This window comes from Eublepharis macularius, chromosome 15 (genome assembly GCF_028583425.1).
Source record: "Eublepharis macularius isolate TG4126 chromosome 15, MPM_Emac_v1.0, whole genome shotgun sequence".
In the NCBI taxonomy this organism is placed as follows: Eukaryota; Metazoa; Chordata; class Lepidosauria; order Squamata; family Eublepharidae; genus Eublepharis; species Eublepharis macularius.
Window position 1 is genome coordinate 20450553 of NC_072804.1, and position 71663 is coordinate 20522215.

Genomic DNA, 71663 nt, shown 5'->3' on the forward strand with positions numbered 1-71663 from the left:
GACATCACCAATCCTGGCTGTTTTGGACCCAATCCTGGCCATTCAGGGCCGAAATTGGGCCCAAAATGGCAAAAGGGGGCTGGAAATGGCCGAAAAGGGCCCAAAATGGTCAGAATTGGGCCGCTGCTGAGCAGGAGAGTGATCCATCACCAATTAGAGGCCTGATCCTGGCTGTTTTGGAACCAATCCTGGTTGTTTTGGGTCTGATCCTGGCCATTTTGGGCCCAAATTGGGCCATTTTGTCCCCGATCCAGGCCGAAATGGGCACAAAATGGCCAAAAATCAGGTGGGCAACCACTCAGTGGGCATTAAGTTGTCCTGAAGAGCGGTCTATAAATCAAATGTTGTTGTTATGGTTATTATTATTTAATTATTTGCATTAGGCTGTTGTTTTATTGTGATTTTATTGAATATTATATTTTTGTATCGGTTTTAACAGTTTTAAATGTGAACCACTTCAAGATCTTAATTGAAGAGAAGCAATGAATGAATGAATGAATCAATGAATGAATGAATATAGCTGGCTTTGATGTAACAGGCTTAGGTTGCACTTTTACATCAAAGCCAGCTTTCTGCAGTTTTTCCTCCTGCGCACATAACCCAATTGTTTTTTTCCCTGCAAAGTCAACCTGGGGCTTTTTTTGAAATGCAGAAAGAAAGAAAAAACACCCCGCCACTTGGGGAGAGGGGCACTGCAATATGGCTAACACAAACACTCTACAAAGGTTCCTGAACCCACGTGATATTTTAAAAATTTTCACCTGTGCTTCCTGTATTTTCATGGGTTTTTTTTAAAATTTACACAGCAACATTAGCGCCATTCAAAAAAGGATTTAAAAATCCTTGTCAGTCTCCTCCACAATCAACTGAGGAAACTAAGGAGTCCTCCGCCCAACAGCTAGTGAAACCGACCTGATTTCAGCCCCTGGGCTAACAAAACGGATGTATCCTGAAAGCCTGCACCAGACATTTGGCATTTTTCTAGCGCAGAAATAAAAAGTAGACACCACTTCAGTTTGATGCTAACAAACTGTAGAATTAAAGAATCGACGCCATACGGGCCGGAACCGATGAATACAGCGGATCTGATCCTCACTGGCTTGAATATGCAGAAAGCCTGATATAAAGTTCACTATGCGGAAGAGGCCATATAGTAGTTTTAGAAGTACATGTTTGCCATAGGGAGTAGCTTTTGATATTAATGAACCTGGTGTTCTTCTGGAGAGGCTGGCTGGGCGGAGTAGGGGTGTTGTCATGTTTGACTGTACCCATTCATCCATGCCAATATTTCTTTTGTCAAGTATAACTCCATTTTCTGTTGTCAAGCATATGCTTAGCTGATTAGTACAATTCCATTTCCTGTTGCCAGTATTCTAGCGGGTTCTCACATGCTCCCAGGTGGCTGTGTGTTTACAATTTCAAAACTTTCTTCCTGACTATGATATGTCTTGTTTCTCCATAGTATGATAGCACAAATATGCACAATGTTCTCACACAGAAGGAAGAACACTGAATTGTTTGGGAATTGGGAGGGGGAAGGAAAGCCGGGTAGAAAAGGATTGTTTTTTTCCTATGTTGCCATTCTTGTCAAGTTTCTCTTAGAACTACTTTGTAGATTACCTTACTCCTAAGTAGACCTTTGGATCTGAATATGGAAAAGATCTGATTCCTGAATTAAAGTCATTTAACCAAGCACCTGTGTCTGGCTACAATGAACCAGGGATTTGTCTGCTGTATTCTGTCACCCAGAGTTTGACATCAGGGCTCGTGCGCGCTCGTATCCAGCACATGGTAAGTGCCAGGAACTCTACCTTTCCAGCAGGAGGGTAGAGGGACCTGGCAACTCTATCATGAAACCACTGAGAGAGACTGTCAGGGGACTTGGAGTATGGTGCCACCAATATGCAGATGGCACCCAGCTCTAATTTTCCTTATCAGCTGAGGTGGGTAGGTCACAGCAAGCCCTGAACAGGTGTCTGGAGTTGGTAATGGAATGGATGAAGGCCCATTAACTGAACCTAAGTCCAGGCAAGGCTGCAGTTGGTCAATGACAAATCTGCTGGATCGGTCTTTCTTTGGCACAAGGTCTGGCCCTGCTGGATCGTCTACAGTCAGAGTCCCAGGTCTTCTTTGTGGCATGCACAGAAAATGACAGAGTTCTAGTTTTATGGAAGAGGGAGAAAACAAATTCTATCCTTCTTCTTTACCCCATGCATAATTTGGTAGTCCAGTAGACCTCTATCATCTCGCCCCAGTTGGAGTCTCTAAAACTTTGCAACCTGTCCCCCTAGGCAAGGCCTTCCAGTAGGAGGACTACGGGGGCCTCTTTTTCTGAACTTAGTCCAGCTCTTCAGTACACTTTTTGAGATGTTCTAACCAGAATGGTACCCATGATTCTAACTATGGCCTCACCAGGACTGCTGTCCAATCATGGGTCAAGAGTTCCTTTTTTCCCCCAGAGGAGTTAGCCATGTTAGTCGGTACTTGCAAAATAGTAAAGAGTCCAGTAGCACCTTAAATGCTAGGGATCAAATCTGGGACTTTCTGCATGCAAAGCAGAGGCTCTTCCACTTTATTGCAGCATAAGCTTTCAAGAACCACAGCTCTCTTCATCAGATGCATTGTCAGACCACACTGGATTGTATCCAACCATTCATCAGGGGAAGGAGCTGATAGGTACAGCTCTTCCGGGCTTTCCCCAACAGTCCTTTCCAGCTCTGGGGAAGCCGAATACGCAGGAACACACATGAAGCCGCTTTATACTGAATCAGACCATTAATCCATCAAGGTCAGCACAGTCTACTCACACTGGCAAAGGCACACCAGGCTTTCAGGATGAAGTCTGGGAGGGAGGGAACACAATTGTCTTGCCCACTCATGAAGTCTGGGGGGCTCTTCTAAGTAGGTGAGCAGTCCAGGGGGCTATACGAAGCAAGGCAGGTACATCATCTATCAACTGAGGCTGCGTCACGGCTTTTAAATCCTGCGAAGAGGCCTCCACCTTGTTCGAACAAGCCAACAACGCACTGGGCGATCATACACATTTCAGTTTAGAGCTCAATGGTGAAGTTGAATTGCACAAGAGTAACATCCCAACTTGCAAAATTCACCCATTAAACCTAATCTGGCTGCCATCCCTGCAGTATTTCTGCAGCAACTGAGAAGAAGGGGGTCGTAAAGTAGTATAACTCCTGGGGGCCATTGATGAGATTTCACAGTGCTGCATTCGCCGCTCAAGGGCAGGTGTGCACAGCATACTCTATTGCTGTCCCTCTGAAGCGGAACGGCTTCTAAACACGGATCGGTCCTGAAGTTGACTGCGGCTGTCAAAAGTTGATACCTTTAATTTTGTCAAGATTAGAGCCCCAGAGAACCTTGCAAGCATTCCAAAGGTCAGATATCCAGATCTTTCCAACAGTGGGGGAGCATGATCCTTCTATCTCCATGGACGGAAGGGGAAGCACGCATCTTTATTTAAGCCCTCTGCATGTTGCAGTGGGGAGGGAAGGTGGCATGGCATGGGCCGGTCTCATCAGACTTCAGAAGGGTCAGCTGCCATCAACACTTAAATGGGAGACTCCAGAGGAAAGCTGGGGTCGCTCTGCAGAGGAAGGAAATGACAAACCACCTCTGCTTCTCACTTGCCTTGAAAGCCCCTTGCTGGGGTCACCATAAGGCAGTTGTGACACGAGGGTGCACAGCACACACATGTACGTTGCAGTGGGAGAGCCAGAGCACAGCCACTGAGCAAGCAGGTTGCTGTGTCATGGGATTATGCACTGGGGCATACTTATCTTGGGGTTTAATCAGGAAGAGCGGGGGGAAGACAAGCACATGCTCTTGGCCTGTCTTTTTCTTTCCTTTTTAAAGAAGTAATAACTCTGCTGGGGAATCAAGGTTGATTAGCAGAATCATGGAGGGGTGGAAGGGTTGAACCCCCGTTCCCCAGCACTGCAACCTGTCCTGGAACAGGACACTGGGGGAGAGACAGAAATCTTGGAGGTTCAGAATAGGGTTTCCAGCTCCGTTGGGAAATTCCTGGAGATCTGGGGGGGGGGGGGTGAAACCTGGAAAAACATGGCGAAAGTGGAGTTTGGGGAGGGAAAGGACCTTGCCATGGCATAATTCCATAGAGTCCACCCCCAAAAGTAGCCATTTTCTCCAGGTGAACTGATCTCTGTGGCTTGGAGACCAGTTGTAATTCCAGGAGATCTCCAGCCACTACTACCTGGAGGCTGGCAACCCTAGAGCAGAATCATAGCAAGATGGTGTAGCCACCGTGCCACCGTAGCCCCATCAAACAGTCCTTTCCTAGGAGGTGGGGCCTGACCCATCATGAAGCTGGAGAAATATTGCACTCCCCCCACCTGGTGCCAGACCTGGAGTAACATCTAAGCACCTCGCTGAATGTGGCTCCCTGGCTGTGGACTGTACCCGTGGCCTTGCCTGCATCTGTATGCCTTGCCCCGTCCAGGGCCTGGACTCATTCTGTGGACCTCCCAGACCACGGCCAGGCAACAGAAACAACCAGGAGATAATTCTAGTCAGAACTGTGGCCTTGTGTGGGCATTATTTACTGAGTTGGAGCCCACAAATCTGTTGCACTAATGGCTGCCGCTAGTAGAATAGGTTCACAGAAGCCACATCAGTGGGAAGATCTGATCATGGATTATCTAGTTAGGTCTTCAATCGCAGCAGGGACACAATGGGCACGTTCACTAGGCACTTTTCTTGCACAAACCCAACTGAAGACTCCTGGTTGGGAAATTCCCGGATATTTTGGGGGGTGGAGCCTGGAGAGGGCAGGGTTTGGGAGGGAGAGGGACTTCAGCTGGCTATAATGCCATGAGTCCACCCTCCAAAGCAACCATTTTCTCCAGGAGATCAGTTGTAATTCCAGGAGATCTCCAACCACGACCTGGAGGCTGGAAACTCTAATTCAACCTCTGGGGCAGCTCCTATTCCACTCAATGTACTTCAAGCACTTCGAGAAATTTGGAATGAAATTTTAGTTTTACTATTTGTTTACTTCATTTATACCCCAACTGCCTTGCTAACGAGGACTCAGTGTAGCTAACAATGTTCTTCTCTCTGCCGTTTTATCCTCACAACAATCTTGTGAGGTAGGTTAGGCTGACAGTGTGTGACTGGCCCCAAATCACCCATTGAGCTTCCGTGGCAGAATTGGGATCCGGACTCGGATAGTCTGACACACTAACTGCTACATCATCACTGGCTCTCATATATATGAAAATGTATATATAGTTTTGATATTGCCATCAAAATGTTTTTACTACAGTTTTATGGAGCTCATGTCCAGATAGCAGTCAGAATAGAATAGAACTAAGTGATTAGAGCACATACATGCACAACAAAATTGAACAAAAGAACAAACATTTCAGATGAGATGCAGGTGAAAATGTCTGATTGCTTTCAGTGGAAGTATATACAGTGTGATAGAACTGGTTTGGATGGGGAAACGGGGCAATCTTTCCGTAAAACTGGCATGCCACTTAAGGAGCAGAGATTCTAAAGGAAAATATTGCCCCATGCTGGTGAAATGGGTAACGGCAGACCAGAACCCTCAAAGATTTGCATAAACACCTAAAGAACAAAAGCATTATTTGTCGGACTTGGTCCCTAGTCAGCAGTTTCAAATGAGTGTTTCTTTTCTTTTATAGAATGTGGCTGACTGAGAAAACAGCTTTCAGCCGTCCATGGAATCTAGACAACTTTGTTCTTGACCCTCAGAAGGGAGGCTGAAGCCAACTGCAGAATTGTTGGAAATAGCAATGTCTGGTGTACAACAGCAGCAAGAAGGAAAAAGAGCCTACCATGCAGGGGGCAGCAAGGATCACTTAGTTAGGACAGTGAGAGTAGCACCTCTCTTGTTTCCTGGGGGTCATTTCCTTGTCTTGTCTCCTATTGGGCTAAAACAGGGCAGTATCCTGCTTCTTCTCTCTCTCTGCAAGATGTAGTCAGATAGCTAGGGTCTCTCTCTCTCCCTCTTTCCCTCAAGTAACTTCCTCAAATAAAACTTTTTGCCTCTCTGATCAGCGCAGCGTAATTCCGCTGCATTATTTACACTCACTCCATCAAGAATAACATACTTTTTTCAAGCAAATGTCCATAATTTGGAGAATGTTGCTGGTGAATTATGATCCTAGACAAAATGTGTGAATGTTCACCAACTCAGAAACACTGGTGAATGTTAGCATTTACTGAAATGCTGTTGTCACTCTTTGATTTTGTCTGGAAAGGCAGCAGAGGGAATTACTGGGGATTGTCAGCATTTACATGTAAATATCAACATTCACCACATTTGGGACACAAGTTTCCTCACTTCAGGGAGGGAGATGCATGTACGCCAAGCATTTGCCACTGTGAATGTGGCTCACTTTCTGGCTCAGGCCAAATCACACTGAAATGGCCTCAACATAAGGAAGAAAAAACCCTTCTGCCACCCGTGATGCCATTGAGGGTGCTGGTTCATGCTCAACACCCAGCTTAAGGAATGTCTGCAGTCTGGGCAACGGCCCTCAGGAAGGCAGAAAGAGATCTCTGACAAAGCAGCAAAGCTTGTCTACAAGCTTGGAAAGAAGCAACATGAAGGAGGTCTATAGAAGCCCTGCTCACAAATTACACAGAACCCATGTACAGTCCATGTACAGTGTAGCAGTTTTTTTTAAACTATGTGCATTGATAGACGAGTCCAGTAGCACCTTTAAGACTAACCAACTTTACCGTAGCATAAGCTTTCGAGAATCACAGTTCTCTTCATCAGATGCATCAGACAAAGAGAACTGTGATTCTCGAAAGCTTATGCTACGGTAAAGTTGGTTAGTCTTAAAGGTGCTACTGGACTCTTCTATTTTGCTACTACAGACTAACATGGATAACTCCTCTGGATCTATTTACATTGAGTAGTTCTCATGTTACACAACGCACGTACAGCAGAACCCCCATTTCTCCAAGTACCAGCCCCTGGTTTCAACTGCAAAGTGAGCGTCTGTGAGCTCTTTCTTATCAATAGATGTGTGCCTGTGATTTCCAACAGCTGCCAATGAGGCCACAGGAGAGCTGGGCCTGATAGCAACAGGCACAGGCTTGCTGATGTGAAATCAACAGCAGCCCGCACATGGCCTTTCTCTGTGGTGGCCCCAAACCTGTGGAATGGCCTGCCTGAGGCCAGGAGAGCCCCCACTCTCCCGGCTTTCTGTAAACGATGCAAAACCAGATTATTCAAAAAAGGCTTTCTATTCAAACAGGAGGGCTGGATTGTAGGGAGGGGGTCTCAGATGCTTTGCTAATGAGCCTGGAAAGGCAGCAGGGGAGGGAATTACCGGGGATTGTCAGGATTCACACATGAATGAACCATAGATTTCACCACTATGGACTTTACCCGTATGTTGTACTGGATTCCTGCTAACTTGGATCTATTCACCTATGGCGTTGTTTATGGAAATGGTCTTGGTACTGAGTGTGCTAATCTCGCTGTCATCCGCCTCGAGCCTCAGTGAGAAAGGCGGACTAGAAATAATGTAAATAAAAAGACTTAAATAAGTCATAGCTGGCTTATGGTGACCCCTGCTGGGGTGTTCAAGGCAAGAGACTCTCAGGGGTGGTTTGCCCTTGCCTGCCTCTGCAACCCTGATCTTCCTTGGAGGTCTCCCATCCAACTACTAACCGAGGCTGACCCTGCTGAGCTTCTGAGATCTGACCGGGCTGTCCAGGCTAAAGGGGCTTGCTGGGTACTGGCAGTGGGGCCATCCTCGGCCGCAGCGCCTCTGGCTCTCCGGGACCCCCTCCCGACCTCCGTCAAACTCCCCCTTCAACCCGCCTCAGCCTCTTCCCGCAGGGAGCCCAACAAGCCGGCTTCTCCCTGAAGAGCCGCTCGATTCCTTCTGCGCGTGCGCATCGACCGTAACGGCTGAGCAGGCGGGCGCCGTCCGCCCCGCCCCTCCTCCTGCAGACGGGAAGTGTGCGTCTCCTCTTCCTCGCTTCTTTGGCAGTCACTTCCGCCTCGCGCTGCCTTCCGCTTCCGGGGGACAGAGGGGAGGGGAGGGCGCCGCAGCCGCCATGTCGAGCAGCGGGAGCGCCGTCGCTGCCGCCCCCGCCGCCCCCGCCGCGGCCTCCCCGCCCGCGCAGCCTCCCCCGCCGCCGCCCCCTCCTCCGCCGCCGCCGCCTCAGCCCCAGCCGCCGCCCCCGCCGCCCGGCACTTCCCCGGGCCCCGCCGCCGAGCCGGAGCTGGTCTCGCTCATCCTCAACCGCCTCAAGAGCCAGGGCCTCTTCGACCAGTTCCGCCGCGACTGCCTGGCCGATGTGGACACCAAGGTGCGGCCGGGAGGGAGGGAGGGAGCCTGGCCGGAGAAGCTTCCTCTGCCGGAGGGCCGCTCGCTTTGAGGGGAGGGGGAGGCGGAGGACGCCTGGGATGTTTCCCTCCCGCCCCTTTCCTCGATGACCTGGGAGGGCTTGTAATAGAGAATATAAAAATAGAGAAACTTTATTTCATGTTATTCAATTTATGTTCTGCTCTCCCTGCAGGCGGGCTCAGAGTGGATCATAAATAAATAATCCTCACAACAACCTTGTGAGGTAGGTTAGGCTACCTCAATATTGTATTTGTTCTATAATAAATACGGTAAAAATAGATAGCCTAAATTAGATTAAAACATATCAAGCAGTACAATAAAATCTACATCAGACAGTCGTGCCCATATTGCACATCCACCAAACATCAAGACAAATCCAAGGGGCAGGGTGGCCAGCTACCAAATGACAACAATCTGGGGGGCAACATTCCCCCCCCCTGCCCACTTCTTTGGCCTGCCTCAAGAGAGTCAGTTGATATGCAGCGCATTCAAAGTGTCAGACTGGGAGGTGGGAGGCCCAGATTCAAATACCTGCTTTGCCATGGAAGTCTTCTAGGGGACCTTGGACCAGTCCTTGTCAGTCTCACCTACCTCACAGGGTCGTTGTTCTGAGAATGAAATGATTGTCGAGAGACCAACAGCATAAGTTGCATTGGGTCCTGTTAGGGGAGAAACCAAAGTATCAATATCTGAATAAGTGGAACTTTAAAAGATATGAACTGGAACTGAAAATGTAGAAAAGAGCAAAAGTTCAGTAGCGCCTGTAAGACTAACAAACTGTGCAGTAGGGTATGAGCTTTTGTGAGTCACAGCTCACTTCAGATATAGTATCTGAAGAAATATCTGGCTGTATCTGAAGAAGTGAGCTGTGACTCACGAAAGCTCATACCCTACTGCACAGTTTGTAAGTCTTATAGGTGCTACTGGACTCTTGCTCTTTCCTCCTGCTACGTACAGACTAACACAGCTACCCATCTTGATCTAGAATTGAAAATGAATCCAGAATGATGATCCAGATTTAAGTGCATTTTAAAAAGCTGAGTAAGAAGTTCCTGGGCCCTTTTCCGCTTCGCTCCTTATGTTGAGATGCTGTACCTTTCCATGTTTATCTTACCTTTCCTGGGTGGACTACAAAGCTTAAACGGCCAGGGAACAAGCTGCTGTGGAGATGCAAGCCAGCACTGCAAAGGCCTCTCAGCTCAGGCCTTGCAAGCAGCCGCAAAGATGGGCATCGGCCCACCCATTGTCTTTTGTTTGAGCTGAGTGACCCCTGCAGCTCAGGTGGAGCTGTTGGGTCTTGGGGCTGCATCTTCGAAGCCATCACTGAATGTCCAGGACAGTAACTTGCTGGCAAATTTTCTAGTAAGTTAAAAGGGTAGGTTATCCTTGCACCCTGACTCCAAGGAACACAGGGTAGCATGTACATTTCTCCGTTTTTCCATTTTGTCCTACAGCAGCCCTGTAAGGTAGGTTAAGCTGAGAGTATGTGACCGACCCAAGGTTACCTCATGAGTTTCATGGCACAGTGAGGATTTGAACTGGGTCTCCCAGATCTTAGTCGAACTCTCTAACTGCAACAAGCCATTGGCTTTCTGGTTGCCCTCCTTCCTCGGGAGAAAGAGGCTAATACTGAAATTGCACATGAAACCTGATGCTCCTTTTTGCTAGGTTGCCACCAGAGGAATCTGGCTTTCTCGCCCCATATCTGGCAGTCAGTTTTGTTCCCCTGATTCTTCTGGGGGTGGTAAATCTGGGCTGTACCTCTTCAGTGTGCAAGTGGGTTGGCTTCTGTGATTGTGTGTTCTCTACTTTGGAACGGGGAGGAGAAAAAGCAATTCATAATTATAAGTCAGCAGAAGATAACTTCTGTTGTTAGCAAGGTGGACTCTGCAACTCCCTTTCTCTGCTTGCCTCTCCACAAAGCTTCAGAATTCTCAGTGGTCAGAGCCTGGTGAACACAAGGCTGCTTGTCATGCCATGACTGTGCCGTGGAGCCAGGCTCTTCAGTTGCTCAGATCACAGCTTGATTAAAAAACTAAAACAATAAACAAGCTGAGGGGAAGAGTTGTAGTCCTTTCCCTGAAGTGGCCTTGAAGATCCTTAGTTCTCCTTCCCCTTTTCATTTTTTTCTTTTTTCTTTTTTTTGTTTGAACATCCAGAATGAAAAGGAGTTCTGGAGAACTCAAGAGCTTGCATGCTGTGTTGTTTTATTTTGGTTGGCCTTAATAAAAGGTACTGCATGTCTTTTGTTTTTGGATCATGCTCCTTTTCCTTTGTGTTCTGTCTAGTATGGGAAAGTATTGAATCATGAGAGCCTCTACTTTAAGAGTCAAGTGGTACAGCCTAGGTGCATGTTGACCACCCACATGAGAACTAAGCTACTGTTGAGTCTCTTTGGATACTCCTTTCCTATAGAAAGGTAGTTAATATGGCCAAATAATAGTTGACATTACATTATTTTTCCCACCTAGGATGGTTGTCCTCTTCCAACAAGCATGTAACATTGGGAGGGATGCACATGGAGTGGTGAGGGAGGAAGAGGTCACCTGCTTAGCCAGCCAGATCGGCCCAATTAACCCTGGCAATTGGTGGGGTGTTGCTGCAGCTGGATCCACACAGCTTGAATGGCCCTATTTCATTCTAGCTAATTGAAAGCCGTTGTAAAACTCACAAGGGCGATGCAAGTTTGAAGGCATGCAAGTTCCAGCTTGGTTTGGACTTGGAAAGAGACTTTTTAAAGCCTCTTTGGTTGGACTTTGATCTGCCTTGTTCAGTCAGACCAAAGTCCAACCAAACTGCATCCTTCTAGAATTATGGCATGACTAAAAGGCCTTCCCATGTTTTATCTCAGTGGCTAATAGAGATGTACTGCTTTTGAATGCGCAAGGTTCATTTCATTGTAATGACTTAAAAGACTTGTGCTTCTTCAGTCATATTTCTGCCCCACGTACAAGATCACAGGCATGTGTTTTAATCCAGAATGCTCATTTACTTGGGGTTCTATGCTCAGGATTATTAAAGGCTTTTCTAATTTTTTTTCACTTTTTAAATTATTATTAAAGCAAAAAAAAGGTGTACAGAAAAAAGGGGGGAAGGGGACAAGCAGATGTGAAACTGTGCTACAAGGATTATTAAAATACAAAATACCAGAGTCGTGACCTTTATGGATATTAAAATAGCTATTGAATATTTTTCCAGAATAAGCAACACATGTACAGTTCAAACCTATTTCTACTTGTTATTCTAGTAATAATAGAGAAAAAAACAATCGTTAACACTAACAAGGCTTTTCTAGAATAAGTTTGTCTAAATTATATTTTTCCTTTTTCATCTTAACCCTGAGCATAGGGCAAAGCAAACAGGTAGGCCTTGCAGCTTTTCCAAAAAGCGTTTCTGCATGGTTGTGATGTCAGAGAGGTAAAACTTCCTGGAGTGCTGAAGCCAGGTGGACAAACAACCCTCCCCCCTTTCTGTAGAAAAATAAATGAAAGGGGGAGGTGAAATACAGAATATTTACTTACCGAGCCTGACCTTACCTTACTGCTTTAACAGAAAACTGCTTTAACATTGTGCTTCCTTAGCACATTTATCTTTATTTTTGCCTTCTGAGTGTTAGGAAAACTAAAAGATTGAAAATAAGAAACACAGATTTGGTAGTAAAGAAAATAGTGATATTTGGAAAGAAGCAGATGTATAGCCACAATAGGACTAGTGACATACTTTTGTTTGAAAACAGAAAATATTTCATAAGAGGGTTTTTCAGGGTTCCTTCAAATTTCTTTGAATTTTCCATTGGAGAGATTGGGGGTGGGGGTACTTGTTTTTTGAACTTTTTGGATTTCTTTCTCCCTCGGCCTTCACATCTCCAAATGTGGTTATGGTAGCATAGATCACATTTCACTTGTTTCCTGTGGACATGCTGCTAAAACCTTTCCGACAGCTCTGTGAACGTTACTCATTTTTACATTTCTAAACTAGGCAACTACTTGTTTATTAAAATATCTATATGCCACCTTTCCCTGTGGTTTTAAGTGGCTTACAATACATAATTAAAAACATCAAATGACAATAAAATACAGTTCTCTGCCCAAAATCCAGTAAGATGCCTGCAATGTATTCTCTGTTAAAAGCTCTGCTTATTCAAATTAGCCTTACAGTACCTCCTGAAAGTGTCCAAAGATGACATCCCTCACCTTTTCTGGGCTCTCGTTCTGTAAAGTAGAGGCAGATGCTGAGAAAGCATGGGTCTTATTGATGCTAGGTGGGCCAGCTATGGTGAGGGAACACCCAGAAGGTGGCAAGCTGAAGGCCATAGCTGGCACATGGAAACGTACAGGGAGAGATGGTCCTTCAGTCCTGGTTCATAACCAGCACCTTGAATTGAACTGGAATTGATTTCCCATTAGGCCATGGTTAGGGTAGCCACTCCAGTTCCTTTTTTCTAGACAGACAGATGGATTTACTGTATACGGCCATAGGCCTTTACACGTTAAAAACATAATTTCTAAAGCTGCATCTATCTATCACAGCTATCCTTTTTTCTAAGGAGAAAGAAAAATGGCTGGTGGGGCTGAACTGCAGGCCCAGCTCTCTGATATGTCCATGTCCTTTGCCTTCCACCACTGTGCTGATAGCCAAGAGCGTGAGGAAAGAAGTCCCTCGTTCTCATCCCTATTTAGCCATGAGCTAAACTAATCGCTCGTTTTCAGCTGCTTCCCCACACAAGATGAGGACTTCAGAGTTGGTTTCTGAAGGGCCCTTGTTACGCCAGGGGCTCTAAAGGGCCCGATGAGCCCAAAGCAGGTGCTTGCCCGCCAGAGCTTGCTATATAAGCCTCTTGTCTGATTGCAGTGTTGCACTACTTTGGGGGGGGGGGGCTAGTTCTCTTGACAAGCCCCTCAAGTAACCCCAAGAAGGGGACTGAGGCATTGAAAAAGCTCAGTTCACTCCCAGCTGTGGGGAGACCCAGAAGGTGACCTCTTGGACCCAGCCAGCAGTTGCTGTGCAGGCCCAAGAGGGCACGGGGGTGTCCAGCTGACCCCCATTACTGTAGGGATTATGGAGAAAGAGCAAGATTTATTAGTTCCTTCTGGCTCATTCGAAGGTAAAGGAGTAAAAGTTGGAAGCCGTTGGGGGGGGGAAAACAGAACTGGGAGGTGGTATATGTTCTGCTCGATGTTTTCTTCAAAGATTGTTTCTTGAAAGATTCAAATGTAAGTGTTAGGAATATAAAAATCCAGTATGTATAACTTAGCACAGGGAACTTTTACCGTTTGGTATGTCTAGGAAATTTCCAGTTTTATGCAAGCAGTTATTGAGCATACACGCAAAGATGGAGTAGCAAGACACTGTACTTTACAGTATGCGGACTTACCTTAGTTTTTGTCAGTTGGGAAAAGAGGGGGGAAGTGCATAAAAATATTTTGGGAGTATAATTGGATTTTTTTCCTTTCAACTTTTTTATTATTTAGACTTCTAAACAATATTTTTTCCCCATGTGAACATGAACCAGAATCATGTGAAATAATACAAGAACCTTGTTGGTTGGAGACAGTAGTGGAATTAGGGCTCGAAGAAGTCAGAACCCACAGGAGCTCTCAGCCGCAAAATAGCAGCTCACGAGGTTCTGGGCTGGATCAGGAGGGGGTTTTGGTGATTTTGAACTTTCAGTATTATATCCATAAACTTCAGGGTTTCCCAAACTGTTTCTTTCCGGTAATGCAGGAATATGAAGCTGACTTGATGACATGATCATTCTGCATAATATTGTACTATTGTAATTGACGGATATTGTAGATTTTCTTGCTGTTTTTACAATGCATTTTTAGGAAATAAAAGACAGCTAACAGTTTGAGAGCCTTTATTTTAAAAAACATTTTACTCATACTAAAAGAAAATATCTCAAGAAAATATCTCACACAAACAAAATTCCCATTTTTTCCATCAGAAATATTGGGAAACAATCATGGTGGAAGACATTCCTCAGTTTCCCCAGTTTTATTCCAGGCCTTGTCGTCGTCGTCGTTTGTGATGAGAGAAGAGCCAAAGAATCCTAGCAAGTGGAATGCTTTGCCCGGTTTTCAAAACTATTGACAGAGGAGATTTGCTTAATCAAAGTATTTGATTATTTTGTATTGAGGATTAGAGTGTATTGTGTGTCCCCTCAGTTCTTTTCATTGACCCAGTTTTAAAATGTGGACCATACATTGTTTGTGCCCAAGCTTGCTAAAACTAAACTATTACTCTTTGGGTCTTTCATCTCCCTCTCCCCCTTCAGCCTGCTTATCAGAACTTAAGGCAGCGGGTGGACAACTTTGTTTCCAACCACCTAGCAACTCACACGTGGAGTCCTCACTTGAATAAAAACCAGCTGCGGAATAATATTAGGCAACAGGTTCTCAAGTAAGTCATACAGATCTGCCAGTGTTTGTTTTGTAAAGAGGAACTCCTCTGACGTAGCTGTATTGAGAGAAACTAGGCAGGAGATGGAATCCAAAGAGCCAATGGGAAAGGACTTGTGCTAGCTTTTTTCAAAGTGCATAAAAAGTTCAAAAGCAAAATTAAAGCATTAAAAACCATTGCAAATTTTATCGTAGTGTTTTATCGTACTAATCAAATCTGTAGGTTTGCATTTTTAGTCACTTAAGTACAAAATTACACAAGGAATATTGAAATACATTGAATGGCAGTTGCTTTTCAAAAGTCCATATCAAGTGTCAGCCTTCTTTCCGCCTTGATATTGCCGTCATTAAGTATTCAGAGGGACAGAAGTTTCTTCAAAACATCTCAAATCTTCACCTGTGCTAGAAATACGTTCAGAACACTGGTGCTGCTACTGTGATCTTACAAGTCATTTAGATAACTCTCTTCCTTTTTGTTTCCTAGTTGAAATTGGTTTGCAATCATTTACCAGAGTGGCTACATATTTTACTAGCTGTTCTCTCTACACAATACATCCTTTAACAGTAAAATGGAACAAACAGTGGCTGATGTTTACGGGTTTGCCCAGCAGTGTTGAGGAACGTTATAAAACTAGTGTTTTTTCCTGCCTTTTGAGTGAACAATGTAAAAAAATGGCTGCCTATATGTAACCCTATATTTAACACCAGTTGGTTTGGCTTTGGGGTCCCCTCCTCCATGGTACTCAGTTAAAGCACAGTCAACAGTATAAACATACAATCTATTCCAATAGGTGCAAGGAGAAAGTGCAGAAGCGCTAAGTATACTGTCAGGTTCTGACTGTGTTCAAACCAAAGAAACTCCATTTTGATCCTGTCTGTATATTAAGTGTTTTCTTTGCAGGTGGCAAGCCTTCCACTGGAAGCTCCCAGAGAGAAGAGGAATGTTATGTCTACATATATCTGCCTTTCAGACGCCCTTGGGAAACTTTCACTTTCTCACTCTCGGCCGATTGTTTTGAGAACTGAGGGGGAGGATGGGGCCCGCAGGGAACTGCTATTCTGTACCTTTGCTTTTGCCTGTCATTCGTAACAATTTCTAAGCTCAGCCCTGATCCTTGGATCTGGGAGTGTGGGCTTATATTGGTTGTCTATCTTCAGTAAAGCCTTTTGAAATCAATGAACTCTTGTCTCATTGCAAGGGATAGTCTGGATTGCAACTTTTATTCAAGCCTCAGTCTGACATATACAATATAGTAAAGAGTCTAGTAGCACCTTTGAGACTAACCAACTTTATTGTAGCATAAGCTTTCGAGAACCACAGCTCCGTTCGTCAGATGCATGGAACGGTACCCAAAAGCTTATGCTACAGTAAAGTTGGTTAGTCTCAAAAGTGCTACTGGACTCAACTATTTTGCAACTACAGACTAACAAGGCTAACTCTTCTGGAAGTATACAATATTCTGCCTAAAATACAAAATATGAATGAATTCAAAGTCTCGCCAGCCACATGGACAGCTAGTTTTAAAGTGCTGAAAGTCACTGATGATTCTTTTTTTCCTGCAGGTCAAGAAAATTATGCATAATACTTTAGGTAGAATATTTAGTTATGCTTTGCGCTTTTGCACTTTCTCCTGTACCTATTGGAATATATTGTATATTTATACTGTTGATTGTGCTTTAATTGAGTACCATGGGGGTGACACCCTTGCATTAGGTTGGCTATTACCTGTGGCAGCCTCTTAGTTGTGTGTGTTTTGCTTTGGGGGTGCCAGTTTTCTTTGTAAGATAATGAAAAATACATAGCCATTCTAAGAAAAACATTCAAAATACTAGCTCGGTGTACAACATATATGTGTAGTCTGTTCCTAGCCATCTTCATTCCAATGTGATTGGTAGCCCAAGTCAATAAACTTAATAAGACAATTATTGTAATGTTTTGGTATAAAGAAACTAGTAGACCACCCAGTTAAAATCTTGTGTGTATTATGAGTATTAGGCTAGGCACCCTCTCACTTGTCAATAGGGTTGCCAGCTCCTGGTTGGGAAATTCCTGGAGATTTGGGGGGGTGGAGCCTGGGGAGGGCAGGGTTTGGGAGGGAGTGGGGCTTCAGCTGGCTATAATGCCATAGAGTCCACCTTCCAATACAGTGATTTTCTCCAGGGGAACTGATCTCTTGTCACCTGGAGATCAGTTGTAATTTTGGGAGATCTCCAGCCACCACCTGGAGGCTGGCAACCGTACTTGCCAACCCGTCCCTTCCTAGTGCAATATGGGAAGGAAAATACTGGCTTTGCTTACAAGATTGCTAATAATTATGTTGAGCACACTGAATAGTTCAAATGCATGATAATATCAAGCTTTAATAATATAAAATGCATTGTATTATTAATGCTTGATATTATCATCCACATTTTCCTTTAAGGGTTTTTTTTATTTAAGCAAAATGGAACAGTATGATGTGAACTTCAGAGACAGACTAAATAAATAAATACATTAAACGCTTCCTATCTTTTATTATTTTGTTTCAGATCTGGAATGTTAGAATCCGGGATTGACAGAATCATTTCTCAAGTTGTGGATCCAAAGATCAACCACATATTCAGGCCTCAGGTTGAAAAAGCTGTCCATGAATTCTTAGCCACATTAAATCACAAAGATGAAGCCAGTCCGAGCGCAGCACAGCCTGAGGAGAAACCAGATGCTTCTCTTACAGTGCAAGGTATATCCTTCATTGCCCTTGGCAAAACTGATACTCCGTTGAGTCATGATTTTGGGTTTCTAGCTTGTTGTGCCTGGAAATTCAGCACTAGGTTGTTTCTGTTCTTGATGGGTGTGAGCACGTATGGAAACATTTTAGGAGAGGAACCGTAGTTAGCTCCTCCTTCCCAGTTCCAGGTAATTTAAGTGCAATCAGCTTCCAAGTAAATGTAACGCAGGGTTGTATTGTATGTATTATTAGTCTCCAGCCCAGGAATAGCTTGACATTAGTTTGCGCCTTGTTGAACTGGCTTACTGTCCAACGAAGAATGTAGGAAACTGCAGTTTTGTGAGGGTGCTGAAAAGAATTTGATTCTGATCCTTCCAACTACAAGTGCTTCTACCCCAATAAAGAACTCAATATGAGGCTACCCTCAAATTCCATGGAAGCTTCAAGGGGCTTGCTGGCTTGAACAGGTTTCTTAGATTTCTGATTCTGGTGGTTTAAGGGGTGCCTGCTGCCCTTAAATCACTGCATAGCTTGAGATCTGCTAAGGACTAAAGGGGTCAACGTAAACTGTTGTGCATCTTTGGAAATCAAGATTTCAGGTCACGTTCAGTCCTATTTGTTTATCAATGCATATTTGATGATAAATGCCAGAAACTTGAGGAATGTTAACATTTACTGGTAAATGTCGGAATTCTCTGTATCATCAGGGTTGTTTTTGAATATTTACATGGGTGGCTTGGCAAACCAAGTACCTTATGAAAATGGCATGTATGTTTACTGAAGGCCCGTTGTTGCCTTGAAATGTATTGGTAATTATCAAAATCTCCTGATATTTTTCTCTGGTTCTCTTAAAATCTTAAGAATGACTGGTGTCTGTCACTGTTTACAACTTGCTGACATTTACTTGAACATATAGAAAGCACCCCTTTGATTAATTGGATGTTTCTGCTTAGGTTTGTCTAGAAAAGGGGAGGGGGAGAATCTGCTTTTTCTATAGCACCAGATGTGTGTTAATCGGGGCTTTTTTTCTGGGAAAAGAGGCGATGGAACTCAGTGAGTTGCCCTCGGCGAAAATGGTCACATGGCCGGTGGCCCCGCCCCCTGATCTCCAGACAGAGGGGAGTTCAGATTGCCCTCCGCGCCACTCCAGCAGCGCAGAGGGCAATCTCAACTCCCCTCTTTCTGGAGATCAGGGGGCGGGGCTCACAGCCATGTGATCAATTTCAAGAGGTTCCGGAACTCCGTTCCCCCGCGTTCCAGCTGAAAAAAAGCCCTGGTGTTAATGTGAGAGCAGATGTTTAGGTGTAGCGTGCCCAGTAATGCTCACACTTCGTTTTTCTTTATCTTCCTCAAAGGTGTTTCCATCATCGCTCCTAGCACAAGCGTGGCTAGTGATGCCCTGTCCATTTTGGAAACGATCACTTCTCTCAACCAAGAGGCCAGTGCAGCCCGGACTTCTGCAGAGGCAACAAATCCCAAGGCTACAGACAGAGCGTCAAGAAAGCTCTCATCTCAGCAGAGTGTGGATGGTGGCACTGAGCAAGAGCGAAATGTGGATGATCTGCCCGATGGGGAGAGACTGTGTAACGCTGCGGAAGAAAATGCTGACATGATAACCAATGGGGAAGAGGTGAATAACTTCTCTTCAAGTGAAGAAGAAAAAACTGTGCCAAAAGAAGCCACCGGTTTGATCAACCCAAGCAAGGGTGCTGTGCCGGAAGGCGATGAGCAGAAAAACAAACTGGCGGACAGAAAGCTGGAGGGCTCCGAGAAAGGAGAGAGGAAAAAAGAGAAAAAGGAAAAAGTGGACAAGAAGCTGGACCATTTGAAAAAGAATGATGATGTTTTGAAAGTGAGAGATGAAAAGCCTGCAAAGGACAAAGACGCAGAATCGATCAGACATTCCACTGTGGAAAAAAACAGCAGTAAACATAAAGCGAGCGAGAGTACAAAAGAAGGTGATTAAAACAATTCTGGATTTTTTTTGCAGGGGGGGCTTTTTGACTGTGAAAAGGCTGTGCCCTGAGTAAGTAAATATTGGCAACTGTGTGCTTTGAGTAGCATTGTTTTCTTCCATTCACAGTGTGATGGTAAATTTTTAAGGGGTTGGAAATCTGCTTATCTCATTTTTACAGTGTAATATCGTGACACTTTAAATAACATCTGCAAAATATTAGCAGAGAATTTCCCTAACAGAATATCTGAAGGTAAAACAGTGAACACGTTGGGTTAGTTGAACGTTGCAGTACGTTGTCTGTCTGCTGTGTTTCTGTTTAGTCAATCTGTTTCTTCTTAATTTCCTTCTTGTTGAAGAAACTTCCATTGCAGAGCGAAAGACTGCAGCCAGAAAAGAAGATCGGCAAAACAAAAAACAAAACCCACACCCATTAGTGCTTGTGATTTGTGTGGTTTTTAGGTATTTAGAAACATAATTGTTTATCCTTTCTTTCTGCAGTCATTTTGGAGGATTCTGATACGGAAATACTCAGTGATATCACGGTTAGTTCAGTGCACACCAGCGACCTTTCTTCCTTTGAAGAAGAGAGTGAAGAGGAACTTGCACTTTCTGACAGCACAGAAGAAGGAGAGATCGTTTCTGACGGTAAGGGGACAATTCCAAACCAACACTGTCGGGTTCTTTGCTAACAGAAGTAAAGAGAAAGTTACAATACACACTGTCACCTCCAGATACTCTACCAGCATATTTAAAGTCCATGACGATACCTCGATACAGAGATATTTTCTTGGCTGCTGGATTGAACGCTGTATTAACTCCAGAAATGAAAGGTCGCTTTTCGAGTATTCCCTTTTTGGAACACAAATGTTTCTGTAATACAGGGAAGAGCGGCACCTCGGCTCACCTAGTTACTGAATGCCCACATTTCAGTGAGGAGAGACAAAGATGGATTACTTCGATACTTGAGAAGACTGAGCTCACAGATATTAATCAGAGCCTTTCTTTTCTCTTACAAGATTCATTGCCAGGTCACTGACATCCTACCTTTTAGTAATCCAGTCTAAAATCAGGAAATTTTTGTGACAAGTGAGATTCTTTTATCACTATTATTGGTAATAGTCGTTTTAGTATTCTGGACTTTGTTAATGTGGGATAAGGCTTAAGGCCATGGCCAAAAGAGCTGTACCAGGAAAAAAGAAAAGGAAAAAAGGAAAGACACGCTATTTGCTGGGTTGAATAGTTGAGCATTACCAGGGGCAAATGTACAATTTAAGACAGGATTTAAGAGATTAGGATCACTTGCGTCCCTCCCCTCTTAGATGTGAGTTAATTCTACCCAAGTTCAGCATTCCATGGCTGTGTTAAGGTGAACGCAGGTTCTGCTCCTTCTCAGTTTGAGAACTCTTGAACTATTTTGCTTTGCAGTTCCCAGCCACCTTTGGTAGCAATGACCATTCAACTTATTTCTGTTACTAGTTCAGTCATCTGTGACAATTAGATAGCAAGTACAGCGTTGCTTAAAAAACAACATTCTATTATGGTAAAGTGCTGTATCTTATTTTTAGAAGCCCAGTAAATTTTAGGATAGTGGACTGGATCCATGTTAAGAGCCCTTAAAATTTTTAAAGAAAGGGTGGAGATTTATGCTCATCTCCTCCTTTGGCAGTCTGAGTTACTCCTGAAGGTCTGCTGCCTCCTAAAAACAAAATTGCAGGGAGCAAAGTGGGCATCAGTGAGAGAGAGGAATCAGCAAAATTCTTGTGCCCTTCGACTGTGCGCTTGGATCCAGGCCAGTGCCATTGGTTAATGGGAGGAGGGATTGGTTGCTTCTTAGCCTGACTGTAGTGGGGGTATACTTAGGATCTAAGCAACACTTCACCTGCTGTCCATCTGTTGTAACTGCAAACATCTTCCAGCACAAGCAGTAAATTTTTTAAAGAAGTAAATGCCACGGTTTTATAGTGATAACTTTATTCTTGCTGTTAATGATTGAAACGTCTTTTTAGTTCTAAGTAAGGTTGATTGTTTTAAAAATATTTGATAATCTGGATTTAAACTTGACTTCCTTCTCAGTTGCTTTCATTCTCTTACCATTGTTCTAGATGAAGAAGAGGAACACAGTCAAATTAAAACAAAACCAGAGGATGGTGAATCTAACGATAAAAAAACGAAATCTGGCCGACACGCTTACGTCCACAAGCCTTACCTGTATTCCAAATACTACAGTGATTCTGATGATGAACGGACTGTAGAGCAACGCCGCCAGTCCGTTGTAAGTTTGTTGAGACGTCATTCGTTTTTATTACTTATTTATAAATTTATACCCCATCTTTCTGCCCTCACTATCACCACCAAGATGGCTAACAGATTGGGAACATACATAATAAAAACATGTCTTAAAAATAATTAAACCAAACAAAGCATCTTATTAAAACCAAAGCTAAAATACATTTTAAAATAATTAAAACATATAGGGGAGGAAGGAGAGATCTCTGTGAGAACACCAAATGAAACAAAGTTTTCACCTGACAGCAGTAGATGGCAACATAATGAGATAAAGGCATCTCCATGGGGACAGAGTTTGCTTGCAGATAATTAAACCTGTCTACTAACTAGAAGTGTAAATCAAACTTTCTGGTCATGCAGTCCATGTGACACAGTTATGTCTGTTTAGAAAGAATAGAGGCATCTGTGACTTTATTAACTAGCTGTTTGGTTGCATGTTCACACATGCAGTGTCTCTAAGCAAGCTAGATGAGGGTTGCAATTGAGTACAATTGAAGCCTTGAGTAATCGTACTAACCAGTTAAAATGCATGAATACAAGAAATGCATGAAAATGCGAAACTGGGTTTCCTAGCTGACTTAAATTGCCTTCGTGTAAATTTCAAACTGGAAGCTGGTATTCTAAGGAAGTGGAATTCTGTGCCAACGCAGCATTCCGCGTTTTTCATTGCCTTTTTAGAATCCCTCAAGCGGAGGGGGAGCCTTTAAAATTGTACATAGATACTGTACGTAGATATTCCCATGGTACGGTCACACACTGTATCTTTTGCTGTGCTTGCACTGATTCCAGTTTTAGTTTCCAGTCATGTGGTATGTCTAGTATAACCACCATAGAAATCCTTGGTTCTGACCTGTTTTATAACTCTTGAAGGAAATACGGTTCTTCTGACCTATGTTGTGGTTATTTTGGAAGCATTGCCTTGATATTTCTGCTTATATCTATCAGTTTATGAATTTAGAAGTCACTTCTCTTATTGATACCTTCCAGTTGCTTTCTCCTGTTAGGTGACTTCCGGAATTGTTGTTTAATGCTGTGTGTTGGATGGCTTAGCCCTGGCCACTTCTGTGTCCAGTAGTATTTGGGCCAGGGTGGAGGATATTCCTCTGATTTGCTCATTCTTGACAGTGCATCAAGATAAATCACAGTTTTGGCATCTGGAAAATGTTTTTCTTCTCTCAGTACTGCAAGTAAGCATTGGGCCATTTTTATGCCATGATACGGTATAGCTGTGTCTAAGACACATGAACTGATGATAATTTATTTGATTCTCAGTTTTCCAGCCATGAAAAATCTCGGTTTTTTAGGGTATTTACCTTTTGATTTTTAAAAGCTGTGCAATCGAGTTCAGATTCAAACATGTATAATAGACCTTGAATGTACTAAATGCAACAACGCAGTGGTCAGGAGTGGAAGCAGCTGTTACACACTACTTGTCCTGTCTACTTTGCCTTCCAGTGGCTCCCGATTATCTCTCCATTTTCAGGGAGGCATGGCAGGCAGCAGGGGCTGCTGCCCAGAGAGGGAAAGCTGAAAAACTCTCAGGCAGCCTGTCAGCCGTGCCTCATAATGCTTCCCATTTCCTCTTGTCTTCAGGCTAGAGAAAAAGAAGAGAGACTTTTAAGGAGACGACTTAACAGAGAAAAACTTGAAGAAAAGCGGAAGCAGAAAGCTGCAGAAAAAACCAAAATATTGAAAACAGGAAATCCAGGTGCTCAGTGTTTTATTTAAACTAATGCTTCTTGTGCTGTGTGATCAGTGAATGTTTTGCCTGTTTCTGTTGTTTGGTTTTAATTTGCGAAAGAGTGAAATCCTGTTTGATAACACCTAAAAAAGATTTCTGTCAATCCAGAGAATAATGTAAAAAGTAGCACTGTTTCAGATTTTTTTAACTGTCTTCTTTTAGGCAAAAGCAGTCAAAATGTGGAAGAGTCTTCAAGCAGAGGCCTTGACTTAAAAGCCAGTGGTGCCAGCATTAAAGATGTGCTTAAAGAACAGAGGTTTTTAGAAAAGAAGGTGGCACTGAGCAGGAAAAGGAAGAGGGAGACAAGGTACTCTTTTCTTAAAGAGGAAATTAAATGATTGCATTGATTTTTCCATATTAAAATGTATTTGCTTTTCACTGAGGAAGCGTTCACATAGTATAAAATCGCTGGATATTGCTTATTTGATAAAAAGTGGCAAAATTCAGAAGAGATTATGTTTTCCAAAGCCTCTTTAAATCATTAATTAAAATCAAATTAAAATTAAACTTTTGCCTGTTTCAGACATAACGACGAAGGTGGGAAGAAGAAATATGAACAGCCGGAGGAAGATCTCAGAGAACCTCTAAAGACAAATGAAGTATGTCCTGTATTTAAAACTTGTTAAACTCTTGTGCTATAAAGTTTGACGATTAGTCATGCGATCTTTCATATTCCAAAGTATAAACTTTGGTAATGTTTTCATTAACACGGGTTTCAGTCCCCTGATAAACTTCCACTAAGGCAGAGGGAGCTTGCTGATCCCCCCCCCCACCTTGCTACAGATCTTGGATGCCCCCTTCACGCTGTTCCTTGGAATCCCCTGTCCCCTAGGAGCAGCATTTGGGAGAGCATTTCAGAGTGCAGCAGGAAGGGAAAGAGAAGAGAGTTATATTTTGCTTATGTAAATGTCTTCCGTCTGCAGAAATCTATTGTAGGTGACAAGCCTGTCAGTTTCTCTTTTATGAATTTGCCTGTGCTGGTCTGAATCCAGCCATTCAGTTCCAAACACATAAGGCTGTTTAAGGTTTCTTAAGAGAAGACAGCAGTTTTTGCTGATTTCCTGCTCCAGCTGCTGATTCCCACTTTTCCCTGTGCTGTTCCTGAAGGTCTGCTGACCCTCACCCCGGAACAGAATTTGGCAGGAGGGGTATCAGTGGGACTAGGGAATTGGTGGAAATTGCTGCCTTCTCCTAAGAAGACGTAAGTGCCATTAAATCTTCAAAACCGCTAGTTTGGTACAGGCCACTATTTCTTAGATGCTCTCATTACAAAAATGCTATTTAATTGACTTTTTCCTATGTTAAAGTAGAATTCTGTGATATTTATGGAGATGATCAATCTGTTCCAATAGCATCTTGAATTTTCTGGATGCTTTGAATTCTAGGAAAAATATATGATGATCCCAGAACAGTCACATTTTCATAAATTAGATTCTTTTCCTACATTTTCTTCTTAAAATGTTGGACCAGTATTAACTGCTGGGCCAGATGTTTATTTGATAGTTCTATCAGTGTATGGGAGGAAATAATGTACTCTTCTTGAACAGCTTTGCAATTGCTGATTTTTTTTTGTTCTTAAAACAGTGAATATAGGCTTTTACAGTGTAGATAAATCTAGCCATTTGTTGCCATGTCTAATAATCTATTGTGTTTCCTGTAGAGTGGTGAAAAGCTGTCCTCAAAAGAAGTGAAAGCTAGTCAAGGCAAAACTGAAATGAATAAACTAGCTAGAAGACTTCCAGAGCCAGTTCTTTCGACTGACGATAGCAGAAATGATCCCAAAGTAGAAAGAGAACATAAAAGAAAACCCTCTGCCTGTCTTCAGCCAGATGGGGCCCAACATGACCTAGAAGCCAAGGATCCAAAGGCTCACAGTGACAGAATAGAGGCCAACCCAGAAGAACTTCAAAAGCAGAAAAGTGTACTTAAAAATGAAAAACATATTAAAAAGGAAGAATCAGAAACACAGAATTTCAAAAGTATACTCAAGAAAGAGGCTAGATCATCAAAAGAGAAAAATGAAAAAGAAAGAACTCTTTCTGAAGATAGACAAGTAACAAAACATAAATATAAAGGAGATGGTGTTCATAAAACAGGTGACGAGGCAGAAAATCTGTCATCAGAGAAAGCGCTGAAAGGTGAGGAGAGCACGCAAAAACATAATCAGCTAACGAAAACTCTGTCAGACGAAAGGAAGAATAAGCACAGGAGTGAAAAGAAAGCATCAGTAAGCAGCAAAGAAGTAAAAAATGTTTCTGAACTTATTTCCAAGAATGAAGAAGGTCCACGTAAAGAGAATAATAGGAAATACAGACATATTTCCATGGAAAAATCAAAAGCAGAACATAAGTGCAAACGGTCATCAAGTGATTCCAGGCCACAGAAGGAGTCCCAGGGTGCATCAAAGCCACACAGCTCTGCAACGTCAAGGAGAAGTGAAAGTTATTCAGAAGAGAAAGAGCGACATGATGCGGAACCCACTAACCTAGATAGTACTTTAAGACAAGGTGACAGTATCCACAAAGGCAAGCGTAAATCAAAAAATAACTTAGAAGAAAGGTTCTTGTTGAAGTCCAAATCCAAGAGTCATGGCAAACAAGCGAAAGGAGCAGAAAATGAATTACAAGAAAGTTTGTCCAAGCAGGAATCTGGGCAGAAATTGGAAAAAGATAAGAACTCAGAAGAAAGTGATCTAGATAAGCAATGTAAATCCAAAAGTGAAAGTAGAGTTTTGGAAGACAGTTCTGTGGAATTGGAACCTGAAAGCAGAGCACACGTCATGAGTAGTTCTCAAAAAGATTCTGGTCACAGAGTTAAGTTACAGTTGGGAGAAAAACCATCTACCAAAGAGAAAATCAGAAGTGATAAGGATTTCAGCAGTTCCAGGTTAGAAAGGAAGTTGTCAGCAGAAGGTCACAAAACCAAAAGTTTGAAGCATAATAATAAAGAAATAAGAAAAAGAGAGGAAGAGAACAAACCTGACGACAAAGGTAATAAACAAGTAGACAGTCATGCCAAGATGCAAGAAAATGATCTGCTTACAAATAAAAAAGCTAGCAAAAGATTAGTGGGGGAAAATAGAAAAGGAAGTATGTCTTCCCAAGGCATGGATACAGGAGAAGAAAAAATACCAGCAGTTACTTCCGCAGATAGCTCTTTCCCAGCTCCTCAGAACATAGTCCTAACTAGTAGTCACGCCTTACATTCTGAACAAAGCCAAGAGCCAATGGAGATTGAATTGGAACAAACTCTCAGTGATTCATCTCATCAAACGTCTCAAGCAGAAGAAGAAAGCAGTAATAATTCACAAGAGACTAAGTTTAAAAATACAGCCAAAGACCAAACGCAGAATTCAGCGTCTGAGTTTAATAAATTAGTTCATTCCAAAGAAAGGACATCAGAACCTTCCTTATCAAGTCACATTAACCCCCTGCAAAAAGATGAAAACGTTCCCCAAAAGGAAGAGAATGAACCAAATTGTATACACGATCACGCTTTGAAGAACGTGGGACATATTGAGCAGGAGCCATACCCTGTGATTGCTGCGTATGAGACAAATGATCAAATCTCACTTAATTCTCACAAGGACAATGAAAAGTTAAAATTCCAAAGAATGTCTGAGGGTCCTCCAGCACAGAACACTCTTAAAAATATATTAGATCCAAGCAAAGAAAGCAGTTTTCCAATAAAGAGCTCCCCAAGAGAAGAGGTTAACAATCTTGCAGAAATCACAGAACCCTTGATTAGTGCATCTACAGAGGAATCTTTTGATTTAGATAGGTCTTGTATTAAAGATGTCATTTCCGATAGTAAAACAGAAGATACTGTTAAAATGGAACAACCTGGTACTGTTGTTATTAATGTCATAGGAAGTGCAATAAATGACGTAAACGTTGAAAGCAAAGGTGAAGCTGCTGACTTAAGTGGCAAGCACAAAGCTGAGGAGAACGTAGACATCCATGAGAGCGTTGCGCAAGGAAGTGTTAGAAGTGTGTTAGCTGGTGTGACACAGAGTAATAGTCTGACTGGCCTAGTGATAGTTGATGGAGGTGCACGGACAGATGAATTTGAGTCAGCGGTCTTGGAGAAAGTAGAAAAAGACAATCTAGTTGGTGGTTCTTCTGCAAAGACAGACCAGGGTGCTGTAGAATGCACAGACAAAACAAAGGAAAATGAGGGCACCAGTGCCGTAACAGAATCCTCTTCAGAATCAGTGACCAAGGATGCTCCAGAAGAAGTAAGGGACATTTCTGTGATGGCCAGTGAAGCAGGAGGTAGTGACGACACACGAGGAGTCACTGAAGATAAAAATGAAACCAATCTTGTAGGGAGTAGTGTAGGTGGCAACGCCTGTGGTATCTCCCACAGTATGGAGACTTCCGATACAACTATTATAGGGACTAGCACAGAGAGGAGTACTGGAAGCATGGTAACAGCCACTAGTACAGGAGGAAACCAAGGTGAAGGAAGCTCGTCCGTAAATTTGCAAAGGGAAGGTGATGCTGTTATTTCTTGTTCCGAAGAAAAGGGGGAGGCTACTTTGATCTGTACAAGCATAGAAGCAGATGAAGGCTTCCATGCGGCAGTCTGGACCAAAACCAAACAAGGGCCTCCTTTTGCAACCCAAAAGGACTTTGGCGAATGTACTGTCACCGCTGCTGAAGAAAGTGGCGTTGGCGTTACTGAAGGGCTTGCGGCATGCGAAAGTACCTCAACCAGTACGAAGGAGGAAGAAACGGCTGAATGTGCTGCAAATTATGTAGAAGAAAGCGGTAAACATTTAAGCAATAAAACTGGTGTAGAACGTGAACAGAGTTCGGATAATGTTGAAACAGAAGAGAAAGATGATGCTGTGACCAGCGCAGGCTCTGAAGAAAGATGCACAGCTTCTGCCTCTCAAGGTTCAAGCCCCTTTGACAGGGCTGCCCCTTCTGTCGGTGAGGTAGAAGGCGACGGGGCTGTGACCAGTGCAGGCACTGCAGATCGTGATGGCTCTGTGCACAGTGGAAATCGAGATGAATTCCAGACGAATGGAGCTGGGGCGGGGCAAGCGAAAGCGGCCGAAGGTGCTGTGACGTGCACGGGTGCAGCAAGAGGAAGTGCTGGGTTTGCCATCTGCTCGGTCACTGGTACAGACTCTCAAGAAGAAAGCGCTGTGACCGGAGCGTGTGCTAGATTAGAAGCCAGTAATGCAGTGACCGGAACACACGCCGACAAAAGCGAAGACGTCGTATACGGCGAAAGCGCCGTCACCAGCACAGGCATAACGGCAGAAGATGACCCCGAAGCCGCAGATGCTTGTACTGGCTTGGAAGACAGCAACGAAGGTTTTTCTGTTTCTTTAGGCGAACAGGATCAATATGAGCATGCTACAGATAGTACAGAAGCCGCCGCTGAAACCAATGCCACTGAAGTGAGCCGAGGCTCCTGTGATGACGAAGGTTTCGTGACCAGCACTGGGGCAAAGGAGGAGGATGAAGAAGGCGAAGACTTTGTTACCAGCACAGGAAGAGGTAATGAAGAAATGGATCACGCCTCGGCCTGTACAGGAACTGAAGAAACTGAACGGACCGTGCTTTGTGTTGGAGCTGGAGAAAGTGGAAGTTCCTCCATCTGCATAGCTACAGGCCAGCCTGAAACAGAGTTGGGGGTGCTGACCACGAATGCAGGTAAAGGTAACGTTGACAGCATGACAGGCTCAGATGAAGAAACCAAGAGTGGCAGCGTCAGCCACAGCACCAAGGGAATCGTTGAAAGCAGCAGCACCAGTGACGGTTCAGGCAACGAACACGTTTTAGATTTCGCCACAGAAAAAGAGGAAGAGTTTGCAGTTACCGAGAACTATGAATTTGGCCTGGTCAGAGCAGTCTCAGAACAAAATGGAGGCCAGCCTTCTGCTGCGGAAGAGAAGAATGAGAATGCCACATCTTACTTAGACAACAGGAAATGTGAAAGTTTGAGGTTTAGAATGGAAGATGCCATTCCTTCAGCTTCTGAAGACGTTAAAGATGAAGCAGAGACCATCTCCACCAGTGTGGTCAAAGTGTGTCTTTCACCTCCACGTGGTTTTTCCAAGCACATGGAACAAACCTCATTTGAAAACTATGATAAAACTGACAGTATAAGCGGAGAAGAATTTGAGGCCCCTATGCCCAGCACAGCCATCGACAGCTGTCCGAGTCAAGATGGAGCTGTTGTTGCACCAAATAAGGTTTCCACAAGCGTGTTGGAAGAATTTGAGGGCCCTATGCCTAGCGCAACCATGGAAGATGGTGAGAGTCAGTTTGCTACCGGAGGAGCAGTAGAAATGGCCTCAACCAACGTGGAAATGTGGGCCACGCCCACGCCCAGTGGCTCCAGAGGGGAAGCTGACGAAAGCCATACAGCAGACCATAGTGATGAGTGCACTGTGATTTCCACAAGTATTAACGAAGAGCGAGAGGTTCCTATTTCCAATGCCTGCACAGAAGACTCGGTTCCGGCCTTTGCCTTAGGATTAGAACAAGCTGCTCACACAAGCGTGATCTCGACAAGCACTGCGGAACCTTTGGCCAATTCCGTGTCTCCCGCCACCACGCAAGAAGTTAATCCAGTTTCTGAAACTACAACAGAAGGAAGAAATGACTCTTTCACGGTTTCTACAAATATGACAGAAGGAGTGCTGGTGCCAGTAAAAATGGAAGAAGAAAAAGATGATGGAGCCGCAATACCTCCAGATGCCGCAGAAAAGGATGAAGCTGTTCAGCCTGGCAATGCCACAAGCCTAGACATTGAGCTAGCTGTTCAGAGGACATTAAAAAGCAGCCAAGGTGGTACAGTTTTTGTCAAAGAGGAGATAAAATGTGACATCCCTGGACAAAACGTTGTCAGCGTCAAACCTCATCCGCAGTTGGTTGCCTTGAATATAGAGAATCCAGAGGATGTGGCAACAGTTGCTGCCAGAACGGTGAAAGACTGCAATAGTGTCTCTGCCATTCCTGCTTTAGAGGAGACCCCACATGCTTTTGAAAGCGTAGAAGTAGATGAAGAGAAGAATGTTGTGGGGGCCGAAGCAGGTGACCATTCCGTATCTTCAGTCCCAGGAGAAAGTAAGAGCGTTTTGGCCATATCTTGTGAAGAAGATAAAAGTTTCTGTCAGGAGGAACGTGAGGGTGTTTTGATGGGAGATTCGGAAGAATCTAAGACCACAGGGGACACCAAAGAAATGGAAACAGCTGCAAACACAGGGGAATCCACGAGTGTAGCTGAAACCTTCTGTACAGAAATGGGTTTAGAGTCCTCTGCCGGCGACGGGCAATCTGTTGAAATCTCCATGCCTGTCCAAGAAGGTGTGCTACGTAATGAAGTTACATCAAGCCATTCTGGTACCCTGTTGGAACAAGAAAGAGGAGATAAAAATGCAGCAATAGACTGTCTTAATCATAATCCAGTATTAAAAACTGACCTTTCTGGAAAAGGGCATCTCCCTGAGAAGGGATATACGGCAGCAGCATGTGTTGAATTTGGGAGCAATTCTGAGAACGGAGCACTCGCTGGAGGAGCAGAGCTGCAGACGCAGCATCACTTGGCTGACGTCGAAGCCAAAGTGGATGAGAGTCATAAGCCAGAAGCCGCTTCTCAAGAGAGTGTTGGACGCCATTCTGGTGAGTTTTCCTGTTTTAAATATTCAACCAGTATCACCAGATTTCGGGAACTAGTGATTTGAATGTTTCTCAGTAGTTTTAGAAGATTTCAGAACCTGTTAACAAATAACCAGCTATCTTGGGTTTCATCAGTGCAACAAAGAAATACACAAAGCTAGGGTAATACACAGACTTGGATTCAGCCAGGTTTTCTGCTGGTGAAAAAAGGTGGTGTCCCTTTTGACCACCAGAAAAGCTAACCTGGGTATCAAGGGTATGCATGTGAAAAAAAACACCAAACATTTGGGACAGGTATTGTAGTAAGAAGGGAAATTGAGCAAGACCAAATGAAAAACCTGGCTGAATCTAGCCCATTAACTAATTTAAAGGCTCAGCTAAAACCAGGACTGAGGTTGGAACAACTTGGGGTAGAAGGTTAATATTAACATTTTCTGTCCTGAGTAGCCAGTGTGAATACTGCTGCAGCATGAAGTAGTACATCAAAGTAGAACATTAGAAATATGCACTGTGTACATCATTCATAAAAGCAGCACACAGAATTAAGGTCTTTTCAAAAGTGAGTGAATTGTCTTGACAGCTATTTCCTTTAAAATCATAGGCATGGAACCTGTCTAGGACAATAAGAGCAGCATAAGTAGAAAATAAACTTCTTTCTGCCTTCCCCTTCTTACTATATCCTGCCAAGAAAAGCAGAGTGGCAGTGCAAGTCGGGGGGGGGGGGGGGGTTGGCACTTTTCCATTGACAGAAGGGTCACCTGTCACTGAAAACATGGTTAGGATTCATCCCATAGTTTATTTCATCAGTCTGTAAATCCTGGAGACAGAATCCTAGGATGTGAATATTTGGGAAATGCTTTTCCAGTTTACATATCCCATTTGTAAACTGTACACATCTTTATATACCCACTACCCAGAATGCCTTCTAAATATCGCCTTTAAAGCTTGCAAGACATAAGAAATCAAACAAAAAATAAAAGATGTACAAATAAAAGGGGAGTTGTATAAACTGAGTCCATGTGTATGATGCTATCTTAATTTCAACAAATCCGTTATATTCATTATGAAAATTGGAACGGACAGAAAACAAAGAATTAAGAAAAGCAAAATTAGGTTGAAGATTATTAGAATGCAAAAATTGCAGGTAATTTAGAATACAGTTAACAAAATATGGAAGGTCTATATAAGAATTGCTGGGAAAACTTAAATAATAAATGGAAACATTAATCATAACAGATTTATTAGAGAATGTTTGCATCACTTCATTTCAGCACAAGAAAGTAGTAATTAATACAGCAAGAACATATATGAGATGGGAGACATGCCACCTTATTGAACTGATAAGAACAGATTGTCTTTTATTCATAGAATGTTTCATGTACAATCAAGGAAAGAAAACGGTAATACGTAACAACCCCATTTCAGAAACATGGGTGCATGAGAGAGTTATTTGAATGAATCCAAACATTCCTTAAAGCAATACTGCCGCATGCAGCTTCTCTCATCTTATTTCCTTTCTCATTGATTAATTAAAACTTACCTTATATATATAAAATTGGACATTCTGTGTAATTCACCTGGAGTCTCAGTGAGAAAGGTAGACTATAGTTAATGTACAATATTTAAAAAAACTTTAATGAGTGGCAGAAAAATCTTAATGAGATATTCAACAGTAGTTCAATTGATGACATAACCACATTCTTTGAAGTTTCAAACATGATTGATCTTGGAAGAGGACTTACTTACCTGAACTTTAGCAATCGATAATTGCAAAATGTTTTCTGAGTTAAGAAAAATATATTTTTGCATTTTATATAACTTTATATTGTCTAAAAGCCTATGAAAAGGCTTAATAAATGGAATGGAATTGTGAACCTTTTTGTGGGTTAAGAAAAAAAAGATTAAAGTGACCATTTTCCAAAATGGAAATGGAGACCTGGTAAAAGTATGCATTTTGTTATTTTTTAAAATCGCTTAAAATGGATAGTAGAAAGCTTAAATTATATGCAAACAAGCTATTACAAAGATAGAGCTGTACAAGTATTCATTATACATGCTTTTGATTGTTTCTTTGAAAAGCAATTTTAAAGTACTGTAAACAAATGTTTGTTTAATAATCTATTTAGAAAGAGAAATTAGCCTGGTTTAAATGTCCACATTGTTGAAAGGTTTTAGATTTTAATCCCGATGGAGAGTTGGGTTCTTCTGAATAGTTAAAAAAAAAAAACCAAACACCATGCATACACACACATATCCCTGTTTTTCCTCAACACAGTATAACAGCTAGCCAGTTTCATAGAGCTACCTCGTCCCTTCTTTGCTAAATCCTTTTCCACCACAATTTCATCTTTCCCTCAGCACTGACAGGTACCTGTTTTCTGGCATTTTTCTTATCTAAGTACTCTTGTCAAATGACACTTGAAGTCACATACAAGAAAAAGAAAATAGGTGGGTTGGATCCAGTGGTTCCACTCAGCTGGGAATCTTCCATTAGAGAAAGACTCCTCCAAGAAAAGGTTTGTCACTTAACAGAAGAAAACATTCGGATTTAACCCAGGGTTTTTTTTAATAAACTTCTCAGCAGCTGAAATGTTCATAAGTAGCATGTCAGCAGCTGAGCCCATGGCAAAGGAGGACTGATTTTATCAACTGAAACCACAGCCCTTGCAGCCAGAAACAACAGAGATCTCCCTGTACCTCCATTTTCTGGCTCTCGGTGTGTCTTGCGGTGTCTCTTCCATTCCAGGGTTTTACAGCCAGGTAGGCAGAAGTACATGGCTTTAAGCTGCCAGGTCTTAGGCCTGTTTACTCAGAAGTAAACACCCTTAAAAGCACTAGGATTGGGCTGTTAGTTCCTCTTACCTAGGGGAGATCCACATATCATTTTGAGTATATATTTTTTTAAAAAAAATTACTAAAATTGTGAGCCAGTTTCCCACTTCATGTACATAGGAGAAACCGTGGTGCAGAGGTAAATCAAGAAAACTGTTCTAAAATAAGTGTTTGAAGTATTTTCCAACTAGGATTACAGAGCAAATAAATTGACCAAACTTTCATTGACTCATTCAACTTAATACCTTAATATGTTGCAAGGTAATAAGATTAAAGCCAAGCCTTACATGCAGTACATTTTAAATTACTCTTCTTTAGACAATGAAGAAGTTCTTCCCATTGTGCCTGAAGAGCTGGAACTGCAGTCGAAGCTGATGGCTGAAGAGGTATTTTTTTCATGTATACTTGCGCATACTCTTTTGAAGAGGCGTGTATTTGAGTCCAGTTTTCAGGAGAAAATGAAACTCAGTGGAGCTTTTCAAACCTTTCAGAAGATGTTGATCATTGGCATTTTAAAACAGTATTTCTACAGAGCAACCTCAAGCTGAGTGATGTCCTTCTCAACCCATTGACTTCCTTCGGTGGGCTGTGAAGGACATGACCCTGTAAGGATTATGCTGTCAATCATGTTCCATGGTCCTTGCTGTACATGGCATTCGCACAGTCCACTTGGGTGCTGGTTTACCACCATTCAGTGAGATGCAGTTCAGTGCCTTGCAGGCACGCTTGGCAGGCAAAGTATGGGGAGGCTGCATCTGCTGTCCCAGTCTTCCCACTTCTGAAGTGGAAGCTTCACCCTTGCGTTGCAGTACAACCTCAGCACACAGAATAGTGCGATATTTGATACCCTTCCACTGGTGGTGCCAGGGGCGAACACCTGAGAACCTCTATATTGAGACCACTTGTTCCTGCCACTGTGGCCTGAGCTTTAGCTGAAGGCTTTTATGATACCACCTCATCTGAAAGCATATTGGGTGTTTTTTGAGAACTACTTCTCCTACAGCGCCATCCTAAACAGAGATTCTCCAATCTAAACCCATTAAAATCAGTGGGCTTAGACTGGAGTAACTCTGCTTAGGATTGCATTGTGCTGTCACAGCAGCCAGAACAGCCCAGCTTAGGAGCTGAGCCCTGCCTGGGAGCTGAGCAGGGTCAGCCTCGTTCAGTACTTGGATGGGAGGCCACCAAGGAAGACTCGGCTTGCTACATGAAGGAAGACGGGGACCGACCACCTCTGCTTGTCTCTTGCCTGGAATGCCATGCAGATAATTTCTTGGGCAGGGCACAGTCTGTTGAAACAGTCTCCATTGCGAACCCCCGCTGAAATAAATGAAAAGTGCCAGAGTACAACAGAATTATTTTAGGCATGTCGTATTCATGTCAATGGAGCTTGTACAGGAGATCTTCCCAATGAATTGTGTCCTGTGGGTCAGAGCAGTCTGTCTCTCCATTTTTCCAGCATTCACGATACTCAGCTTCCACTACCAGGGATGGTCGTTTCCCCTTTCCAAGACTCAGGCCAAATAGTGGCCAATGCATTTTTTGTCATCAGAACCACAGTGTCTTGGGCCTGGTTTTTATTCTGTATGTTGTGTCTTTCTTTATGGGACCTCCCTCTGACAATATTCAGACCAGCTTAGCTTTAGCATGTGCCTTCGGGCTTTTAGTCCATATTATTTTAGCATCTACGGTGCACGCAATGTTCATTAAACGATCCGAAGTACTGATAGGTTTTGTCTGGACTGGTGTGCGTGTGTATTTGTGCTGAGCTGGAGGAGCGCGTGCAGGGAACTTGCATCAAGGAACCTCCCACTTGATCTACCCCACGTGTTTCCAGCCATCAATCAAAGAGCTCAGTCCCATATATGTGATTCTCCCCCTCCCCATTTTATCCTCACAATAACACGGTGTAATAGATGAGGCTGAGGGGGGGGGGGCCTATCCACAGTCATGTCATGAATTTCACGACAGAGTGAAGATTTGGAGCCCCGGTCTTCCCAGCTCTAGTTCGATGTTCCAACGACTATACCATGTTAGATGTCCCTTGATAGCACAGTGTCTTCTCTGTGAGATGGTCCATGATACTACAGCTGAGAGCGATGCTTACAAATTGCTGAAGAGTGCATTTCCTTGTATAGGATTAAGCACTGGAGGAACAATGCTCAGCTTCCAACCAAGGGGGATCAGGCCCGAACCATTAATTTGTGAAAACACTCTCGCCAAGATTGGGGCCCAACACTCAGGGAAGGCTTTATATAAATCTGGTGGCAACATATCCTTGCCCAGAGATTTGCCAGCAGATAGTGAGGTGATCAAACCTCTAATTTCAGATTCAGAAACTGGTGCCCATTCCAGTAGACCCATGGAGTCCGGGTATGCATCCTGTTAGGAGTTTATAGACCCATCATCTGAACGGTTTTGAGGCCCAAGCAAGTTGCTAAATGCGAAAACCACACATGACCTGGTATATACGCATCAATCTGACTATAAGGGGAACTTCTTTTCATTGAGACCAGTTCCCAAAAACGGGAATCGTTCTTTTCAGAGGCTGCTCGATCTATCTCGCGCCATAAAAGTTTAGCATGTTCAAGTTTATTTTGTTTGATTAGGGTTTTATACTGAGCCCTGAGTTTTATGAGACGAGTCATCTGTGTCCCATCGCTACTATGCCTGTAGAGTAGTTCTTTTTTAAGCATTCTACATTCATAATCATACCAGCACCGGGACATGTGAATGTGCGTTCCAGACTGGTGCGTTCATTCTTGCCATTATAGCTGTAAGGTAGGCATGACCTCTTTACCTCTCAGCTTGTGCCCAACCCTTTCGTTTAGCCTGCAGTGATCCCTCTTGATCACAGGACCGATGGTGGCCATTGCTCATGTTTGAATGAAGTGAGCGCCTTCCTATTGCCCAGTAAATATTGCAGAGCTGATGTTGTTTCCTCCCCTCACTTCGCAGGAGCTTCAGTGTCAGAGCCTGACAAAAGACAATCAACACGACGAGGGACCGCCAGAAGAGAGTCACAGAGGTAAATTTCCCTACTTGTAAGTCACAACTTCGGGGACCAAGCAGTGGGATTAGATACATTGCTACTTGACGTGAAACTCTTGGTCCACAGTGTTTAGTGAACTCCAAAGAAATGGCAGAGCAGCTAGATGCACAATAACACCTGTTAGCAATAGCATGAGAGATCCTAGCTCACACTACAGTTCACTTCCCAGATTTTCAGTTTAAGCAAACTGTGTCAGTGGAAAGCAATAAAACAGGTGGAGAAAAGTTAGCTAATCTCACCCTCTCCTAATCTGAGAGGAACGACAGTTGTGAAAGTCTGTTACTTGTTTGTTAGCCTGTCATTCAGGTCAGGCTTGACGGTGTGGATGAGAGGGATTTAGAGAACTCCTCCCTCTCGCCACTGCTGACACCAGCCTCTCCCTTCTAGTCCAGCTCCCCGTCATTGATACAGTTTTGCCTCCGGAACCTCCCTGTGGGGAGCCTCTTGTTTCCAGCGCACTAGAATGCCAGGCTCTGTCTTCATGTTGGACTAGCAGACTGCTCGGCTATTGTGTAGATACTGCACTGTTGTCTTGTGAGTCTGCTGTACTTTTCAGAGTATCTGAGCCTGGTTGTGCTTCCTGTAGATGGTTCCGTACTCAGAATGTTAGGGTTTCTTCTTCTCTACCACTCTTAAAACTGCTCTTACCGCCGTGTCACATATTTTCAAGATGGTTTTTCTGTTGCGATCTGTAAATTGTTTAATATGTGACGAGTGTTCAAAATTTGCAGGACCTTTCACATTTTAGAAACAGTTTTAGAACACTCCCTCTGCTGTATTCGGCCTGGTTAAAAGGAAGTTGTTTAAAAGACAAGACATGTTTTCTGTCAGAAGTGAGTGTACGCAGCAGACGCCAAGTTGAGTAGTCCAGGAGTCCCAGGAATGTAAATCCCCCGTTGTTGTTTGAGAAGTTAAGATCGAATTCTGTGGCATTTAAAGACTGAAAGTCTCTTTTTTGTGAGTCGTTAATGTAGCAGCAATAAAAGAAACTATGTACACATTTTAATTTCTTTTAATGAACATGCTTTTCACGAGGAACTCTTAGACTAACACTGGGTGCTAGTTGCACTCTACATTTACAGTAGGGCATTGCTATAAATCAGAACGTTAAACATTGTAAAGTGGAGATGGGCAAGTGGGAGCCATTCCCTTCTTGTCTGGCATTCATTGTAATGCTTCAAGAACGAGTGTCCTGAGTGAGCAGCCGTGGTGCGGAGGAAGCGGGGGGGGGGCCCTGCCAACACCTCTCCTGCTGTTCATGCACAGAAGCGAGGAGTTGCAGTTCGTTTTCAGTGTAGAGTAAGTTGGCATTGAGGAGCTGATGTTGGAAACACAAAGGTGGCAGAGGAGGCAAGCTAGGGGAATCTGCTCCCTCCCTGCTTAAGTTGGTGCTGCAAAATACATAATATTTCTAGAAATTTTGAAGCCACAGGAGGGGAGGCATTTTTTTCTCAGAAAACACTGGGCAATTTTAGGAAAAATTGAAGTGGAAGCAGTGCTTCCTTTTCTATCATACCTAAACCTGTTTTGCGGCTTTAAAATGTAAAATACGTCTTGTATATAAATTGTGCATATACTTGTATGTAAAATTGTGTTACTGGGCACATTTAAAAGTATAAATGCCTTAATTTTCTGCAAGCAATACAGCAAAGATAGCTGCAAACTGCTGCACCCTCTGCTATCTTCGCGTATGTCATTCATTCCAAAAGGGGAAAAAATATTTTGTAGGATTTTTTTCAGGGGCCCCCAAAATTTCCATTGGAAAAACTGGGAAAAAACCCTAAGACATAATACTATACATTTTCAATGAGTAAAGGTTTATTTTTTAAAACATTTCACTTCAAATAAAATAGTTTTTTCCCTGTAGTCCACAAAATCTTGTTTTCCCTTTGATCAACTGGGAAAAAAAAGGCCTGGGGGGACCCCCCCCCCAAAAAATTGGGTTTTTTTCCCCTGGCCCTTCATATCTCTGCATGCACCAGAAACCTTTCTGCTTCATTTTGACTCAAAAAGAAAAAAATCATGGGAAGCGTAGTTCCTTAGGGAGAATGTGCCAGAGTCCAGCCCTCGTGCATTGGCTGCCACCAGTGAGAGAGGGCTTTGAGATTCAGAAAGGGGCTTGGATGAAGAATGTGAGAGAGAGCGTGCCAAGAGCAATACTAGAGAAGCATCCACCCCTTGGTTGCCATCTTCCATTTGGGAACTCCATCAATCTCTGCCTGGTTTGCCTGCTGGATGGGGGGCAGGGCAGCCCTGCTGTCCCCAACAACAAAAAATAAGGGGGGGCATGGTATGGTGTGTGGGGCTGGCCCAGCTTGGTTGAGCACGCTGTTACCTTGGTGGTGTCAAGGCTCTGCCGTGTCCCACTGACCCTAAGCCTGTGTTGATGTGTAGCAAGAGGTGGTGTGGGAGAGGTCCTCGGGATGGCAGCCTCTGCCTGAGTGAGTTGCAACAGGAAAGAATGGGGGTAGAGGCCAGGGGGCCCTGGGAGCGGAAGGAGTTGAGGGTAGCTGTTAGCAAGAGACCGGAAGAGCCTCTCGCATCAGGGGAGGTCACTCCCATTAGCAGAACAGGTCCACAGGATCTCAGCGAATAAGGCAAGCCCTCAGAACTCTCTCTGTATAAATAAATGGTGCATCATTACCCTTAATGAGTTTTTTAAAATTATTTTTAAAAACTATTCCACGCGTTTGTGATTTTGTGTTTTTAGCCCTTGAAGTTTCAGATACCATCATTGCAACAGAAGCAACGAAAGTCCAAGTGCCTGAAGAAAAACCGCTTGAGGTTTGTGTCTGCTTTTTCTTTTGTCTTTCTGGAGTCTTTGCTGAAGAACAGCATGAGAAAGAGCTCTTAACTGCTGAACCGTTGGTCTCTTGACTCTCAGTATTTGAAACTGAAAACGAGATGACAGGTTTTCAGTTACTCCTGTAATAGCGAGTGGCCTTTTAAGAATGATCCTGCAAATTTTTGGAGGAAGGGATGACAGCAAGGACTGTCTTCATTTGGCAACTGCTTCACTTGGTGGCACCTGTGGGGGGGGGGGGCGGAATCTGCTGCCTTGCAGCACTGGAACAACCGAAAAAATGGGGATGTGTAGTTAGTTCCTCAGGAGGAGGTCCTGGTGCCCACACTTGCTCGCCCAAAGCAGAGGGTGCAGTTTGGATTCCACGTGCTTAGCAAGAGAAGTGCCAGAGCAATACATGCCGTTTAGTTTGCAGTTTGACTTAGGAAATCCATTGGTCTCTGCCTGCTGGGCAGGCTAGCCATGCTCCCAGCAGCAGCCCACCAAAAAGTGGTAAAATACAGTTAGTGGGGGCCAGCTGTGATTGATGGTACATGCTGCAAGCTTGGTGGTGTGATGGTACTGCCATGGACTATTAATGCTGTGCCCATAAGGGTTGCCAGCCAGTGGCTGGCATTTGGCAGGAGACTGGGAGCAGGGCCGTGGGGGGTGGGGCTCATGTTGACAGAGCAATGTTGTTGCCAGGCTCGCCCAGAAATGATACCATTCCATCAACACAACGGTGATTTCTCCCCCCGCCCCATCCTCCCTCACCAGCTGATTGAGCATTGGCAGAGGTCGGGGGGTTGCCGGTGGGAAATCTCCTGCTATAGTGGGAGACCTGATAACACGGTGCTATTGCAGGCTGGCTAAATGAAACCTTGTTCAGAAAAAACTTCCCTCTGCATCTAATTCTGGTGAGAAATAAGCAGCAAGGAAGGGGTGCCATTTTCTTGCTCTACTTGATAGAGACTTCTTCCAGAAGAGCCAGGAGGGCCTCTTGAACTACGTAGCAGTCGGCCGTTCCGTCCGAGACCACGGCTGGAATCCTTTTGATTCTTCCATCTCCCAGAGGAGCCAAGGAGTACAGGGCCCTTCCAACTATTCCACTAGAAGGAGCGGAGGAATATTGGTCATAGTAATACCTTCTTCCACTTTGTGCATCGCTTTGTGAACTTTGAAAGTTGAAAAGCGATTAATGATATATATTACATAAATAAAATCTAGTTGGCCACTCTTAGAAACAAAAGTGCTGGGCTAGGAAGACCTTGGTCTGATCCAGCAAGGCAATGATATTTTTTTTTGATCTTCTGATCGCCTCTCCTCTTGTTAGTTACAGGTAGAAATACCTGATCAGGAGGAAGAAACGCGAGACTGCCCTCCAGCTACGGGACAGGGCGACTCAGGTAGCCGATTCACAACATGTGCTCTTGCATTACTGTCTCCGATTAGATTTGCATGGCAGGGCTCATAGGTCAGCTTGATGCTAAGACGGTTATTCATGAGACTTCAACGTTCTTGCTCCGAAGTCTTTGGGGAAGCATTTCAGATCAGTGTTAATGTTACTTTCCAGGTGATGGCCTGGCTCCTCAGATCTTGGGAGAGGAAGCTGAACAGAACCAGGATTTCCAAGCCAAACAAGAAACTGAGGTGGCGTATTCTTAAATTGTTTTCATTTGTATGATGTCTGCATTGGGGGAGTCAGAAAGGGATGTGCACTCTCTAGCAGCTGGGTATTTTTACTGTTGACATGTCTATTTTACGTTGTGAGGTTTCAAACTATGTTACATGAGTTGACCATCAGTCCCTGTTTCTGGCACATTGAAACCTGAAACAGGATCCCGTCTTCTTCCAGGTGACTTTATCTTAAAAACGGCGAGGGAGAGATGAAATGCTGAGATAGCTGCTGTAGGAAGCAGGTGCCCTTGGTATCCCTAGCTCTTCTCCCTGTCCCTCCCCCGCCCCTTTAAAAAGTCCACTTCAGGACACCCACCCTGGATTGGGCCACAAGGCTCTGTTTTTGAAGGAACAGTTTACAAAATAGCATCAGAGGAGAGAAGTGGATTGGCAGTAATGTTGGTGAACTGATCAGTAGCCCCTGAAATACTTGCAATAGAAAAATAACCAAGTTTTGATGTTCATCAGCTAAATAAGTGACAAACACACATCGCCCACTCTGTGAAACAGTCTGGAGGATGACTTCATCAGGTCTTCCCGCCCCTGGGTCTTCTGGTGGTTTACAATAATAATAATTAATTAATTAATTAATAATTAATTAATAACTTCGAGCTCCCAACAGCATATGCAGATAAAGGAATTAAGCTTTATATTTAGAGCAATGGAGCACTCCAGTGGGGTTTCAGTGCTAAAATAGGATGATGGTGTCCTAAGCAAGACTACAGTATTGCCGAGAAAATTTGTCCGTGACCTTTGAACTCCATAGGGAGGTTGTCAAATGTATTGACAGCCATAGATGGCTTTCACAAAAGATGAGGATGCTTCTTTTATTCCTTTTCATCCCTTGAATTATCTGCTTCCTTGACGCATGTGAGCACTTTGGATTGGACTCCTTAGACGGGAACAGCCCTTCTTGGACATGATATGAGTCTTATCTGTATTTCCTCCCTTTCTAATGTTCTGGGGTAACAGTATGTTTGCATATTCTGTCAGTTGTGGAGGCAATCTGTAGAGCAGTGCAGCGAATCATTTCAATTCAGCTGGTTGAAACGGAGTGAAAATAACGCTTCGGTACATTTAACCCAATGACTTCAAACTCTTCACACGCCAACTCCACGCCTTCACTCCTCCTCTACAACCCACACCGCTTAATAACTACATACGGTAACAGTCTTCTAAAATCAAGTGGATGATGGGTCTCTTTGGTACAACACCAATGGTCTATTTTTAAATTGCTTAGGAAGCCACTGCCGGAGATTCGAGGAAAGTACCTGAAGACGGTGCAGAGATTCAAGAACCATCATCAGATGCTACAGAACAAAAAGGTGATATCAGATTAATTTTCCATTTAAGTTTTCCACCAGAAAACTCTACTGTATATGTTCTACTGTAAAGGAATCCTCTGATTTGCATCCTGCTAATCGTCTGAACCAGTTTAACTTTGTGAGAATTCTTATTCGCTAAACGACCACAGGAACTTCACTGTGAGCTTTCAGATCAATAATAATAACATAATAATAACATTCGATTTATATACTGCCCTTCAGGACAACTTAATGCCCACTCAGAGTAGTTTACAAAGTATGTCATTATTATCCCCACGACATACACCCTGTGAGGTGGGTGGGGCTGAGAGAGCTCTGAGAGAGCTGTGACTGATCCAAGGCCGCCCAGCTGGCTCCAAGTGGAGGAGTGGGGAGTCAAACCCGGCTCTCCAGATTAGAGTCCCGCGCTCTTAACCGCTACACCAAACTGGCTCTCAAAAACATGCACAGAGAGAGAGACACACACACATAAGGAGAGATCTGAGCAATTGGTATCTCACCAGCAAACCAAAAGAAACTTTTCTGTGAATTAATTACTTTTATTGAACAAAGACTAAACTATCCAACAAGAAATCAAAAAATACACAATGGTACATTAATCCCAAAGCTCTTGCAACAAAACATGAAGTAAAATCAGATCTCCTAGCAATCTCAAGTATAACTGAAATACATACGGTCTAAAAGAATCAAATTCCAGTGGATTCCCTTACAATTCTGTGAAATGTTTGGAAACCCAATACACAACCAAATCTCACTGAATTATTCATAAGAGTTCCTTCACCAAAATCATAGTGAACTATCTGCATGACACTTTTTATAGAAAAGCTGACAGTCACAATCTTAACGTGTAATTGTTTTATAGATAATATGATTGGTTCTCAAAACGATTGAGATTATATTGATTATATATAAAATGTACTGATTAAATATAAATATATATATATAACACAAAGAGAAAAATTATTATGAGGTTATCTTAGATTACTTTCTCATACTCGCTTGGTAGATGCTCAAGCAAGATTAAAAGGTTAAAAGAATCCACTCATTCTTCAGGTACATTAACTGACAATCAAAGATAAGAGAGATCCTGTACTTTTTCTAACCAGCCAATGAATCTTCTACAAAGGTTATAAATACATAAGAACATGCATGTTTAGCATGAGTACCTATGATTTAAACCAAACATATGCAAGACGATTGAAGTGAATGGGGATATGTTTAAATTCCTGTTTTAAAAAAAACAAGGAAGATAATATATTTCTTCGTAGCATTAAATTTAAACACACTTAATTATTGCATTACGGAATTCCTGTCCACCAATCACAGTTTTCCAAGCCAGTGTCTTCTTTTTCCACTAGAAAATGTTCAGATTTTGGCTTGGCACACCTCTGGAGGGTTGAGCAGTAGCCCAAGCTGTTGTACTTGGGCTGTCCTGCCAGGGTTTTAGCCCTGAAAATTGGATAGTGCAGGCTTGTCTGTTGCCATCTTTGAAGATTATTTTTTCTCTATATTTGTCACTATCCAGTGGTCCAAACACCACACAATCTCTCCTCCCAAGAAAGGGCAGGTACTTCTTTTTAAAGGGAGTGAGGAGACAGTGGTCTAGAATGCACCACTGCCTTACTCCTAGTGCCACCCCCCCCCCGCCCCCCAGCCAAAGAGATGTATCTTATTTACTAATAGAGAAGTGGCCTTGATCTGAGGATACTTTCCAGAGACTGGAGCCATGATCATACTAGGCAGGTCTTCCTGAAGAGCCCCGGATTTGCAGAGAAATCTAAAGGGAAAACACATTGGAACTTGGCCATGCTTTCAGCTTGGGCTGTGAGCCGAAAGACAGCACGCTCATTGCCCGTTCCCTGTGGGGCGGTGAGTTTAACCGTGGTAAGAGAGGAAAGGTTGGGCCCTGTTACGGCCTCATTCTGGAGAAAGATGTAAGAGGCTGTTTCTGCTGGTAAATCGGCTAATGGTCACTAGAAGAATGGTCCTGATTGAAAGTCACTTGATTTGGAGGGTCTTCTGGCTTGGTACATCTGTGCGGTGACCATTCTCTGGCTGAGCCCGATTACTGCTGTGTCAGTAGTCACTGGCCTAGGGGAGAAGGAAGGTGGAAGGTCCAGCCCCCTGGAGAAGGTTCTCATTTGGTGGAGAGAGACACACAACGCCATACTAAGAGCACTTTCCTCAGAGTAACCCCTACTGAGTAGGATTCAGGTAGACCTGCTTGGGATGCCTCTTAAATTCTCCCAGAGTCTGGCAAATAAGAATGCAAATAAGAATTCTCTCCTCTCCTTACTTCCCCTGCAGAAGCACAGGTGTATACAGTGCTGATTTAACTTCTGTGAATATTCAACTCCTGCTCATTAAACTCTAGATAAATGATATATGAAATGTTGAATAACTTACGGCACCAGCAGATTCATTGATGTTTATCTAGATTGTCACAGAAGTAGAAATGGATAGGGTGTACTGCAAATGAAAACCAGCGTTTATACAGTGCAGAGGAAGTCACCGTTTGTTTATGCAAGCACTCAGAAATGATGATAAGCAGTAAATGTGTTTCTTTGAACTTTTTTTCCCCCCACAGATAATACTGCTGGCAAAATGGATATTTGTGAAAAACCAGACCTGGAACCCAGTTTAAATCTTGTTGAGGCAAGTAACCTGGTCGCCTCTAATTCACTGCTACAGCATAGCAAAATTTATAGCTTTGCCAGTCAGGTTATTTTCACCAGCAATCAATAAAAAGAAAGTACAGCAGAGCTTCTTCAACTAATTAGAGAGCCACACAGTTCCAAAATGTAACCCTTAAAAGCATAAATAAAAATAGAATTCTAAGTCCAGGCAGATGTACATGCTGGTTTAACTGTGCTGAAGAGTTGGCACATTTATGATAGATGGGCATGCTGTAATCACATCCTGGTCAAACTGTAGGAAAACTCTTACCTGTGCCTTTGAAGACAGTTTGGAAACTTCAGGTGGTTCAAAACGCAGCCACAAGACTGCTGGCTTGGTAGGATTATCAAGTATGAATTACTCAAGTGTTGAAAGAGCTTGATAAGCTGCTGATTTAGTTCTGAGCAAAATTCAAAGTGCTGGTTTTTACCTTTCAAAGACCTACGTGGTCTGGGCCCAGGGACTGTCTGCTATCCTATGAATCTAGGCAGCTGTTGAGATCTTCACCAGAGGCCCTGCTGTGTTGCCCCTGTCTTCTGATGTGAAGTGGCAGCTATGAGAAACCACACCTCAAGTATGGATTTCCCTCCCTGCATCTCTTCTCCTGAGAAACCTGTTGAATTGAAATCTGCCTTTCTCCCAGAACAGAGTAGCTCAGTGTTCAATTAGTTCCCCTCCAGCTGCAGAACCCCACTTTGTTCCCAAGGGTCACCCTTGAGAGCAGCTTTGGAAGGACACAGGGAGCTTAAAGGGAGAATGAGAGGTCTGTTCTGGGAATGCCTTCAGCTCATAGAATCCCTCCCAACTGTCTTAAAACTGTGGTGGTGGTGTGACCTCCCTTTAGCATAAGCCTGCTTAATACAGTTGTCATTGGAGACTTCCCACACCAACAGCTCTCTTTTTCTCCTTTTTTGTGTAGGTAAACCAGCAAGTAACAGTGAAACGGAAAAGAGGAAGGCCCCGTAAATATCCACTGCCGGGTAGGTTTGATGCCGCATCTCTGTGGCAGACGCACACAGTCCTCGCATCCAACTCAAGAGGTTTGTTTTCCTTTCAGGTCAAGATTCAGAAGCTGATGCAAGAATTGGAAATGTAAGCATTTGACTGGATATTAAAATGCGCGCATGTTGTGGGAAGCTGTCTTTCTGTGAAGCGGTATTTTTTTTAAAAAATTGACCGGCAAACGGAAAGAGTGCTTGAGCGCCAAAGACCCATTAACCTGATTTATTTATTTACTTCATTTATACCTCACCTTTCTCTCCATGGGTGGACCCAAAGCAGCTCACATTGTTCTCCTCTCCCCGATTTTATCCTCGCTATAACCCTGTGTGAGGTAGGCCAGGAATGTGTGACTGGCCCAAGGTTGGTTTCCGTGGCGGGAGGGGTAGTGTCTCCCAGTGTCTAATTTGGTTCTTTCATCACTACACCATGCTTAGCTCTCTTTAGCTAAAGGGGGCTAAAGGGGGCTCAAACAACAGTCCTTTCCTTCCCACACCATGTGGGGAAAGTGCTTTTGGAAGTTCCGTCAGTTCCCTTCAGCCGAGTCGTCAGTGGGTGTCTCCTAGACTTAATGCAAATGCCTTGCTTCAGCTGAAATAGCCCTTGCCTGAAATAACGGGCTCTTGTTTCTGGCCCTCTAAAGTAAGAGCCTGTTCAAGTCACTGTGCTTCTTAGACGGTTACTGCAGTTAACCACGGGACATCCTGGCCCAGTTCTGGGTGCTGCACTTGCAGAAAGCTGTAGGCAAGTCAGAGCAGGATCAGAGAAGGGCAACGGGTCTAGAAAACAGATTCTGTGAGGAAAGGTTGAGGACACCAGGTGTGTTTATCCTAGAGAAGACTTGACAGTGAAACATAATCTGCAAGCACCTGAAAGCTGCCCCTGAGAAAGGGCCAAAGACGTCTTGTCTGTTGCTCTACAGGGCAAGACTAGATCTAGTGGGCTCAAGTTACAGAAGGAGAGATCTCAGTAGAACCTGAGGAGAAACTTCTTAATGGGGAGAGCAGTTTGATAATCTCTTTGTCAGATCCATCTGGCAGGGAGAGCTGTGGTTATCGAAGGCTCATACTGCATTGGAATTGGATGGTCTAGCTGTTTGGCTGCTACAAACTAACAGGGCAAACTCCTTTGAAGCCAACTGATCCACACACCAAAAGGAGATGTTTACATATACTAGCAAAGGAATGTTTTGATTGCTCCCTCCCCCTTCCTCCCCCTAATTGCCTCTTCTCTCTCCTCCCCTTCTCTCCCTCCTCTTCTATATTTGACCAGTCTCTGTACCAGGCATCTGACGAAGAGAACTTGATTCTCGAAAGCTTATGCTACAATTTAATTGGTTAGTCTTAAAGGTGCTACTGGACTCTTTTCGATTTTGCTACCACAGACTAACACGGCCAACTCCTCTGCAGTTTGATAATGACTTTGGTTTCCTAAAGTGGGTGACAAGACTTCCCTCTTAACTAGAGGTCTTCAAGCAGGGGATGAACAGCCATCTTGTCAGGAATGGGCCGGCTTTGGATTTCTTGCGCTGAGCAGGAGCGTTGGGCTCAATGACCTATGAAATCCCTTCCAACTTTAGGACTTGGGGACATTTTAAATTTTCTGTCTGTCTTTTCTCATCCTGGTGTATGCTGAAACTTTGTGAGCTGTGAAGTGATGCCTAGGAATTGGCCTAGAGTATAAAACCTGCTTTATGCAGGTTTCTCTGCTTCTGGTCGCTTGCACTGAAAAGTGTCTCAAAAGTTCTGTCTGCGGTATTAGTCCTGAGATGGCCCACTCCCACGTGCAGCAAGATGCTGCAGCCACCTGCACACGTGTAACCATACTCTCACGTGGCTGCCATCTACGTGTTGTCCACAGAAAGTGAATTTTGGCAGATGATCCAGAGCAAGCTAATAGCGATTGGTCTTCCTACCTGCCCCAGTCTGGCCTCGGGCTGGTGGAATCTGCATTAGTTTAAGAGACAGAATGCCCTTGTACCATTTTTTAAAATTTTACTTCGTTTATGTCCTTCCTTTCTCGCCTGTGGATACCCAAAGAGGCTTGCATCATTCTCTCTTCCTGTTTTTCCTTGCTACATCCCTGTGAGGTAGGTTAGGCAGAGAGTGTGTGACTGGCCCAAGGTTACCCAGTGGGCTTCCGTGGCAGAGCAGGGAACCGAACCGGGGTTGCCCAAATCCTAGTCTGTCGCTCTAGCCACTGCACCACACTGGCTCTCATTTTTAGAGCACATTCCAAGTATTCCAAGTTGTTAACATGCACCATCTCAAGAAATCTATAAATCAACCTTGAAAGGTGGGCCAGTATCATCATCCTCATATTGTCAGTGCGGGGGAACAGAGGCAGAGAGGAATTTCCAAAAGCTACCCCATGAGTTCATGGCTGGGGTGGGATTGAGGCCAGGAATTCCCCAGCTCGTGGAATTTACCTCAGTACCAAGCATAGTTGCCTAGCTTTTAAATACAGTAAATGTAGCCCTGTGTCTCTGCAAAACAGGGGGAATGTTTCACACATTCTAAATATGGACCTAAGATATTTTAAAATATCTTTCTCAAAATGTATCGTGCGAGTGTGGCAAGCACAGGGCTTTTTTTCAGCTGGAACGCGGTGGAACGGAGTTCTGGAACCTCTTGAAAATGGTCACATGGCTGGTGGCCCCGCCCCCTGATCTCCAGGCAGTTTAGATTGCTGGAGCGGCACGGAGGGCAATCTCAACTCCCCTCTGTCTGGAGATCAGGGGGCGGGGCCACCAGCCATGTGACCATTTTCTCTGAGGGCAACCCACTGAGTTCCACCACCTCTTTTCCCAGAAAAAAAGCCCTGGACGAACAGATGTTTGGGGAAAGCACCAGGATTGGCCCCATCTCCCTAGACTCTTCCTGTACATTCAGTGGCAAACCCAAAGTTGTTCCTGCGCAGCTTTTGATTATAAAATACATTTTAATAAGTTGGAATGAATTGCATGTTAAATTTTTTTCCCCTTTATTTTTGTCCTATTTTTCCAAAGCCCTTTTTGTGTCATTTATATTTGTAATGTCTTAATTCCGGTTTAAGTAGTCAATAATAATTACATTTATAATTAAATAATAAACATTGTTTTTAATTAAATACAGCAACCTTCCTGTCCTAAAAACAGAGACAAGATTCCTCCAAAAGGTAATGATTCATGTTGTTTTTCCTTTTTGCAATAGAAGTCAGAGAGAATGGAGCGGAAGAGAGAGGCCCAACTCACCTAAAGCTTTGCTGCTTCAGATCTCATTCTCTGAGCTCACACTGATACAGAGATCCATGGCAGTTCTAATGCCAGGCCTCCCCCATTTTCTTCAGCTGAGGGTGAACTTCTTTTGTGTGACTCCCTGAATCATCGTGGAGTATGATCCTACAGGTCAAATCCGTGCACTTTCCCCTCCTGTCAGCATTTGACTATTTAGATATTGAGCAGTGCAGGATCTACTGTGACATGGCTCTTTCCCATATCACTCTGTTGTCACTTGAATGAAGTGGATATTTCCTACACAACCTGATTCTTCTGCTGAAAATAACCATCTCAGCCACCCTCCCGCACTTTATTCTGTTCCAAGTCAGCATTTACAGCTGACAGTGTTGAAAATTCCTAATTTTCAAAAAGCTCAAAGACATTACTTTAGGCTGCCTTTAGCTTACATCTCTACCACAATAAACCTACATTTTGCTTTAGTGTGTTATGGTGAGGTTTAGAAAACCAATTTGGAAAGATTTTTTTAATAAATGCTATTTGATTGTCTTAAACTTAAATTGAGATTTTTTGTAGGGCTTCTGGTTAGCAAAACTCTATTAAAATGTTACCTGTAGAGTTGCAATCACACAGGGTTCTTACACTTTTTCTCCTTTTTAGTAAAAAACACACTGCCTGGAGATGGAAAAGGCCATGTAAGTACAAGGACTTTTAGAGCAAGTAGTTAAACATGTTAACTAGAAAGCAAGAGCTGGATCTAATGCAAAATTTTGCCTGCACTGAAGTTCTTTCATAAGCAGAAACCAGAAAAAGATCGCCGTAGTCCCTTGTGCTAAGACAAATTGGTTGCATTTGCATTTCCACTTGCACCATGTCATATGCAGTCAATTTCTGGGTACTATAAAATAGTGGGAGGAAAGTATTAGGTGATGTACAAATCCTTGTGCACGTGGAGTTTTGCTAAGTCTGTTTATGTTTCCACTTTTGCATCGCTGAATCCAAGTTCAAATCTTGTTCGCTTTAGTGATTTTTGCTGGAGATCACTTCTGGCACCATCCCTGATGAGCTTAGTTCCATAAGAACGTCCTTGTTGGCTGCAACTGCAGTCCATCTAGCCCAGGTTGGAGGCTCCTAACATCAATCATCCCCATGCCTCCAATCTGGGCGTGAAGGTGACAGGCCCTGTCATTTCTTAATAGCTTGCAATCTTAGGGAGGTTGTATTTGAATGGAGGTTCCATTTAACAGTAGTGACAAGAGTGTTACAGTCCAGGTACCCGTTAGCTGCTGGAGCATAAAATAAAATTGGACCTTGAAAGCAGAACCTGAATTGCTCCAAAGGCAAGAGGCAGGTTTCTCCTCCTCTCTAACTCTTAGAATAGTTTGCTGCCTACCAGCTGTTGCACCCATGGACATGGCTGCTGGGTTGATCATAGATGGCCATCCAAGAACTTGCCTCGTTCTTTTTCCTCCTTATAATGCCATCTACGTGGGTGGCTGCCAGTGCCTCTCGTGTCAATGAATGCTGTAACTGAATTATGTGTGATGTTAAGACCCACTTCCTTTCCCCCTAAATCTGTTGTCAGCTTGGTCGGGCGAAACTGAGTTCAGAACATTATGAATGAGAGGGGAGAGGTCCATTTGTTTCTATGCTGCGCATAATTTCACACATTTCATGCTCTGTGCCATCTTTGTCATTTTTCTCCATGCCAGAAAGCTCTGGACTTTTGCTGCTTCATTGTCTTAGCTTCATTTATTTCCAACTGTTAGGAAGCTGAAGAAGGGAAGATGGAGGTGGTGGTGCGTCGAAGAGGAAGGAAGCCCAAACGACCTTTTATTCCATCACTGGAAATAGGTAAGGTGTGAGACTTCTGCTTTTTAAAAACGTTTTTTATTGTTTAAGGTGTACATTAGCTGAGAACAAGATTAGTTTTATTATTCTTTCACATTCATGGGGGAAAATCATTGGGTTATGGCTAAAGTAAATATTATGTAAAAATGTGCAAATTGGCGTAATCTCATGTCAGGATTGGTACATCCCAGCTGCTTCCCTAGTTCTTTATGAATTCTGGCTGTGAACTAAAGAAGTAAACTGTTGCAATGTGTTTGGAGAGATTAAGTCAAACAAGTGTAAGTTAAAATGCTAAGGAAACGGAAAATTACTTGTTCTACTCCCAGGGTCCATTTAGAACTCCCCCTCGAAAATAAGCGTCTGTATCCTTTTTGGAGGCTTGGGTGGAAATTTGAGAGCATCTATACAATGTTGCAGGAACAGACACACCTGAGCCAGATAGAAAACGTCAGAAGCTGGCAGCTGCTGTGGAAGAGGAAACAAAAGACCAGGAGGAAGGCAAAGAGAGTGGCAGTAACGGAGGAGAAGACAATGGCGACGAAGAGACACATTCAAGAGCCACAACTAGGGCGGCCTCAAGGTTAGAAGCTCAAAGGTAACGGAGACCCTCCTAGACTCTGCCTGGAAATCGTTACTGCTTTTAAAAGCTTGTGTACGACCTTTCTAAAGTTCAAAGCAATTTACAGAAAAGAAAGTAATACAGTATGTTTTGCACCTAAAAAAAGGTGTTGATAAGCAATTATACTCAACCAGAAAAGCAAAAATTGGTTCCAGAAGCCACCTAGAAGAAGTGGGACTTTTATGGCCTTCATAAGAGCTCCAAGGAGCTCAGCTGACGGGGGAAGGGGAGGGGTGATGCTTAACCCTACCCTCATTCTCCACTTTTTCACTGCCTGCCAAACAAACATAAAACTTTCGTGCTGTAAGTTCGAGGCACGCTTTTTAAAGAGGAGACAGCAGCTTAAAACGTTCATTGTCAGGATCCAGAAAAATACTTCAGATCCAAACATATGAAAATATCTAATTATTCCTGCTTGCTTCTGAATAGCCAATCTCAAGGAATTTCCCTGAAAACCTCTGATGTTTTGAAGTTAGAAAAATTCTCTCTTTTTCTAAACAACCGTCTCCACATAACATGTTCTCTGTGTATCCACTTATTTGGCCTTTCAGAAATGATTCACTAGGAAGTACTTGCAGTGAAAGATTTTTTCAAAATATACTGTAATAAATGTGGGTTGTTGTTGTTTTTTTCCAGAAAGCAGCCCAGCAAACCAACAACACGTGCAGCCTCTAAAAACCAAAACCCAGTTTCTCCTACAAATCGCCAGACCTTAGCAGGGAGAAAGCCACTCTCCCTTGCAAAATTGAAGAAGTCTCCTCTCTCGGCACTGTAAGTATGGAAATGAAATCCACTGCTAGCTTGGATATGTTTACATCAGTTTCAGTTCCCTTACCTCTGTTCCTTCCAGTAGTATATTTGACAGTTATTTGTTACTTGCATTAGCAGTCCTCAGTTGTGGGCCCCCGTCTCAGTATCTCAGCCCACCCAGATTGGTGTCCGCTGCCAGGTTCAGGATGGTCTATTCTTCTGGCCGAGATCTTTCTCACTCTGCCAAAATACTAAAACTTGGGCGCATGCAATGGGCAGCAGATTCAGGACGGACTAAAGGAAATACTTCTTTACACCACAAGGTCCTAGATCCAGAGGAGTTAGCCGTGTTAGTCTGTAGACGCAAAATAGTAAAGAGTCCAGTAGCATCTTTAAGACTTCATCATGCATCCGACGAAGAGAGCTGTGGCTCTCGAAAGCTTATGCTACAATAAAGTTGGTTAGTCTTAAAGGTGCTACTGGACTCTTTACTATTTTATAGAACAAGTGACTAAGAGATGGAATTTGCTGCCAGAGGATGTAGCGATGGCATGCTCATAGACAACTTTAAAGGGGAATTAGACAGAATTGGGGGGGGGCGGGGCGGTGTCCATCAGTGGCTACTAGCCATGGTGACTAAAAGCTGCATTCAGAGGCAGTAAACCTCTGGGTCCCAGTGCTAGGAGGCAACATTGGAGAACACTGTGGCCTCCCTGTCCTGTTTGTGGTCCTCCAGAGTAACTGGTTGGCCCCTGTGTGAGACAGGATGCGGAACCAGATAGACCACACTGGTCTGATCCATCAAAGCTTATGTTCATTTAAGGGTGTAAATAATTGCTGAGATCAGAAAATTAAGCAGGATTTTAAATACGAAAGGCAGTTCCTGTCCCAGACCAGGAACTCCTACAACTCTCAGTAGGAATGGGAGAGAAGCGTCACAGGAACCTGTCAGAAATAGTGTGTTTTAACTGGTTTGATTTGTTTACTGGATTGTTATTTATTTGCTGCCTTTAGTCCATAGGGATAAAGTCGGATAGAAATGTTTTAAAGAATTAAATAGGAACTAGGGGCCTCTACGACCCAGGGAGGACCAGATCCAAGGAACTGGTATAGGCTTTCCCTTAAGGTTGAGTAATCGTAATTCTTATATACGCTTGGGAGCATTTGAGCATTTACTTGTTTTTACAAGAAGCCTGTCATATAGGCCAGTATTATTGTCCACATATTGTAGGAGAGCAGAAGTGGAGCCGCTCCCCTGAGTGAGTCATTACAAGTTCTAAATCGTAGGCAACGTCCCAGTCCAGAGGTCACAATCACAGTGATTACCCCAAGTCAGCCCTGCTGTGCACTGCCGGTTGATGCTTAGGGAAAGCTCCCTTAGCCTTTGAGAAGGAAGGGGCTCTTGCCTCCAAAAGCCTATATAATGGATAACGGATCATTTCCTTGCTTCTGTTGTACAGTCATGATAAGTGGAGCTGTTAAAGGCACATTCATTCATGCCCCGGAGAAATGTATGGTCTAGAATTTAACAGTACAAAGAATCACGAGAGGCAATAACGTATCAAGAATATCGTGATGTTCTAACAAAATAGGGTACTAATGCAACAATTACAAAGTAATTAGCTTGTTCTTATTTCATCTGTGCACAATTTACCATCCGCATAACAGTCCATCCTGCACACCTTGACCTACAATTGGCATTGATGGACTTCATGCACCTTTCATCCATAACTGTTTATAAAAGCAATATTGAATGTTGTTAAATGATTGTTCATCAGTTGTATTGAATGCACGAGCACTTTATGTATAAGTCTGAAGGTGGGAAGTTTGCGTGTACCATTATGCTGATGGTAAATTGTGCCCAGATGAAATAAGAGCAAGTTAATTACTTTGTTATTGTTGTACTAGTACCTTATTTCATTAGACTATCACAATATTCTTGATACGTTATGGTCTAGAATTTAAGCAGTCCTTTGACCATATTGAGGAGATAACAGAGAGAAAGTGGGAGTGGCCAGGATAACGAGGGATGCAAGTCAAGATCATTAGGTGTGTTTAGAATGGCTAATGGCTGGAGACTGGGATTCTGAGATGGACTTTGAGGGGAGGGTGGTGAAGGGTCACCGTGGAAGAGTTGCAAAATAATAAAGAGTCCAGTAGCGCCTTTAAGACTAACCAACTTTACTGTAGCATAAGCTTTTGAGAACCACAGCTTTCTTCATCAGATGCATCGTCAGATGCATTTGACAAAGAGCTGTGGTTCTCAAAAGCTTATGCTACAGTAAAGTTGGTTAGTCTTAAAGGCGCTACTGGACTCTTTACTATTTTGCAACTACAGACTAACATGGCTAACTCCTCTGGATCTTGTAAGGGTTGTGAGTGGGCCTTCCAGCATAGGAGGGCTACAATGGAGAATAGGCAAGGTCCTTTAAGAAACAGGGCTGAGGGGACACAGTTCAACAGGTGAGTGCTGGTGGAACAAAGGGAACTCTGAGGATATAAGAGAAGGATTGGCATGGAGAACTTTCAAAAGGAGATGAGTAGGTATCAGAAGAGTGGCACCATGAGATCGGGAATGTGGTAGCAGCAAGAAGGCTGGAGTGAGCCAAGCAAAGGGCAGGGGAAAATTGTGCAGTATTGTGATTCTCTCCAATGAGTAACTGTTTAAGCTGGCTGAGAAGCTCTTTGGCACTATTCTCCCCCCCCCTCCACAAGTCAATGGAATGCCAGGGCCCCAAGCATACTTCTCTGTTGGATTCTCAACTTCCCTTTCTAGGGAAGAACATAGGCTCAGAAGTCATTGCTGGTTTTCTGTCCCCATGGAGAAACAGTGAACATTTTGGCTGTTTGACTTACACCCAGTTCCTTCCAGTGTAGTCTGATTGGCTGTTCCATTGGTGTGCATTTTTCCCCCCACTGGTTTTCAGATCAAAGTTGCATCCCACCAAGCGTAAAAGGGAAGGCAGTCCCTCCGTGTCACAGAAGAAAGGTCACCCAAGAGCAGAAGAGACGGCGGCCAAGAAGGCTAAGCGGTAGTCCTCCTCGTACCAAAGGCAAATGGGAGAAGAAAGCAAGAAAACTCCGTCTCTGTTAAACAAAAAAAGCCAAGAGGTTTTGCATGCGCTTGTTTTCCCAGTATAACATAAGCAGTGCGGAACCGTTATGTCACACATTTTAAACAGCTTTCCAAGCTCTTTGTTTATGCAGAAGAGTTACCTGCTCTGCAGACGTTTCCTTTGTCTCTCAAGCAGAGATTGTGAACAGTGAATTGCTGCTGCCGATGCTTCCAATCCACTCATCACCAATGGCCTCTTAATTGACACCTTTTGTACATAAACCATGTATTAATAAAAAGTTGTATTTTACATTTTATTTATTTAACAGCAAAGACTGGTCTGTGAACTTCGTTATGTTCTCCTCCATTAGTCATTTTAACTGGATTTTTAAATGTTGTGCCACCATCTTTAGTGTTGTGTGGGACTAGAGACGGGGGGACATTTTTCAACAGAATCCACACAGCGCCACTGGCAACTGGCAAAGTATTTTCTTGCATGTGTTCAATTCAAGTAGATTAGAAGAAGGAAGAGCCCTTGGTCCCTTCCCTTGTCACATCTTTCTATAAAGTAGAATTTAAGGTTGCATTTCCGCTATCGAGGAAATACATCCGATTCACTATTAAATATATTCTCATGTGTAAATTTTATCCCAGTATCCAAGTAGGTAGAGCGCACTTGAGGTAGCACTAGATTCCTTCGGACGAAACTGTTCTGAAGTGAAAACTACATCTCTGTCTCATTTTGAAGTTTTTAATTGTCCTTCACTCAGTATTTCCCCTCCTTAATTGCAACAAGCTGAAGTTAAAATATCCCATGTAGATCTTCAAGGCGGTTCAACACTGGTGGTAATGAAAAGCCCAGAGTCTGGCCCACTTGCCAGAATCTTTTACTAAACTTAAGGTTTACTTTCACGAGAACAAATCTTCATTTTCATATAAAGCTTTTTTTATTATTATTACTGTTATCAAAATTTGTCTCTTGCAAGGATGTGATAAGTTGCCAAATAACCTGAGATTATTTTAAAATGTTCATAGTCATATGTTTTATAACTAAAATCAACATTCTATGTTTTCTTCTCATTTTTGTTTTGTTTAGGAATTTTTATTGTAACGTGGATTTTTTCCTGTCGAATATTCTACTTTGTTTCTTACTGAATTTTTATATATAAATTATAAAATGTTTCCCAAAATGAGAGTTGTGTTATTTGTTGAGTTTCTAGATTTATTTTTGATTGTTACAAAGATTTAACTCATCTGCTGCAATTTATAACGGGACATGATGCTACCAGTGCTGGGTTACTCCTGAGTAGAGATGGGCACGAACCGCATTATGAACTTCAAAAACCCACGAAATTGGCGATCGCGATCCAGTGGTTCGTGATTGTCCTCGTCCAATGAACCACCGTTCGGAAGAAGCCTGGTTTGGCCGTGGTTCGAGAAGCCAGACAGTCAGGCGCCAGCAATCAATTCCCCTGGCAACGGAGCCAAGGAAATGCCTGGACTCTTGTCTGCCCTGCCCTTCTGTCGCCCTGGAAACCCGAATGGAAGCCCAGCTTACCTTGATCGGCAGGTCTTCCTTCCAACCACAGAGCTGCAAAGTAGTTACAAGTCAGGAGAAGACACCCAGGGGAGGGAGGGAGAAGGGGGTGTTCTGTAGCCATGAGCACTCCAATCTCATCCCTGCAAACCCTGATAGGCAGCTCTGACAGCCAAACGCAGACCTCCTGCGTTGCTCAATGGGACCTGTGCTTATAAATAGCTGTGGGCGGCCAGGCTGGGTTTCACTTTCAGCAAGCTGTGGAGTGTGACAGAGCTGTTGCTTGCTACTTGCTAGCCTTTGTGGAGAGAGAGAGTTTAATTGGAGCTTGGATCCCTATTGCAATCTTGACCAAACTTGGGCAATGGCTGGAGGAGAGCTTGTTAAACACTCCCCGGGAATATGGGCTCTCTAATTCCAACGGGGGCCGTTCTGATGCCCTCGAACCGGTTTGGCAGTGGGAAATGTTTGTTGCGGTTCGCGACCTCGGGATCATTGTCGGCACCGAACCACAAACTGCAGAGTCATTAAATTTTTTTGGTTCGTGCCCATGTCTACTCCTGAGTGCCATTGGTCTCAAAAGGGGATCCAAATGGTTCCCCTCTCTCCCATGGACGTGATTTGGACTCCAGAGCAGGTGCTCAGCCTTGGCTGGGTCTCCAGCCTTGGTGAGCCTACAGGCACCTATGAAATTTTGAGAAGGGGTGTTGTGCTCCATTCCAAAATGGCTTCCACAGGAGGAAGAGCCAAACACAACACCTCCCTCCTTGCTTTGCAAAAGAATAGCTGAAGGGAGAATAAAAAGAAATGAAGGAAAGCTAAGAGGGGAAGAAAGAAATTGGGGAATAAAAAGGAAGGAAAACAGGGAGGGGGAGTGAGAAAGAAACAAAACGAGGAGTAGAAGGAAATCTGAAGGGAAAATGGAACCATGATCCCAACCACTTCCTGGTCCTCTTCACCCTTTAGCAGCTGTTGCTCCGGAAGGCATGAGATGTTCACCAAAACTTTTTGCCTGCTTTTCCCCCAGATGCTGTTATAAAAGGTGGGGCGAGTAGCTCTCTCCCGCAGTTCTTCTTTAGCCACTGCTGAAGAAGGACATATTTTCACTCCTTGGTTCCTTCAGTTCCATCGGTAGTCATTTTATTGAAGAATGAAACTACATTTAAAGAAGAGAAGTTTGTGTAATTTCTGTCGTCGTTACAGCTCAAGAGAAGCCACTTCAAGATGGAGCTCAATTGTCTCAATCTACTTCAAGCAGAATGGGTGTGAAGTATATTCAGAAGCTGTTTGTTAACTGGCAAACACTCAAAGCTGTATGAAACTTGCCCTTAGTTATACAAACTAAGTAATATGAGTACTGAGGTCTTGCATAGTCCATATGTTACCCATTGCTATAAATAAAGGAGTTTGGCTCGATGCCAGGGTACTGACTTGAAGCAAGTGTCCTGGTGTGAAAAGCATTAGCCCTGGCCAACTTTTCACTAGCTTTCCAGAGGTCTGTTCCTACTTCCCACAAGAGGCCACAGTTGGCCAAGTCCATGACTACCTAATTCATGATGATTGACTTGGCAATGTGATGTTCCCAAGATGGGGCCGGGGTTGAGCAAACTTTGCCCCTTGGAATCCCTCGTTGCTTGTTAGTTGTGACTTATGAAGTCACTCAAGGATTCCACTTAGATTTGGCTGCCCGGATCTGCAGATTTAGGAGTGGCTCTTCCTGATGCTTTGCTTTTATGCCTTTGGAGTGGCTAGCTGTACAGATGCTCCATTAAACCCAGTGGTTCCCACACAGCCCTATTTGTGCACTGACATTTCCAGATGCATCTGGATTCAGAAACCAAGGAAACTGATTTTCTGGTTTTAGGTTGCCAGACTCTTCACGTCATTTTCAGAAGCCGCCTTCCACTTGATAGTCCTTTGTCAAAAATTATTATATTAGCACTCTTCTTTCACAGTCTAATGTGTGTTTTAAAAAAATCTTGTCTTCCCTAGCCGGTAGTATTAAGAATTTGGAAATAGTAATGTTCTGCCAAGCAACTAAAAGAAAAATATGGTTTAAAATTACTGTTGGAACATTGGAGCACTTGATCTATATGTTTGTGAGTAACCACAACTGTAAAATCGCTTAGATTTGCATTTTACAGGTATAATCTTTTTTTTTAATTAGTTTCATCCAAAAATTTAAGCCCAATGCGGCATAAGAAAAGAAACCAATTGTTTTAACCTTTTTTAGAAAGCAATGCCACTTTTTGGGTAATCTGACGAGGAATATCTTCATGCATCTGACAAAGAGAACTTGATTCTCGAAAGCTTATGCTACAATAAAATTGGTTAGTCTTAAAGGTGCCACTGGACTCTTTTTGATTTTGCTACTACAGACTAACACGGCTAACTCTGGATTCAGGGTTAAGATACTTGATTTAAGACACTGTATGAAGTTCTATCCCCAGAGCCCCACTGAACCATACATTTGAGCAGGGCTTTTTTTCTGGGTAAAGAGGTGGTGGAACGCAGGACCGCACAATGACATCACTTTGGGTCAGCTGGAACAAGGGAGGAGTTTTTAAAGTTTAAATCGCCCTCAGCAAAAATGGTCACATAGCCAGTAGCCCCGCCCCCTGATCTCCAGACAGAGGGGAGTTTAGATTGCCCATGGAGGGCAATCTAAACTCCCCTCTGTCTGGAGATCAGGGGGGGGGCCACCAGCCATGTGACCATTTTCAAGAGGTGCCAGAACTCCATTCCACCATATTCCAGCTGACAAAAAGCCCTGCATTTGAGGCAAAGAAATGCCTACACGCAGGGGGGAAATCTGAAGCAGTACAAGGACAATACGTGGCTTCAGCCACCATTAACCTGTCCGGAAGCAATGAGCTCTGAATACAGGCACAGGAGCCACGAGAATTCAAGAACAATGAGGCTAGAAGTCAGTGGCTCAAAATAATAGAGATGCAAGGGAGTTGTAAGGCTTAAGAGCGCAAATGGACTTTCACCAGGAGTGTGTGTGTTATGGGCTGTCAAGTCATCTCCGACCTATGGAAGCCCTATGAAGGAAAGACCTCCAAAATCTCCTATCATTAACAGACCTGCTCAGATCCTGCAAACTGGAGGGCGTGGCTTTTATTGAGCCAAGCCATTTCGTTTTAGGTCTTTCTCTTTTCCTACTGCCTTCAACTTTTCCTAGCATTAAAGAGCCTGGGATTTAAATTCCAACCCACCCATGAAACTCACTGCAGGAGCTTAGGCCAACCACTGCCTCACAGCCTAACCTCTCTCACAGAGTTGTTGAGGGATAAAATGGAGAGGCACTCAGCGTACATTGCCTTAGTCCTCTTAGAATAAGGGTGGGATATAAACTACAGAGATCAGTCGTTTTCAAATTTTAGCAAACCAAAGACCCCCATTTGGATTTCGCCTTTTCCTGGCACAGAATTTTGACTTTCTTTTTTAAAGTATATATGTGACCACAAACACAACCTAGCCTGAACTGCAAAGACAGTCACTCTCTTCTGTTGACAGGATACCATATAAGTAATGTTGAAGGATGTAGACATGGGCATTGCTTCACAGGTGCTGCAACTATTGCCCCACACAAAGGGTTTGGTGTCTTGGGGGAGACACAAGATGGGGGCTCTAAGACCAGTCAACTCTCTCGTGATTGGCCCTCTGTGGAAAGCAGTTTGCAAACTGGACCATCCCTCAAAGAATAGTAACTGCGCTTATGTACCCCTCTTCTCGCCAGATCAGTGCCCCACTCAGAGTGGTGAACAAAGTCAGTGTTATCGTTTTCCCCACGATACAGCCAGGGCTGAGACGAGTGGCTTACCCAAGGCCACCTGCTGAGCTCCTGTCAGTAGTGGGATTGGATCCAGCTGACTTGCAGCCAAACCACTTAACCACTGTGCACCACAACACAGAAGCACCAGTTGCTGGGTCTGCACATAACTGTGTTTGCACCACTAAGTTGCCATCAAAGGTAAGTCTCGAAAGGGCTGCATCAAGTTTGCCCTTCTGTTCCTTAAAAGGGGGGAATAGGCTGACCTACAAGTAGGATGGCTGCTTTAATTGGCATGATTAGCAGAACATTCCCTCGAAGACAGAATATCCAGACCCCTCACTATCTTGGCAATGAAGATGGCAATGATGAGGAGAGGTTGAAGGAGCTCAGTATGTTTAGCCTGGAGAGGAGACAACTGAGAGGTGATATGATAACCATCTTCAAGTACTTGAAGGTCTGTCAGGTAGAGGATGGCACAGAATTGTTTTCCATTGCCCCAGAAGGTCAGACCAGAACCAACAGGTTGAAATTAAATCAAAAGAGTTTTTGGTTAAACATTAGGATGAACTTCCTGACGGTTAGGATGGTCCCTCAGTGGAACAGGCTTCCTTGGGAGGTGGTGGGCTCTCCTTCTTTGGAGATCATGAGGGGGAGGACAGGAAAGGTTACACCAGTGCTTGGTTCTCATGGCCCCTTCTTATATGCCCACGGTAATGCCGGTTGCCACTTTGGGGTCTGGTAGCAATTTTCCCCAGGCCAGTTTGGCTAGGGATCTTGATGGTATTTTGCCATCTTCTGGGCATGGAGTAGGGGTCACTGGGGGTGTAGGGGAGGAGATAATTGTGAATTTCCGGCATTGTGCAGGGGGTTGGATAGATGACCCTAGATGTCCCTTCCAACCCTATGATTCTATGAAGCTTCAGTTGAGTAACTACAAGAAGCTACAAATTTAAGTCAACCAGGGAAATTTTTAATTGGTGGAGCTATGAATTAAGGGCACACTTTTTAAAGGTAACGGTGTGCTGAACTAAACAGAAATAAAAATAAAAGTATGGATGTTGATCTTTCTATCTTCTAACAATGAATGGTCATTTGGGGTTATTTGGTAATAAGTTGTTTTGTGATCTCTCAAAAAAGAATTTATGTAAACTTCCTAGAAATATAAACAGCTAGGGCTGGTGGGGTTCATCCATCATTGATGAAGTGGTTAAGAGCAGCAGGACTCTATTCTGGAGAGCCAGGTTTGATTCCCTACTCCTCTACTTGAAGCCAGCTGGGTTGACCTTGGGTCAGTCACAGCTCTCTCAGAGCTCTCTCAGCCCCACCCACCTCACAGGGTGATTGTTGTGGGGATAATAATAATATACCTTGAAAACCGCTCTGAGTGGGTATCAAGTTGTCCTGAAGGGCAGTATATAAATCTAATGTTGTTGTTGTGGGATGAGAGGAGAGAAGCACATAAGCCATCAGTGGTGGGGGAATAGGTCAGCTCTATGCAGAGAAGAGATGAACTAACAAGCCATGCAAAGTCCCAGCTGGGACAATTAGCCAGTCAGTGGCCTAGTATTTGTGGTACTAACTAAATGTTTTTGATGTGGGTACACACACTTTTTGCTGCCTCCCTGTGATTGCCCATAAGAATGTGATTTCTCCGCCACCCGTGTTCCTCTCGTTGCAGTGAGAAGGGCAATTGCTTCCAGCGAACCGTCTCACTCTCCATCACTGTGTATAAATGTCCTTAAGTTCAAACAATCAATTTAGAAGCTGATTAGTCACCTTAAAATATCTTTAATTGGTTGACAGCTCATTCTAAAGGCATTTTAACTCTACTTGATCTTACCCGTCCTGCTCACCCATCCCAGAGAGGAAACAACTCACATTTGCACACCATGGAGAAAATTCGAACTGCCTATCTTGGCTGAAACCGGTCTGTGGGGCGAGGGATGTTTTCCTCCTTTCTTTGGGTCCCAGGTGCCAGGAAGCAATTGAATTTTACAGGGAATGTCACATCAATTAGGCTGAGAGTTTTACTGTGAGTTGTCACCCTCGTGATGCAATAATTTCTCTCTAAACGTCAAAGCTCATTAATGTGAGTGAGGAAGAAAAAATACAGGAAAAGGGGTAATGGGAACAATCACATACATAATGTGTCCTGTCACGGTTTCCAAGACTAAAATGAAATCCTTTTCTTTTTCTTTTCTTTTTCCTGGTTCAATGCCCAAAGAAAGCAGAAGTCTGGAAGGAGGTTTTCTTTGGAGACAATGACAGGTTACACTCTGCTCTTTTAATATAAACACTCATTCAGAATGGTTCAGTAACAGAACTCTTATTTAAGTCAGTTCTGCCAGGGTTTTTGTTGTTGTTGTTAAAAACAAGACTAAATAGGTAATTTGGGTGACACTTAGACTTGTTAGCTGTTGATAAGCTTCCCTGAGACATTGACCGCACACACATACAAATAGACAACATAGTTTTCAGCAGGGCTTTTTTTCTGGGAAAAGAGGTGGCGGAACTCAGTGGGTTGCCCTTGGAGAAAACAGTCACATGGCTGGTGGCCCCGCCCCCTGATCTCCAGACAGAGGGGAGTTGAGATTGTCCTCTGCACCAAGTGGCGTGGAGGGCAATCTCAACTCCCCTCTGTCTGGAGATCAGGGGGCGGGGCCACCAGCCATGTGACCATTTTCAAGAGGTTCCGGAACTCCATTCCCCCGTGTTCCAGCTGAGAAAAAGCCCTGGTTTTCAGTCAAGGCTGAAAGCAGAAACTCCACTATCTATATCACCCTGCCAGAAGACAGATCCATTCACAGAGGACTAGAACCTTGGGGCCAAAATCTGGACTGGTTATTTTTTAAAAAAAAATTTAACATTCGATTTCTATACCGCCCTTCAGGACAACTTAATGCCCACTCAGAGCAGTTTGCTAAGTATGCCATCATTATCCCCACAACAATCACCCTGTGAGGTGGGTGGGGCTGAGAGAGCTCTGAGAGAACTGTGACTAGCCCAACGTCACCCAGCTGGTTTCAAGTGGAGGAGTGGGGAAATCAAACCCAGCTCTCCAGATTAGAGTCCCACACTCTTAACCACTACACCAAACTGGCTCCACACTCTTAACCACTACACCAAATGATTCCAGGTGAATGCCCTGATTCTGCCTTTCTGCAGCTCTCACCCACATACTCCCGTGTCCTCAGCCTATTTGCTCTCTCTGGTTTTTCCTTCTCCTGGCCTTCTTTTTCCTTTGTTTCTCTGAGGGCCAAACTGCACGTTATGGTTCTTTTCAGGCCAGGATTTCTAGTCAGGTGCTGTTTGTTTGTTTTTAATTATTTTGTTTATATCCCACCTTTTCCCCCAGTGGAGACCCAAAGTGGCTTACTTTGTTCTCCTCTTCTCCAATGAACCTGCAGAGCCACCCTGTGAAGGGCTGTCACGTAGACAACGGAGCTGAGTTGTTTTCTGTTGCTCCAGAGGGTCTGACCAGAAACAACAGGTTAAAATTAAAGCCAAAGAGTTTTCGGGTAACCTTAGAAAAAAATTCCTGACAGAGCAGTTCCTCAGTGGAACAGGCTTCCTCAGGAGGTGGTGGGCGCTCCTTCCTCTGAGGTATTTAAGAAGAGGCTGCATGGCCACCTGACAGCCATGATGATGCTGTGACTCAGTATGAATGGACAAAGATGGAACGGCGTGCAGGGACAAGCTGGTGCCTTGCACCGGTGGCCCTTACTTGTATGCCCAGGGTAATGCTGGCCAGTACTTTGGGTTAGGAAGGAATTTTCCTCCAGGCAAGATTGGCCTCAAATCCTGGAGATTTTTTGCCTTCTTCTGGGCATACAGCAGGGGTCACGGGTGGTTGAGGGCAGGAAGTAGCTGTGATTTATTTATTTATTTGCATGGTGCAGGGGAGTGGACTAGATGACCCTTGGGGTCCATTCTAGCTTTATGTTTCTATGAGTGGAACCATACAAGATGTATGGTCAGATCCTGCAAGGATCCCTGGGAAACGTAGTCTTTAAAAAGCCCAGCTGCTCAGTGTGATTCTTAGTGGGGAGAATCACTGCTGAAAGGACTTTCTCTTTCACACACACATTCTCTCTCTTTCAAAAATCCTCTGGGAGCTTGAGATGGGGGTGGGGGGTGAGGAACAACATAACAAGAGGCAGGGGGGAAAGCCTAGGTGTTTTGTGAGAGAGAAAGAAACCCAGTCCCTCCCATTCTTCTTCTCCCAGCAGGGAATCGCAGAGCAGACCACCACCACCCCCGGCTCATCTCTGAGCTCTTGAAAGAAAACCTAAGTGAGCAGATTTTTGAAAGAGGGAATCTCTCTAGTCGAGTGGCCGTTCTTTGTAAGAAAATCCACTCTGTTCAGTTTTCCTCCAGGAGCTTGGAGAGGGGGGAGGGTAAGTCTACCACTCCCAGGGAAGCTTGTGCAACCCAACCAGTGCTCTTCACTTGTAATTCTCGTGTTTCCACCCTGTGTGTCTAGGTAGGTTAGGCTGAGTGAGTGTGATTGGCCCAAGGTCCCTCAGTGAGCTTCCATGGCAGAGTGGGGGTTTGAACAGAGGCCTCTTAGGTCCTAGCTTGACACTCTAGCCTCTTTACCTGGCATTGCCAAGTGTCCGGTTTTCACCCACACAGTCCAGTATTTTCGGAGACTGTCTATGGGAAATGTTCCTCAAATACCAGGCACCTGCCCCTCCCCTCACTCCTACTTCCAGGCAGCTCCCTCCCTGCATGGAGCCAGGGGTAGTGGCCAGCCAGCTTGACCAACCGCTTGTGTGGCACTGCCCAGGAAGAGCAGCCAGTCTACCCACCCTTCTGCGCCACGCAGGGAAGAGTGGCCAGCCAGCCTTCCCGGAAGACCCAATGACATCACGTCCAGTAGTGACATCATCGCACTGGGCCGGGAGTGTGCGTGTGTATAAAAGGAAAAAGTAACTTCTCCCCCCTCTCTGGGATCCAGTATTCTTTTGGACTCCATCTATACCATACTAGCTCTTGTGAGTTAGCCTCCACCAACACAGTTCTGAGGGGGGCAATTCAAACTGGGATCACACGATGAACTGCAAATCTCCACGTCTTGGGCCATTCTTCTGATATAAGCCCCAGAGAGCCACTATTTTCCCTCTGCTTTTCATGGCCTGTGTTCTTCCTTCTTTCCTCCCTCTCTCAACTTCTTTTTTCCCTATCTTTCTTCCCCCAGGCCAAATCAGACATTTCTGGCGCTTGCACACATTTGATGTGTCTATCTTTCTCTTTGCCGTGACCTCTCCCCATTTGAAGAGATCCCCAATGACAGCAGCAGATATTTCTGCCTGCCCTCATTTTCTGCAATATAAAGGCAGTTCAGCCAATCAGCACCACATTATCCTTACTGCATTACGACATAGCTATTGTGTCATTCCTTTTCTGCGGTCTCAGTTATTCCCCATTGGGCTCAGGAAGCCTCTTGCCCCAGCCTAGTAATGATGTGTTCCCTCCAGCCTGGGACATCCATGGCTACCACAATCAGATGAGCATGTGGAGTGACAGCAATGCACCTAGTGGGAATCACTGTCTTTAACAGTAAAGTAGGCTTGCAATTTTTATACGGAGCACCTGTGTGGGCTGAAGCCTGTGGAGAATTGATTGACTCCCTCCTCCATCATTTTCTTCGGAAAATCACTGGTGCTCCTAACTGTGTAGCTGGAGTGTCATTGAGGGCAGAACTAGGACTCAGGTCCTTTGAAGCACGGGTATGGGCGGCAACTTTTAGGTTTTGGATTAAAACCCTGCTCTCCACGGAATCAAATGTCTATTTGCACCTGCTACAGACCGATTCCTATCAAAGCCCTTGGAGTAAATTGGTCGAAAAGCCTCTTCATCTCAGCCCAACTCACTTTTTGAGTCTATAGAGCCAAGCTACTAGTGACGCCTGACACAGGTTGGACACTTGTCAGCTTCCCTCAAGTTTTGATGGGAAATGTAGGCATCCTGGTCTTGCAGGTTGGCTCTCCATTTAATTGAAGTTTACAGAACCCCCTGTCCCCCCACACACACAGACACAGGGGATGGGGAGGGGAGCACCCAGTGAGAGTCCAATGCCTGCACTTCCCTCCTGACCGCATGTTCTCCCTCCCATAGACTGATGCTCTTTGAAGATACAGCCCATGTACTTTTAGTGTGCAGATTTTATGATGATTTACATGCATTTTATTTGGATTGCCTACTGCAAGCGCTGGAGGGCAAATCTGTTGGAAATAAGATAGTGAGTCTCTTAGCCTCAACCAAGGTCGAAATTATTGAAACGGTGGCAAACTTCCTTTACTGTGCATACAAGAGGAGAAGTGTGCTCAGAAGGTTTAACTATTAATTGCTTTCCCGCTTAGACTTCCTGTTTTCCTTGCCTGTTTTTTTATGCTGTTCAGGTTATGCCAATAAAGGTTCTGTTTGTTCGTTTGTTCGTTTGTTCGTTTGTTCGTTTGTTCGTTTGTTCGTTTGTTCGTTTGTTCGTTTGTTCGTTTGTTCGTTTGTTCGTTCGTTCGTTCGTTCGACTGATGCTCTGTAAACTTCAATTAAATGGAGAACCAAGCTGCAAGACCAGGATGCCTACATTTCCCATCAAAACTTGAGGGAAGCTGACAAGTGTCCAACCTGTGTCAGGCGTCACTTGTAGCTTGGCTCAGACCTTTGTACGGCAGCCCCAGTGCGGTGAGGAAGGTGGATGGTACTCTGGTCCACTCATCAAGACCATTCCTTGGCTTCCCTTGCCCTGGAAGGCGTTGGCAAAGTTGCTGCTTTGCATGGGTTCTCTTATTGTGGCGGGCTGAATCCAAGCCCTGAAGAGACAGAGGCAGAAGGAAGCCCACTCTGGAGCAGGAACTGTCCCAGGCAGCGGATTGGGCAGGAAAGTGGGAGGCGGGGCCACACAAGCCGCTGGAAGGTCCTTGAGTAGGCCTGCAGCCTCCAGGTGAGGCCTGGCGATAACAACTGATCTTCCTACTACAGAGAAATGGCTGCTTTGGACTCCATACAGGAACCCCCGAAGTATACAACCACCAAACATAAACTATTATTTGTTTATTTAAGTGCAAGAGTGCTCAATGAAATTAATTCAATTTATAAATATACAAAAGCATTCCATATAACTGGATTATATAATGGATGTTTTGCCTGTGAAGAAGCTATTTGTGCGAAACGGGACTGGACTCCTTACATGCCAGCGAAACCCGTAGGCGGCGTTAATCATGCAGAAGGCGGCGTGAATTATTTTGAATCAACATAACTTTGGCAAGCGCCTGCTCCTTTACAGACATTTTTCAAGCAGTTCAAATTTTTGAATTGTATTTAATCGATTGTATGTACTCTTGGAATATTACTCTTGAATATTGAACATTGAACATTGAATATTGAACATTGTCCGTGATGTATTGTTACATATGGAATGTTTTTGTGTATTTATAAATTGAATTAATTTCATTGATCACTCTTGCACTTAAATATACAAATAATAGTTTATATTTGGGGGTTGTATACTTTGGGGGTTCCTGTATTTTGTTGGGTGTCTTGTGCCCCGGAGTAGCTCTTTCCTGGTTTGGCTTTGGACTCAATGATGTGATATTCTGCTGAGGTCCCTCCCCTCCCCAAGCCCCCCTCCCCCCCCCCAGTCTCCAGGAATTTCCCAACTCCGTGCTGGCAAGCCTGTTCTTCTAGCCTTGGGGCTGTCCGTAAATCCAATAGACCTCTGTGAGTTTTACCTCAGAGTAAAGTAGAAAAGAGCAAGAGTCCAGTGACACCTCTAAGACTAACAAAATATGTGGTAGGGTAGGAGCTTTCATGAGTCACAGCTCACTTCTACAAATACCTGCCGATGGATTTCCATTCTGTACAGCTAAATGTGATGCCTTCCATGGAGATAGATCAAGACTGGTAGTGTTAGTCTGTCTGTAGCAGTAGAAAAGAGCAAGAGTCTAGTAGCACCTGTAAGACTAACAAAATATGTGGCGGGGTAGGAGCTTTCATCAGTCACAGGTCGCTTCTTCAGATACTTCTTTATCTACCTCAGAGAAAAAACATGCACAGGATCGCACCCTGTCTGTCTCTCTGGCCCAGCATTGGAAGCAGGGAAAGCTGAAAAGAGGCTGGGAACAGCCAGACCAGCTTTTCCCAGGGTTTCTCGCCTGCCTTTCTTTCCATCCTTTGACCCTGGGGCGTCCAGCCAGCTTGGCCTTGGCCTTCTTGCAGCTCGCTACTGGGACAGCCGGCCCGCCTGTTTTTTCTTCTTCTTTTCTGAAGGCCACTGTTGGAAATGGCTAAACCCATTTTCTTTCCCGGGAGTAGGCGTGACGAGGGTATCCATGTCCCCCACTACTGCGTGGCCTTGGAGAGAGCAAAGCTGCCGGGCTGACTCGAGGTGGCGCGCTAGCCCTATTTCTGCGCGCCCGTCTCTGCGATTGGAAAGGCTGGACGGTCCGGAATCGCCGTCCGGTAGGATTAACAGGCCGCTCCTCGCGGGTTTAGCCAGTGGGACAGTAATTGGAGGGGCCGGGCGGGCGGGAGAGGGGAGTCCGGGACACCCAGCGGCTTTAACAGCTCGGTTGAGGCGCCCGAGATTCCCCTTTGAAACCCGCTGGGAGCTCCGGACAAGTGCGCTTGCTTGGGGCCCCCAGTCCCTCTGGATTCGGTGGCGTTTGCTGTCCACAGTCAACGCGCATAAGGCGCGGCACAGGAGCGCATCCGAAGCGCTGTCAGCACCTGGCACACGCGCACACTCACCCGAGGCGTGGGGGGGGGGGTAGCACTGCCCTGCACGGATCTGCCCATAGCAAGAGCGATTATAGGGGTGCTGGAAGTCCCTAGAGGGGCCACTGCCGCCTCCACGAAGCTCATCCTGTACGTCTGAACGTGTCCCTTTGACAGAAACCGGGGGAGGGGATCCGATGCGCTTTCCCTGCCTGCACTTTGCATGTCCCGCTCCATCCCGTGCGTGTTTACCCAGAATTTTCGGTGGAGTTTATTCTCACGTGCGCACCCGACGGCAGCCCTCGCCACCTGGAGACCCGGCTCTCTCCTTCCGCGGGGCCAGCCTCTCTCCCTTCTCCACGGGAGCATCCCTCCGTGTCCGAGGGGCCTTCTGCATGCTGACGAAGAATCCTTCCATCGTTGGGGAGGGGGAATAACGAGGGGTTTCGGAGCCAAGCACCGGGGCCGAGGAACTGCAGGGTGCAGCCCGAGGAACCCAGGCACAGAGGAAGGGGCCCCGTGGGGAGCCTCGGGAAATGCCCCGACGGGGGACCCCTTCCCGGAAAGCAAATTCGGAACAGGATTGCGCCGAAGACGTGCACTTTCAGAGCCCGTTCATTCCAACGCGCTGGCTGGCGAGTAAGTCCGCTTGGGCCGCGGGGGATTGGCTGACCTGTGCGTAAAGGAGCGGGTGGGGGCCTGCTGGGCCCCCCTGCCCCGCAAAGCAGTGGAACTGGAAGGGGCTTTACTTGTCCTGAATCCTGCCCTGCGTTTGTAGGAACGAGCTGGAGTGACGCGGACTCAAGGCAGCTCTGGAAGAACAGGCTATGCGCCGGATCCGACCCCCGGGGCTTCTCGGGACTCTCGCCGTGCTTTGCCGGATTCTCTGGTCTTTTCTTGGCCCTGCTCTTCTTCCCGTGTGAGAAACTAATTTGCCTGCGCAGGTTTACTCCCAGGGAATACTTTATTAGTGAATGGACGCGAGATCTCAGCGGCCGAGAAGAGCCTGGCCAGCCCGGCTTCCTCCGGGGGATCGGGAGCTTCCCACCCCACCCCCCTCCATCGGATCGCTACCCCTTTCGATCGGGTCTCGCCTCTCCCCGTCTCTTCCGGAGCTTCTGCTGCGGAAAGCGAAGTGGTCACTCCAGGGCAGGCCCGCCTGCGACGCCGCCAAGGTCCCGGCAAAGAAGCTCGACGGCTCCACCGGGCTGCCCGCCTGTCTTCCAGTCAGCAGCAGCGCCGGACCGGAGCTGCGGGTGGAGGATCCTCTGCCCCGGCTCGGACCACCCAGCAACGGCTCTCCACCCCACCCACCCCCGGTGCCTCCCGCAGGAAGGCGCCTGCTGCTGCGCCTGGATCGCCAGACCCGCCAGACCCCCTCGACGGCGCTCCAGCTTACTTCTCCGCCGGCACCTCCGGCTCTCTCTTCTCCGCAGGCGTTTTCCTCCTCCGAGGAGTTTTGCTCTTCGGGAAGAAGAAGGCGCACCGAGCTCGGATGGGGGCAGCAGCGGGGTGGGGGCACTCAGGCCTGGTTCGAAAAAGAAAGAATGCCAGCCATTGTAAACTTGCTCCACGGATTGCCAAGAATCTGAGCTGGCTGGCTTGTAAAACCGGGCGCGCAGTGGTGGGCTATAAATTCCCCGAGTGGGAGCGTGTGTGTGAGAGAGGGGGGGGGGAGAGAAGCGGCACAGCT

General features: G+C 44.5%; 1 protein-coding gene across 1 annotated transcript; it reads left to right on the top strand.

The window, feature by feature from the left end:
• The first annotated feature begins 8079 nt into the window (after nt 1-8079).
• Nucleotides 8080-57130, top strand: BOD1L1 (biorientation of chromosomes in cell division 1 like 1). Its single transcript, XM_054998858.1, has 25 exons — nt 8080-8334; nt 14650-14774; nt 17303-17493; nt 18837-19439; nt 19937-20083; nt 21541-21710; nt 23318-23432; nt 23628-23772; nt 23989-24064; nt 25126-31108; nt 34256-34323; nt 36896-36965; nt 39700-39773; nt 41105-41177; nt 41345-41421; nt 42689-42773; nt 45361-45428; nt 46369-46429; nt 46507-46541; nt 49562-49604; nt 50323-50357; nt 51432-51516; nt 51931-52108; nt 52769-52903; nt 55810-57130. The coding sequence occupies exons 1-25, from the start codon at nt 8080-8082 to the stop codon at nt 55916-55918; spliced, it is 9006 nt and encodes a 3001-aa protein (XP_054854833.1). The 3' UTR covers nt 55919-57130.
• The last annotated feature ends 14533 nt before the right edge of the window (nt 57131-71663 follow it).

Coding starts and splice junctions, on each gene's coding strand:
- BOD1L1 (XM_054998858.1), top strand. CDS start 8,080: ATGTCGAGCAGCGGGAGCGCCGTCGCTGCCGCCCCCGCCGCCCCCGCC. Junction 19,440..19,936: donor GAGCGAGAGTACAAAAGAAG/GTGATTAAAACA, acceptor TTCTTTCTGCAG/TCATTTTGGAGGATTCTGAT. Junction 41,422..42,688: donor AAGCCAAACAAGAAACTGAG/GTGGCGTATTCT, acceptor TAAATTGCTTAG/GAAGCCACTGCCGGAGATTC.